The sequence below is a fragment of the Microtus pennsylvanicus genome, chromosome 1, assembly GCF_037038515.1.
Source record: "Microtus pennsylvanicus isolate mMicPen1 chromosome 1, mMicPen1.hap1, whole genome shotgun sequence".
NCBI classification, from domain to species: Eukaryota; Metazoa; Chordata; class Mammalia; order Rodentia; family Cricetidae; genus Microtus; species Microtus pennsylvanicus.
In genome coordinates this window covers 169962454-170034542 of record NC_134579.1, presented here as the reverse complement: position 1 = coordinate 170034542, position 72089 = coordinate 169962454, and positions in this window count along the sequence as shown.

The following is a 72089-nucleotide window of genomic DNA, read 5'->3' as shown; positions in this document are numbered from 1 at the left end:
CATCGATAGGAGGAGATGGGCAGGCGCCAAGGAAAGAATTCACCCAATAATCTGAAAAACAACATGAAAACACCAGAACCCAACGATCTTACAACAGAAGGTCTCCAACACCATAACACAGAAGAAGTGGAAAAAATTGACTTTATGAAAGCTGTAGAGTCCCTTAAACAACATGTGAAAAATGCCCTTATAGAAATGGATGAGAAGTATAACCAAAAATTTGAAGAAATGAGTAAATACGTACATAATACCCTGGGAAACCAAGAAAGAACGATCAAACAGGTAATGGAAACAGTTCAAGAATTGAAAACTGAAATGGAAGCAAGGAAGAAAACACAAACTGAGGACCAGCTGGATATGGAAAAACTAGGTCAACGAGCAGAGCCTACAGAAACAAGCATAATCAATAGAATACAAGAAATAGAAGAAAGAATCTCAGATTCTGAGGACAACATAGAGAAAATAAACGCTCTGATCAAAGAAAACTGCAAAGCCAACAAATTCTCATCACAAAACATTCAGGAAATATGGGACACAATAAAAAGACCAAATCTAAGAATAATAGGAATAGAAGAAGGAGAAGAGTCACAGCTCAAAGGCCCAGAAAATATTTTGAACAAAATTATGGAAGAAAACTTTCCCAACATAAAGAAAGATATTCCTTTGAATATTCAAGAAGCATATAGAACACCAAACAGACTGGATCAAAGGAAAACATCCCCTCGCCATATAATAATCAAAACACAAAATATACAGGTTAAAGAAAGAATACTAAGAGCTGCAAAGGAAAAAGGCCAAGTAACTTATAAAGGTAAACCGATCAGACTTACACCTGATTTCTCTATGGAAACAATGAAAGCCAGAAGGTCCTGGATAGAAGTACTGCAGAAGCTAAAAGACCATGGATGCAAGCCCAGACTACTATACCCAGCCAAGCTTTCGTTCACTATAAATGGAGAAATCAAGACATTCCAGGATAAAAACAAATTTAAACAATGCGTAGCCACGAATCCAGCCCTACAGAAAGTAATAGAAGGAAAATCGCAACCCAAGGAATCCAACATTGCCAACACTGCTTACAATAACTCAGGCATCTAGCGACCCTTCACTAGCACAACTCAAAGAAGGGAGACACACAAATTCTACTTCCAAAAACAATAAGAATATCTGGCGTAAACAACCACTGGTCATTAATATCACTTAATATTAATGGTCTCAATTCACCTATAAAAAGGCACAGGCTAAGAGACTGGATACGAAAACAGGATCCAACATTCTGCTGTTTGCAAGAAACACATCTCAACCACAAAGACAGGCATCTACTCAGAGTAAAGGGCTGGGAAAAGATCTTTCAAGCAAATGGTCCTAAGAAAAAAGCAGGTGTGGCCATATTAATTTCTAACAAAACTGACTTCAAACTAAAATCAATCCGAAGAGATCAAGATGGACACTTTATACTCATAACAGGAACAATTGGTCAGGATGAAGTCTCAATCCTGAATATTTACGCCCCTAATATAAAAGCACCCACGTATGTAAAAGAAATATTACTAAAACTCAAGGCAGACATCAAACCACACACACTAGTAGTAGGAGACTTCAATACTCCTCTCTCAGCAATGGACAGGTCAATCAGACAGAAACCTAATAAAGAAGTAAGAGAACTACTGGAGGTAATGAAGCAAATGGACTTAACAGACATCTATAGAACATTCCACCCAAATAGGAAAGAATATACCTTCTTCTCTGCAGCCCATGGAACCTTCTCGAAAATTGACCACATACTCGGAAACAAAGGAAACCTCCACAGATACAAAAAAATATCAGTGTCCACCTGTGTCTTATCAGATCACCAAGGATTAAAGTTAGAATTCAACAACAATCCTACCTCCAGAAAGCCGACAAACTCATGGAAACTGAACAGTCAACTACTGAACCACACCTGGGTCAAGGAAGAAATCAAGAAAGAAATTAAAGTCTTCCTTGAATTTAATGAAAATAAAGGGACAACATACTCAAACCTATGGGACAGTATGAAAGCAGTGCTAAGAGGAAAGTTCATAGCACTAAGTGCCCACTTAAAGAAAACAGAGAAAGCATACATCGGAGACTTAACAGCACACCTGAAAGCTTTAGAAAAAAAAGAAGCAGATGCGCCCAAGAGGAGTAGAAGACTGGAAATAATCAAACTGAGGGCGGAAATCAACAAAATAGAAACGCAGAAAACAGTCCAAAGAATCAATGAAACAAAAAGTTGGTTCTTGGAGAAAATCAACAAGATCGACAAACCCCTATCCAAACTAATTAAACGACAGAGAGAGAACACGCAAATAAATAAGATCAGAAATGAAAAGGGGGACATAACCACAGACACAGAGGAAATTCAGAGACTTATTAGATCTTACTACAAAAGCCTGTATGCCACAAAACTAGAAAATGCAAAAGAAATGGACATTTTTTTAGATAAGTACCACATACCAAAGCTAAACCAAGACCAGGTGAACGATCTAAATAGACCTGTTAGTCGCGAAGAGCTAGAAACCGTTATCAAAAATCTACCTTCCAAAAAAAGCCCAGGACCAGATGGTTTCAATGCAGAATTCTACCAGAACTTCCAAGAAGAGCTAATACCTATACTCCTTAATGTATTTCACAATATAGAAACAGAAGAGTCATTGCCAAATTCCTTTTATGAAGCTACAGTTACCCTGATACCAAAACCACACAAAGACCCAACCAAGAAAGAAAATTACAGGCCGATCTCACTCATGAATATCGATGCAAAAATTCTCAATAAAATACTGGCAAACCGAATCCAAGAACACATTAGAAAAATTATCCATTATGATCAAGTAGGCTTCATCCCAGAGATGCAGGGCTGGTTCAACATACGAAAATCTATCAATGTAATCCACCATATAAATAAACTGAAAGAAAAAAACCATATGATCATTTCATTAGATGCTGAAAAAGCATTTGACAAAATTCAACACCCCTTTATGATAAAAGTCTTGGAGAGATTAGGGATACAAGGGTCATACCTAAATATAATAAAACCTATTTACAGCAAGCCGTCAGCTAACATTAAATTAAATGGAGAAAAACTCAAAGCCATCCCACTAAAATCAGGAACACGACAAGGCTGTCCACTCTCCCCATACCTCTTCAATATAGTGCTTGAAGTTCTAGCAATAGCAATAAGACAACATAAAGGAATCAAGGGGATTCGTATCGGAAAAGAAGAAGTTAAGCTCTCGTTATTTGCAGATGATATGATAGTATACATAAGCGACCCCAAAAACTCTACCAAAGAACTCCTACAGCTGATAAACACCTTTAGTAATGTGGCAGGATACAAGATCAACTCCAAAAAATCAGTGGCCTTCCTATACACTAAGGATAAGGAAACAGAGAGGGAAATTAGAGAAGCATCACCTTTCACGATAGCCACAAATAGCATAAAATATCTTGGGGTAACTCTGACCAAGGATGTGAAAGATCTATTTGACAAGAACTTTAAGTCTTTGAAGAAAGAAATTGAAGAGGACACCAGAAAATGGAAAGATCTTCCTTGCTCCTGGATTGGGAGGATCAACATAGTAAAAATGGCAATTCTACCAAAAGCAATCTATAGATTCAATGCAATCCCCATCAAAATCCCATCAAAATTCTTCACAGATCTGGAGAAGACAATAATCAACTTTATATGGAAAAACAAAAAACCCAGGATAGCCAAAACAATCTTATACAACAAAGGATCGTCTGGAGGCATTACCATCCCTGACTTCAAACTCTACTACAGAGCTACAGTATTGAAAACAGCTTGGTATTGGCATAAAAACAGAGAAGTCGACCAATGGAATCGAATAGAAGACCCTGACATTAACCCACAAACCTATGAACACCTGATTTTCGATAAAGGAGCTAAAAGTATACAATGGAAAAAAGAGAGCATCTTCAACAAATTGTGCTGGCAAAACTGGATGTCAACCTGTAGAAGAATGAAAATAGATCCATATCTATCACCATGCACAAAACTCAAGTCCAAATGGATTAAAGACCTCAATATCAGTTTGAACACAGTGAACCTGATAGAAGAGAAAATGGGAAGTACTCTGCAACACATGGGCACAGGAGACCACTTCTTACGTATAATCCCAGCAGCACAGACATTAAGGACCTCATTGAATAAATGGGACCTCCTGAGACTGAGAAGCTTCTGTAAAGCAAAGGACACTGTCACTAAGACACAAAGGCAACCCACCAACTGGGAGAAGATCTTCACCAACCCCGCAACTGACAAAGGTCTGATCTCCAAAATATATAAAGAACTCAAGAAACTAGACCGTAAAAGGCTAATCAACCCAATTATAAAATGGGGCATTGAGCTGAACAGAGAATTCTCAACAGAAGAACTTCAAATGGCCAAAAGACACTTAAGGTCATGCTCAACTTCCTTAGCGATCAGGGAAATGCAAATCAAGACAACTTTAAGATACCATCTTACACCTGTCAGAATGGCTAAAATCAAAAATACCAATGATAGCCTTTGTTGGAGAGGTTGTGGAGAAAGGGGTACACTCATCCATTGCTGGTGGGAATGCAAACTTGTGCAACCACTTTGGAAGGCAGTATGGCGGTTTCTCAGGAAATTCGGGATCAACTTACCCTTGGACCCAGCAATACCACTCTTGGGAATATACCCAAGAGAGGCCTTATCATACAACAAAAGTATATGCTCTACAATATTCATAGCAGCATTGTTTGTGATAGCCAGAACCTGGAAACAACCTAGATGCCCTTCAATGGAAGAATGGATGAAGAAAGTATGGAATTTATACATATTAGAGTACTACTCAGCAATAAAAAACAAGGACTTCATGAATTTTGCATACAAATGGATGGAAATAGAAAACACTATCCTGAGTGAGGTAAGCCAGACCCAAAAAGAGGAACATGGGATGTACTCACTCATATTTGGTTTCTAGCCATAAACCAAGGACATTGAGCTTATAATTAGTGATCCTAGAGAAGCTAAATAAGGAGAACCCAAAGAAAAACATATAGGCATCCTCCTGAATATTAACCTTCAGCAAGCGATGAAAGGAGACAGAGATAGAGACCCAAATTGGAGCACAAGACTGAAATCTCAAGGTCCAAATCAGGAGCAGAAGGAGAGAGAGCACGGGCATGGAACTCAGGACCGCGAGGGGTGCACCCACACACTGAGACAATGGGGATGTTCTACTGGGAACTCACCAAGGCCAGCTGGCCTGGGTCTGGAAAAGCCTGGGATAAAACCGGACTCTCTGAACATAGCGGACAATGAGGACTACTGACAACTCAAGAACAATGGCAATGGGTTTCTGATCCTACTGCACGCACTGGCTTTGTGAGAGCCTAGGCAGGTTGGATGCACAACTTACTAGACCTGGATGGTGGTGGGGGTTCCTTGGACTTCCCACAGGACAGGGAACCCTGATTGCTTTTCGGGCTGGGGAGAGACTTAATTGGGGGAGGGGGAGGGAAATGGGAGGCGGTGGTGGGGAAGAGACAGAAATCTTTAATAAATAAACAAATTTAAAAAAAAAAAGAAAAGGAAATGGCACGAGAGTTCATTATTGGCTATATACATCCTCCCCAGAGACTATCTGTGTATGATACTGCTGTAGAGTAAATCAGGCAATCCCTTTTGCACTATTTAAATACAGCTCTGTTAAAATAACTTTACATTTATATTCAAAGTAAGGTTTTTTTTTTTTGCAGGTGTGTATGTGACATTTAGAAAACATAACCCAGCTTTATGGATAGTTTTTTTATGAATAGCTATAAAATATATAGTAAAATTATGCAATATACTTCCTAATTATGTGTTATAGTTCAGGAATTTTATTTTAGATTTAAATCACACTTTAAGCTTTGCATGGAAATGAATACAATTGTATCACTTTTGAATCCTGTGCTTTGCCTGGGCCTTAATAAGTGCCTAGGCAGTGACTTCTGTAAAGTTTAGTGCTAGACAGAATGTGCGCGTGTGACCATGTGGGTAATATGTGTGGGTTCATGAGTGTCACATGTATGATGATGCGTATCTCATAATGATGTATGAATATATGTATTATACATATATAGCTGTGTTATGTGTACGCTATGTTTACATATGTATAAATATAAATACCCACATATAAAATCATTTAGGGCTTGTAATAAGGACACTAAAAAAGTTCTAGCTTCTTTCTTTCTTTTAATTTCTTGCCTTTTGGGGACAGGATTTCTGCCTAGGCTGGCTTTGAACACTCACGCCTCCTACTTCAGCCTACTGAGTGCATGGCTTGTGAGTGATGGCCATCATTCCTTGCTCTGTGCTGGATGTACAGACTGGGAATGCTGGGCTTCTAGAAGGCAGGCAGCTCAGAGATTGTTTCTAAAGCAGGATTTGCATCACTGTCAGATTAATTTTGAAATATTCATTTTTCAACACGTAATTTTATTAGAATCCTCTAAAAATTTTTCTTCTTTCCTAAGAATTAGTTTTGATCGGTGGGGAGCAGGGAGGTAGAAGGAAATTGAAAATGGCATGGGGCATTTTAGCTCAGCAGAGTTTAGAAATGAGACTGAAGCATACCCATGAGGGAGGAAAATATCACAACTGGCATGACCGATGGTTTGGGAGCACGGAATCAGGCCTTCTTTTACTCTCAGTTGTAAACCTGTGCAGCTGAAACTGTTCTGCACAAAGTTAGGAGAGAGAAACAAACAAGCAGAAACACCTTACTTCCATCCCAGGCAGAAGGAGCAGAGATAGAGATTTACTCTAATGGTTGGTATAGATCTATGGAGCCTGTTCTCCATAGGGGAATCAGGGAATTTAAGATGGTGGGAGCTCCTCTTATTAGGCTGAAGTGACATGTTCTAGCCTGCTCCAGCCTGGTCCTGCAAGGAGGAGGCCAACGAAGTGACTTCTCTCTCTGTTCCCGGTAAATGTGACCCATTTTAACCATGTCATGAAAGTGCACCTGTCTTTTGTGCCTGTCAATGTTCTGTCTAGATTTAGGCTTCGAATAACATGTGGATATCCAACAATCTTCCCAGAAACTTGTTTTGAATATTTGAAAATTCAAGAATCAGCACTTTAAAAAGCCAGTGCCTGCTTGTCTAGGACACACAATTTAATGAGACAGAGAAAGGAAAATTGTCTCAAGCTGTTTTCAAGTCATTTGGGAAATAAAATGAGAAGTTCCACACCTAATATCCATGCTTGCTTTTCTTCCTATGTCCTTTAAATTTGATCCTCAACCAAATATGACTAAACAGGTTTGTTCAGGGGCTTTTGCAGGGTGGGAAGTAAGAAGGAAGTGCAGAAAATTGGTAAGAAATCATCAAAAGCACCCCCCCAAAGGCATAATGAAGCTGAATGACCAGCCCAAAGCAACATATACCAGCTCCAGTTCATGAGAGCTGAAGAAACCAGGAAAATTAAAACTGGATGAAGCTCGTATGCTAAGAGGTAAGGAAGTCTTGGTTTTAGGTAAGACACAAATGAGTTGTTCTCTGTGTTCCAGAAGGACCTCTCAACTAGATTTTAGCGTTAGATCTCATTCCTCGACTGAGCATATACAATTTCCCAGATGCAACTGGAAGCTATTGACCTAGTGGTAGTGATGGACACATAAACAGGATGACTTGAGATGAAAAGTTACAACAAAAATGGTTCTTTACTAACAAAAATATTCTTTTTTTTTTTTTCGAGACAGGGTTTCTCTGTAGTTTTTTGTTTTTGTTTTTGTTTTTTTTTGGTTCCTGTCCTGGAACTAGCTCTTGTAGACCAGACCAGGCTGGCCTCGAACTCATGGAGATCCGCCTGCCTAACAAAAATACTCTTAAGTCAATGGCACATATATGTCTCTGTGTTTACTAGATATAAAAGAAGCAAGGATTCTAGAAAAAGGATGTAATTCTAGATCTTGCCTTTGTGTGACAGGACAAGCTACTGTGTATGCAAACAACATGGGTGTGATGGCTGTTCTTTGTTGTCAAATTGACTACATCTGGAGTTAACTAAACCCCGAGCAGCTGGGGACACCTGTGAGAGATAGTTTCTTAATTAAATCATTTGAAAAGGGAAGACCCACTTCTAATGCAGATCTTTTGAGGTGGGAAGATCCGCCTTTAATCTGGGTCACACCTTCTGCTGGCAGCCTGTACAAAGGACATGGAAGAACGGCACTCTTTCTCCTTGTCTGCTTGCTCTAGCTCTTGCTGAGAGTCCATTCCTTCAGTGGATTTAGGGCCTACTTCTTTGGGATTCCAGCGTATACTGAAGACCAACTGAGACATCAAGTCTCATGGATTGAACAATATATGGATTTCTGGGCTTTCCATTGGTAGGCAACCATTGTTGGACTAGCTGAACTACAGCCCATAAACCACTCTAATAAATCCTATGTATACATATGTTCATTCTGTTTTCTCTGTTCCTCTGCAGAACCCTAACTGATACAGCAGGCATTGAGCTTGCAAGCACGTGCAGTTCCTTGAAGGCCGAGCAAGGGCTACAAGTGGATTACTATCACTGTGCTCAACTATGGTTATTGAATTAATACTATTTTGCTGTTTACATAAACCCATGGAAAATAATTACATCTCAAGATAAGATCATAGAAAGCATAAAGATATTTGGCTTTTGCAGAAAAAAAAGTTGCTTGTATTTGTCTCTTCTCATTCAGAGACCTTGACATCACATATAGTTTAATATTTTGATTTTAAAGATATGATTAGAACCTTCACGCTGACCGTCTATGGTGTTCAGAGTTACTTTTGTACACTCAAGATGTGGCCTCACACATTGTCAGTTTGAATTTGTGTGTATCATGCCAAATTTGATGCCAAAGTCTTTAGTAAGAAAATCATTTTCTTCAGTAGGAAAAACTTTTCTGAGGAATTTTCCTCCATATATTAGTCATCTTCCATTGATGCATTTTTCTGATATGGTTGGTCTCAAACCTCTTCAAATTCTAGCTGGCAAAGACTCTGCCATCCTTGGGACATTCTCCTGTTTCCTTTAGGAATCTACCATTACAGAACCTGATGCTGTGTATAGCTCACTTAAGCACATCCTTCTGTGGTCTGAATGTCTGTACCCCAGAATCAGTCCACTTGAAATGGAATCTCCAAAGTCATGGACAAACGGCATTGGAGGGGTAGCTTTGTGGGGAGTGATTGGGTCATCAAGGCTCTGCCTTCATGAATGGATTAATTTATCTATGACAGTGCTTTTCAACCTTCCCAGTGCTGTGACCCTTTAGTACAGTTCCTCATGTTGTGGTGACTCCAACCATAAAATTATTTTTGTTGCTACTTCATAGCTTTAATTCTGAAACAGTTATGAATCATAATGTAAATATCTGATATGCAGGATGATCTTAGGCAACCCCTGTGAAAGAGTCATTAGACCTCCCACCAAAGGGATCTCAACTCGTAGGTTAAGAATTACAGATCTATAAGATAGTGAGTTATGGTTCAAAGCAACTTTGCTAAAGAAGCAAGTGTTCTCAGGCATGCTTGTTCTGAATTTCCTTATAATGCTGCCTGCCTCATGATGATACAGTAAAAAACAGCTCTGAGCAGGTGATCAGAACTGGACAGTATCATGCCCCTGAACATTCTGAACTGTCCAAGAAAGGTAGCTGATTATAAGTCTGGCTGCAAACCAGGTCGCAAGCAGCATCCACCCTGATCTGCTTCTAGACTGTGAACCAAGTTCTGTCTAGGATAGCAAAGAGGTCTGCCTTAAGTTCCTGTCATGACTTCTCTCAACAATAGAATGAGATCTGGAACGGTAAGCTAAAATAAATCTCTCTTCCTCCCCTAAGTTGCATTTTGTCAGAGTACTTTATCACAGCCATAGAGAGGAAACCCTTTACTCTTTGTAAATTATCTGGCCTCAGATATTCAGTTACAACAACAGACAAGGAACAAAGCTTTTGAACTCGCCTTGGCCCTTCTCTTGACACTTCCAGGAATGGTGGCATGTTCTGGGAGCTGGCTGACTCAGTCCCAAGGTTCTTCCCCAGGGTTATCTACCTTAGTATCACTCTCTGGGCACTGCCTTGTTCTCTCTCCTTACCATCTTTGTTTCCAAGCATTTCCTACTTCATCATCTTTCATGTTTTCTGGGAAAACACACCCACATCTAGCAAATCTGTTACCTTGATTTCAGTCTCCCCAGTTTTGTAAAGCCTTGTTTTGACTGGGAAAATGTTGTATAGTATCCCTTGTCTCCTTGGGGTGATTCATCAATGGAATGTCCCTGGTTTTCCTTGCTGGACTATGAAAGTCTAGTTATGCCCACTGGGAATTTTTGTAACTTCTTGTCAACTCTGAGGCCATAGAAGTGCCAGGCTTATTTCCTCATTTCAATGATCTTGGAACCACTCCCCCCCCCACCCCCAATAACCAAGATTTAGAGTGGATGCCAGTAGAATGATTTCACTTTCTTTTTTCATTTTGTTTGGAAGACAGAGTTTCCTGAAACTCAAGTTGACCTAGAACTCACTATGTCACCTTAGGTCTTTGATTTTTCTGTCTCCAGCTCCCCAGGGATTGGATGAGAGGTTTGGGTGTTTTCCTCTCGTTAATAAAGGAATTCAGAAATGGACTCAAAGGGGAGGCCAAGGACAATTTCATAGCATTTAAGATAAAAAAAATAGCCCAGGTTGATTGAAAATCCCTGCTGCTGCCAGGAGGAGATGGTATGGATAGAAAGAGCCAGCTTATTCAGCAGAATAAAGGCATGCCCAAGAGCGGAAGTGGCTACTGAGCTGAAGAAGGAGTCTCCAAAGCATCCAAACCTGGGTGTATTGTCACCCCCTCAACCCCCTCCCCTTCTTGGCCTTTGTTTCACTCGTGCTCTGATTTGATGATGTCAGGGAAAGGAGAGACACAGCCTGTCTTCCTCTGCAAGCTGGTTTGTTTTGTGTGCTAATCTTGATGTCGCCTTTTTGCTCTGCGACTGCTAGAATGACTTCTGACTCTAAATGCATCTCTTTCTCTACCAAGATGTCCCCCCTTTCAGATCAATAGGTCTCCCAACCAGGTTTTAGCCTTTCGTTTCTTTTCCTCTACCCCACCCCACCCAACGTGTGATAGTTCTTGAAGTTTTAGGACGCCAGGAAGCTGCTTCTCAAAAGTCACACTATCATGTTAATGGTGACTTAGTAGGTTTCCCTGCCAAGATGTCTTTAGAAATCAAACACACACCTTTAAGTGGAAAATGAGTGTACAGCCTGGGGGAGTTTTATGTGCAGAAGCTTCTAGATGAGGAGTAAGTGAGAGGCTTAGACTTTTCTAGTTCCTCTCAGCATCCTGGATTTAGACCTTTATCTCCTTTACTGGGGACGTGAAACACTTGATTGTTCTCTGCATGGAAAGAGAGAGGACACCTGCCTTCAGCCCTGTCACTGTAGACAGCCCTGCAGAATTACCCAGAGCGTGGCTACCGTTGGACACCACCTCTACCTTTCCCATGACCTTGTTCTATAGAAACAATTCTTGAAAGATTAGATTAGCGAGAATGATGTCATTGAGGAGATGTCTTCAGCTCTTTCCACAAGCTCACAGCTGGGGAGGCTGTAGGACCTAGGAGGGTGGGGAATCTACTATCACTGTTTTGCTAACTGTGTATGCCAATCATTTTGTCAGACCTCCTTCTGAATGTTTATGCTGCTCTCAGTCCCGGGGCTGCTCTCAGTTTCAGAGAAGTTTCTATTTGCAGCAAGCAGTAGTTAATGCAGAGACTCAACTGCTCAGAGTCCTGTGAATAAGTGGCTATGAGTGCTCAGCCCTAAATGGGACATCTATGTCAACATTCCTACCCTGCACTTAGGAGATGTCACAAAGAATATGACACCTATGGGGCGGGCCACAGTGCTCTGAGATGCTGCCTTTTACACATGACATTGCCATTGCACCCATGAATTCATAATACCTTTGGATACCTCCACATCTGCATGAGATTAAGCCAGTCAGCATTCCAGCGTGAATGTGGGAAGGGATCAAGAGGTCCTACCCCGTACTGAAAATTTATTAGTGGTTGGTGTCTGCTAGAATAAGAGTGGGGCCAAGAATTAGGGAGGTTGGGGAAGATGTATGCCCGTGCCCTGGTGAATGGTCCCATATCCGTGCACACATGAGCACAGTAATTGGATCCAGTGAGTGAGTAGGTGTGGTGTATGTGGTGTGTGGTGTGGTGTGTGTGTGTATGTGGTGTGTGGTGTGTGTGCATGTGTGTGTGTGTGTGTGTGTGTGTGCGTGAAGAAGACATGAAGTTGAGAGGGGGACCTGTTAGAGAGGAAAACGTATTGTAGAAGGATCTGGGGGAGTTGGAAAAATGAAACAGGGATCGATAGGATTAAAATACATTGTACATAAGGATGAAATTTTCAAAGAATTAATATCATGGAAAAAGAGGGAAGAGCATCGGGAAAAATATCGTTCTGAGGAGCGAGAGGACAGTCTGAGTTTACTCACCTTGTGGTTTTTCATACAGGCTTAAGAACAACCTTGACTATTTAGTGATTTAGCAAGATTTTACTGGACATGGAACATTTTTTTTTTAATTGATTTTATTGAGCTCGACATTTTTCTCTGCTCCTTTTTCTTCCTCTCCTTTCCCCTTCAATCCTCTCCCATGGTCCCAATGCTCCCAATGTACTCAGGAAATCTTGTCTTTTTCTGCTTCCCATGTAGATTAGTTCCATGTATGTCTCTCTTAGGGTCCTCATTTTTGTCGAGGTTCTCTGGGAATGTGAATTGTAGGCTGTTTTTTTTTGGTTTTATGTCTAATAATCACTTATGAGAGAGTTCATATATTTGTCTTTCTGGGTCTGGGTTACCTCACTCAATATGATGTTTTCTAGATCCATCAATTTGCCTGCAAATTTCAAGATGTCATTATTTTTTTCTGCTGTATAGTACTCCATTGTGTAAATGTACCACATTTTCCTTATCCATTCTTCAGTCTAGGGACCTTTAGGTTGTTTTCATGTTCTAGCTATGGCAAACATAGTTGAGCACATGTCCTTGTGGCACCATTGAGCATCCTTTGTGTATATACCCAAAAGTGGTATTGCTGGATCTTGAAAAAGGTTGTTTCCTAATTTTCTGAGATATCACCATACTGATATCCAAAAGGGTTGTACCAGCTTTCATTCCCACCAGAAATGCAAGAGTGTTCCCTTTACCCCACAACCTTTCCAGTGTAAGTTGTCATCAGTATTTTTGGTCTTGGCCATTCTTGCAGGTGTAAGATGGAATCTCAGAGTTGTTTTGATTTGCATTTCTCTGATGAGTAAGGATGTTGAGCATTTCTTCAAGTGTCTTTCAGCCATTTTAGATTCCTCTGTTGTGAGTTCTCTGTTTAGGTCTGTATTCCACTTTTTTTTTATTAGATTATTTGTTCTTTTGATGACCAATTTCTTGAGTTCTTTGTATGTTTGGTTATTAGACCTCTGTCTGATGTGGAATTGGTGAAGATCTTTTTCCATTCTCTAGGCTGCCGTTTTGTCTTGTTGACCATGTCCTTTGCTTTAAAGAAGCTTTTCAGTTTCAGGAGGTCCCATTTATTAATTGTTTCTCTCAGTGTCTGTGTTCCTGGGGTTATATTTAGGAAGTGGTCTCTTGTGCCAATGCGTTCAAGTGTATTTCCTACTTTCTCTTCTATGAGGTTCAGTGTGGCTGACTTTATGTTGAGGTCTTTGATCCATTTGAGCTTAAGTTTTGTGCATGGTGATAGATATAGATCTGTTTTCATTCTACATGTTGATATTCAGTTATGCATATGGAACTTTTCCTGAACTCCTTTAACTCATGAATTCTGGCATAGCAGAAAAACTTAGTGCTCAGCGGTAGGTACACAACCCGTGGCTTAGTGAGATATGGGAAGAGGACTAATTAATAGAAATCAATATATCTTAAATGTCATCTTTTGCACATAATTCTCTAGATGCTTCGTATTATCCACAATCTATTTTGTGTATAGCACAGCTGCATAGCTTGTCATTGGGTCTGTGAACACTTTTCATTTTAACCCGATAAGAAGATGGACTCAAGGCAAATGACTCTGGAATTGGTGGCCTCAGCTGAGAGTTCTGTTCAGTCCAGGTGCTATAACACTGTTCTAATAGCCCATTCCTAGCTCACGAGAGTTTTAAACACCTGAGAGAAATAGTTTCCTGTCACTATCTTCAAGGCACAGAAGGAAGAGAGAATACTGAAGCATTAAAAGACCACCGTTCCTCTCTCACACTACAGGTCCGCAAGATTTTGCCTTGTCAGCATGTAATCTGTCTTAAGATGTCTGCATTCCCGACTGCAGAACTGCTTCTTGCTCAGACATTTCTAAGGGTATCAAAAGGCAACTAGTAAACTATGACTTAAGCAGTATTTGTGGCAGGGTTTTTTTTTTTTTTTTTTTTTTTTTTTTTTTTTTTTTTTTTTTTTTTTTTTTTTTTTAGCCACGGAGGAGAAAGCTAGTAGAGAATTATTTGCTAAAACCACAAAAGAAAGTGTGAACATAGTGTCCATATGTCCTTTCATAATAGAAGGAGAGGGTGGCGTTAATCCACGGAAGCCCTTCCTTTGATGTGTGTTGATCTTTCCTTTAAGGAGGCTGTCTCTTACACAGGTAGGGATTAGCATGTCGCCTGCCAGGACAAGCCCAGAGGCAGCATGACTTGGTGTTTGCTGATCCATGACTCTTTGGAGTTCTGAGAACTCAGACTCTGTTAGAGTGACTCCGGAAGTTGAGCTGTGTGGCTCTGCCCTGGATTCTGCCACTCAGGAGAGGACTGTGACTTCTTCGTTCTCTGTGACTTGACATCCCCAGCGCTTACTTGCTTTTCCTCAGCCTTGAATACCCAGAATCAGGCTGTTGGCAAATCACCCTTCACACCCCAGCTTTCCAGTCTTTTCTCTCATTCTTGCTCCTTCCCTTCAGCATCCAAGAACAACAGGGTAATGATTCATCAGCCTCACTTCCTGCAAGTCATCATTTTCCCACGGTGAGTGACGGTTTACTCTGGGGGAAGGAGGAAGAATGTCGACTGGATTTTTTTTCCCCCTGCTGACAGAGAACTAACTTGGAATATATTATCTCCATCACCACGGTTATCTCAAAACGCAAGGTTAAAAGTATTTTAGTTTGTGAAACCGAGAATCCTGAAGTCCATGTTACCGCTAGAGAATGAAAATATGATAATCCCAATGCATATTTGGTTTAAAAATTTTAATGGCAATTTTTAAAATTTCCTTCTTTCGTTTGACATGGGATGACTGCTTGCGCATTACAGAAGCCAAGGGGCTGGAAAGGCCCTCACTGTAGACCCATCCTTCGGCTGCGAAAACTGAGAGCAAAGAACTTCCATGATTTGTCTATTTCTCCAGAGCTGTTCAGTGACAGACAGGTTAGGGCAGGGATCGGCTAATTTTGGCTATAATTTTCCCTAACTTGTAGGTGATAAACAGACTGAAGCTTATACGGACCAGGACGGAATCCCACGGATTAGTGGCATAGGGTAGAGGGAGACAGTGACTGGTGTCGCATGGGTCTGAGTGTGACTGACCCTGGGAGGGAGTGTGCTGCCTTTTAAGTTTTTTTCTGAGAGCACATCTTTGGTTTTTACAGAGGAGAATGGGGAAATCTTGTCTATTTCATCATATGTGTTGTAAGGACAGGTGAGAAGGTGCTCAGAGTGGAAGCACACGGTAGGTGGTCGATAATAGCTTTCCTTAGTACAGATGACTGGGTAGCAGGCTCCCTGGCTCTCTGGCCCTTCCTTTCACCAGTTTCTCTTCCAAGCTAGGCTGTCCAGAGGGCTTTCTCAGGCTGAGTTTCCTTTGAAATTTGCATCTGAGTTGTCTCATTTCCCTGAAGCCCTGTCACACGCTCTGAGGTTTCCACAGAGCAAGATCTGAAACCCCGGCTAGGGAAGTCCCGTGGAGAAGCACTGCCTTCTCTTACGGAGTTTGTATCCTTTCCAGAGAGCTGACTCTCTGGGATGGTGGCCTCCAGGCTGCTGATGGCAGACCCGAGCAGTGCAAAGCGGGGTGGTGGGCACGGTGGGGGCTGGGTTGGCTCTGCTCCTGACCCCATGACCTTTCAGCACCTCTTCAGATGTGTTTTCCTTTTCACCTTCCTCCCTTAGCAGTGGAAATTTAGAGGGTTCTGTGGTTCTTAGGAGACCCCGGGACTGTACATTCTGTGGCCTCACTTCCTCTACACATCACAGGGGTTTCCTAAGGCAGGTTCATTGTCCAGCACCACCGCTGGTTCCTTCCCCTGCGATGGGGGAATTGCCACATAGACGCACGCTTCTTCAAATTCTCTTTTGAAGTCTCATTTGCATAAATATTTATCTGGTGTTTAGATTTCTTTGTTTTTTTCAGTGTTTCTGTAATTTAAATGCCGTATGTCTAACACAATAAAATAGTCAATTTAATTAAATGCGTTTATTTCTTTTATTATAGCATATGTGTTTGTATCTCTGTGTTTGTATAAGTGTGTGTTTGTATATGTCTCTGAGTGTATGTTTCTATGTGTGCATATGTGTGATATATCTTTGTCTGTGCATATGCATATATAGATGTGTGTATGTGTTTGTGTGGTATGTGTGTATATATGGGTATGTGTGTTCCTATATGTGGTGTGTATGTATGTGTGTGTGTTTTTGCAGTTTGTGGTGTATATGTGTGTGTATGTTTTTGTATTGCATGTGTGTGTATGGTGTATGTGTCTGTGTGTTCAGTGTACGTGTATTATGTATATCTTTATGTGTTGTATGTGTGTATTCTTATATGTGTGTGGTATGTATTTATGTGTGTACTTGTGGTATATATGTATGTGTGTATATGTTTATGTATGGGTGAGCCTTGTAAAGTTTTATGGATGTGTGTATATATTTGTGTATGTGTGTTGGCAGAGGTTTCTTCCCCACCTGGTCCTGCAATAAGCACACAGAAAATATTATTTGCAATACTGTTTGGCCAATAGCTTAAGCATACTTAAGCTAGCTCTGATATCCTAAACTAACCCATCTCCATTAATCTGTGTGTCGCCATGTGACTGTGGCTTACTGGCAAGGTTCTGGTGCATTCCAGCAGAGGCGTCTCTTGCAGGCAGCTTCATGGCTTCTCATTGACTCCACCTTATTTCTTCCAGCATTCAGTTTAGTTTTCCTGCCTTGCTCTATTTTTCTAAGTCACTGGCCAAAACAGATTTATTCATTAATCAATAAAAGCAACACATAAACAGAGGACGTCCCACACTATATGTGTGTGCCTATGTGTGTGTGTGTGGTGTGTATGTATATGTGGAATGTATAGTGTGTTTGTGGTATATATGTATGTTAGTAGGTCTGTAACTGTGTGTGTGTATATATATATTTTTGTATGGTATATGTGTACTTATATGTGTGTGCATCTATGCATATATGGTATGTATATGTTTGCTTCATTTTGTCACCAGGGAATTCCCCTCTTGAGGGTATGTCACAACACAACTGACCCATCTGTAGCACATTAAATAAACACAGCTTTGTGCTAAGTGCTTTGGAAAGACATTGAGTAACATTAATTATTGCAAAAGCAAAAAGGAGGAAACAGGACCTGAGTGACAGCTCAGATGGAGAATGCTTGCCTAGCAGCAGGAAGCCCCACTCCATCCCAGTTGGATAGAGTGAACAAGATGGTTTATGCCCCAGTACCCACCAGGGCACAGACACAGGAGAACCAGAAACACAGAGGTCATCCTTAGCTACGTAGTGAGTTTAATACCAACATGGGATACATGAGACCCTATCTCAAAGTGAATAAAAACTAACTAATTATTTAAAATAAAAACAAAATAAGAAAGGGACATACAGGCAACCTATCCTTTTATTGTGATAACTTGTTTTCTTTCAGATGATAACTAATTTGAGGTTTTTTTTTTTTTAACATGGGCTGTAGTTTCACTAGAGTCTGATTAGAGTTGTATTTACAAAACTGTCGGCAGAGCTTTCCTGTGCCATGGACACTTCCAAATAATTACTCAGGAACTTAATATTAATTGTAAATGCTTGGCTGATATCTCAGACTTGTTACTGACTAACTCTTATAACTTAAATTAATAGATTAATTATTAATCTATGTGCTCCCATGAGACTTGTGGCTTTATCTGTCCTCCAGTATGTCTCTCCAGTATATCTGCTGATGTCTCCTCTGATTCCACCCTTCTTCATCCCAGCATCCTTAGTTTGGTTGTCCTGCCTATGCTTCCTGCCTGGCTGTCAGCCAGTCAGCTTTTTATTAGTGACAAATCTTTACAGTGTACAAAAGAGTTATTGCGCAGAAAAAAAATTCAAAAGAAAGCCCAAGAGTCTCTCAGTACTTGGCAGGTAGAAGCAGGATTGTGAATTTGAGATCGACCTGAGTTACATAGCAAAAGCTTATTGCAAAGCAAGGAAAGGCACCAACCTCCCATGGCTTTAATTCACTTTTCAGGCTTGCCCCCTTTCTGATCTAGTATGAGTTTTCTTCCCAGGCCTACATGAGCAAGTAACCAGAACTCCAGTTGTTCCTGCCATCACCCCCAGGAGCTGAGACTACAGGCATGCTCTGTCATGCCTGAGATAGGCTCTATTTTTTGTAACTTCTTTTATAAGTGTTTTTTTAATTAGCATATGTTGGGTTTTATTATATCATTTTTTTAAAGGTTTATTTATTTTTTAAATATATTTATTTATTTATTATGTATACAATATTCTGTCTGTGTGTATACATGTAAATAATGGATTTAGATTAGTCTCTCTCTACACACACACATATTATCCTTTCTTGTTATCCTTCCATTCTTGTTAACCCCCCTCCTCTTTCCACAAAACTACTTTTATGTTTCATGTGTGTGTACCTTTGTGTGTGTGTGTTTGTGACCCATATGTTTTATTCCAGCTATTTACATGATCATGTGCACCTCACCAATGGCTACATCACTGAAAAATTTCTCTTCTTTCCCATGTTAACAATATCTATGTATAAATCCTGAAGGAAGAGCAGAAACCATGAACCCTGCCTCCATCCATGACAGAGTGCTAACTGGCCCCATCTTGTGCAAAACCTGCCTAAGTAATCACAGCTGTGGTGACTTCAATAGTGTTCAGTCATGCTCTCTTCCCCATTGCCTGTGTTCTACATCTTAGGTTCCCACATCTCATCTTCCCTCATGTTCCCTGAGATAGAAGTGGGTACTGCAGATGCCCTATTTCTAGCTAAACACTCACTATTCATTTTATTCTCAGTATTTTGACCAATTGGGGGTCTCTGTAGTCACTGTTGACCACTGCAAAAAAAGAAGCTTCCCTGTCCAAAATTAGTAGCAGAACTATTTTTACAGTCATGACCACAGTTAATTAGAAAGCAGTTTAATGGGAGTGTCATATTTAGCAAAAACATAAGCAGTAGTTTTTCTAATTGGATCTATGACCCCCTTGCCCTAGTCATGAGCTTGGACTGGGTTTACAGTACCAGATACCAACTCCTCCTGTGGAGCAGGCTTCAAGCCCAATCAGAAGGTGCCTGGTTACTCTGACAGCAGACTTTCCACTATTGTACCAGAGAGAGCATCTTGTCTGGCCAGGTGGTCCTACCACACGGTTCAAAGTAAGACTGCTGATAACAGCTCTCCCCGAGTGCTCTGTACAGCACTTGGGAAGCCAGCCAGATGGAGGAGGCTGACAGCTAAAATCCAGGTATATTTCTCTGAGCTCTTGGACACTCCACAACAGGGCTGATTTCCTGCATAACTGGAGGGACTTGCTCAAGAAAACAAGGGATGGGCTCATGTGGCTCCACCTCTCCCTGAGGAGTCATAGGCTAACAGTTACTAGAGGAGGGAGGTATCTCCATCTTATTCACGTGAACACCATTCTAAAACACCCCCCCACACAACACACCACTGGAAAAAAAAAGCTTTCCTAGGAAGATGACTAGGAAAAAGAAAGCGGACCAATGGGGGTAGGAGCATAACCAGGTAATGAGGTGTGAATATCATCAAAATACACTGTATACACATATGAAATATAGCCAAAAATAAAAGACTCCAGTGTGACTTACACATTTCACAGATATTTATTGAGTGCCTACTAAGTTTTGAATGTTACTGTAGTGATGGAGGGCCTACCTTTGTTATGTTAAAGATAGGAGAAATGTTGGAGGAAAGTTACATGGTGGATTTGTGATTGTTCAAGTGGCTCAGAGACAATTAAAAAAAATCCTTGCTATTGTTCATGTGTCTCTGCACTGTAACTGAGGAAAAACAGATGCAGAAGAAATAAACTAAAATGAAGGGCATGGCATGCCTGGCTATGGGGTTGAATTGCATTAGGCAAAGTGGTTCTCAACCTTCCCAATGCTGTGACCCTTTAATATAGTTCCTCGTGTTGTGGTCACCCCCAAGAATAAAATTATTTTTATTGCTACTTCTTACCTGTAATTTTGCTACGGTTATGAATTGTAGTGTAAATATTTGATATGATGGATATCTGACATGTGACCCCTGTGAAAGGGCCATTCAAATCCCAAGGGGTCATGAACCACTGACTAAGAAATGCTGGGTTAGAGGATTTGACCCCAAGAATAATAGAGATTAATTGAATCAATGGACATGGGTTGGGTGGCATACTATCTGGAGTCAGCAAGCAAAAGTCTGGTTTTGGTAAGTTTACTTGTGTGTATGTGTAGTGGGGGTATGTGTGTTACAGTGAATTAGCTGGGTTATTCTCTAAAAATGGAAAACTATTTATTTTTGGTTTTGCTTAGCACACAAAGAAATGGGTCCATTGTGAAATTTCAAAGATATGTATCATTACACTTTGTTCTGCTTTGAACATTTCTGCTTTTCTTTCTCCACTAGATAGTTCTCTTCTGCTCTCATAAGTGTATGTCATTAGTCTTTCTTGTTTCCCCTCCCTTTAGACGTCTTCCTATTCTCGCTAATTTCCTTTCTGCTCTCACACCCTACTCTTTCTATGTATATGCCTATATTACATGTATTTTACACATATATGTGTATGTTTACATGATTATGTGCACCTCACCAATAGCTACATCACTGAAAAATTTCTCTTCTTCCCCATGTTAACAATATCCATGTATAAATCCTGAGGGAGGAGCAGAAACCATGAACCCTGCCTCCATCCATGACAGAGTGCTAACTGGCCCCATCTTGTGCAAAACCTGCCTAAGTAATCACAGCTGTGGTGACTTCAATAGTGTGCAGTCATGTTCTCTTCCCCATTGCCTGTGTTCTACATCTTAGGTTCCCTCATCTCATCTTCCCTCGTACGTATATGTGTAAAATAATATTTATATATACATATATAATTTAAATATAGATCCTTGTATGAAAGAAAACACACAGTATTGATTTTTGCAAATCTGACTTATTGTATTTAATATAATGTCCCAAGTTCTACCCATTTTTCTGTAAATGCTGTCATTTCATTTTTCTTCACATCTGTACAAAATCCATTGCTCACACACACCATATTTCCCTAGCCATTCCTTTGGTGATGGACATCAAGTTTAGTTTCAGAACTTGACCACAGTGAAAAGTGCAGCAAGTGCGGATATGCATGGATCTCTGGGGTATGTATGGATCTCTGTGGTGTGCACGGATCTCTGTGGTGTGCACGGATCTCTGTGGTGTGCACGGATCTCTGTGGTGTGCACGGATCTCTGTCGTGTGTATGGATCTCTGTGGTGTGCACGGATCTCTGCGGTGTGCACGGATCTCTGCGGTGTGCACGGATCTCTGTGGTGTGCACGGATCTGTGGTGTGCACGGATCTCTGTGGTGTGCACGGATCTCTGTGGTGTGCACGGATCTCTGTGGTGTGCATGGATCTCTGCGGTGTGCACGGATCTCTGCGGTGTGCACGGATCTCTGTGGTGTGCACGGATCTCTGTGGTGTGCACGGATCTCTGTGGTGTGCACGGATCTCTGTGGTGTGCACGGATCTCTGTCGTGTGTATGGATCTCTGTGGTGTGCACGGATCTCTGTGGTGTGCACGGATCTCTGCGGTGTGCATGGTTCTCTGCGGTGTGCACGGATCTCTGTGGTGTGCACGGATCTCTGTGGTGTGCACGGATCTCTGTGGTGTGCACGGATCTCTGTGGTGTGCACGGATCTCTGTGGTGTGCATGGATCTCTGCGGTGTGCACGGATCTCTGTGGTGTGCACGGATCTCTGTGGTGTGCACGGATCTCTGTGGTGTGCATGGATCTCTGTGGTGTGCACGGATCTCTGTGGTGTGCACGGATCTCTGTGGTGTGCACGGATCTCTGTGGTGTGCACAGATCTCTGTGGTGTGCATGGATCTCTGTGGTGTGCACGAATCTCTGCTGTGTTCACGGATCTCTGGGGTATGTATGGATCTCTGTGGTATCCATGGATCTTTGCAGTGTGCATGGTTCTCTGCGGTGTGTATGGATCTCTGTGGTGTGCATGGATCTCTGCGGTGTGCACAGATCTCTGTGGTGTGCTTGCAGTGCTTCTTGGGTGTCCAGGACTGGTACAGCTGGGTCATTTGGTACCTCTATTTATAGTTTCTTAAGACTGCTCCACACTGATTTCCATAGTGGCTACATGCATTCACATTCCCTCCGTGAGGCTATCGGTTCCGCTTTCCCCACATCTTGGGCAGCATTTGTTGTTTGTTGAGAAACACATTTTTGATGGTTTTACACAAAAACTGAAAATCATTGTTCACACAGCTAAAAATGCCAGGCTGACTTTGGCTGAAATGAAGATTTCTAGCAATGGTTCTTATGATTTCTGCCCTTCTCCACGTTTCTGCTTTACCATTTCCCCCTGGCTTCTATTTTTAGACAGACTTGCTCACATAGTGGCAAAGATGGCCATCTGCAGCTGGTGGCTTAAATTCTGTTAACTTGCGAAGGCCCAGATGGAAAGCATATGCTTTTAAGAAACCGATTGGCCCAGCTTGAGTCATGGGCTTCCCCTTGGAGCCAGCTGGTGAGGCAATCCGCCATCCAAACCATATGGATGGAGATGGGGCTTCTCCAAGAAAATGAATATGTTCTACCAGAAGGGGAACATAGGCCTGAAAGACCCAAGGGTGACCACGACTATTGAGTGGGTTGACCTTCTGCCTGTTAAAGAAGCGGTCTGCAGACCATTGTTACACAGTCCAGGCCTGCTCAGTTTCAGGAGATTGCAGAATTTTGGAGTTACACTGTCCTATCATTAAGCTTGAAAGACTCCCACACAAATATTGCTCTAGGTTGTGGCATAATTAATATTGAGAATTGGAACTCCGGGGCCTTGTATCATCTGCTCCAAGGAAGGGGGTCATGTGGAAATAAAGCTTCAGCACTGTCTGTGGATGCAATGCTTGCACTGCATGAGGGGTTTATAGTAGTCACCGTCTTTCATTCTCCCAGGGTTCCTTCATGGATAAGCCTGCTGAGCCTGCTCTAGGAACAAAGTGAGCTTAGGACTGAGTATTGACAAGTATGGGAAGAAGTGTCTGCTCAGACTTTCCCAGAAGTCTTAGGGATCATCTTACCACTTGGGGTACAGAGCATGCTTAACCGAGTCTGGCTTCTACATGACTGCTGGGGATGCACACTCGGTTCCTCTTCCTTAAGTGGCAAACCCAGCTCCTCTCTTGTTCACTCATTGTCTGATGAGTAACTATGATTCTTAAAGATAGTGTCCCTTCCTAGAATGGTTCCATGTTGTATCTCCACATCAACATGGGTTTCCATGGCAGCCAAGGCAGGTGAGAAAGATGCTGGGAGGGTATCTTGTTAACAATTAAATGTTTGTCTGAAAATGACAATCATACTGACTAAAAGAAGTCACACAGAGAAGGCTAATTTCAAGATGATAGCAAAGCAAGATATTTCCTTATACCAAAGGAAAGCAAAGGCATTGGTACATAACACAGATGTTTTCTCTCTGACCCCAGACTGGTTAGTGGAGAAGTAATTTCAATAACTTTGGAATGAATATATGCCTTTGAAATACTTACTGCATCTCACACTTCTATTCCTCTTCCTTAACAACACTTGTGAGTTCTACATTCTCTTTGTGTTTTGATGGAATAGGTAAGGTCAAGGAAAGCATTATCATTAACCTAGAAATTCATTTTCAATGCTGAACTTAAAGGGCTTAAAAGTCACTAGTGAAGGGCTAGACAAAGGAATGCAAGCTAGCTGGTTATAATTAAAGCAAGGGTCCTCGTGCTCCTGCGTTAAGTGTGTATGTAGTAGCATTAATACAGAAATGGAAAGTCGGATCCATTTATTTCGTCGTACTTACCTTTCTCAGTCAGAAAGCCGTTGGCAACTGCCGCGTTTCTGTCGGCATTCCGTGGTGATTTAGATCAATTAATATCTACTCCTAGCAGAGTGTTGACAGTAAGTTTTTTTTTTTTAATTCACAGGCTCCACACTTTCCAGTGTAATTGGCATACATGAAAGAGCTTTTGGTTTGCTGCAAGGAGGTCCCTTCTGTGATGCTGGCGTGGGTGACCTTTTCATAGAGAGAATCCAGACACAGACCAAGTGAGCTCTTCAGCCCACGAGCTGTACCCAGAGGTCCCCCAAAATTCTGAAAAGAATTTCTCTGCAGTCCTATAGATGAAGGTTGGGCTTGGGGGAGAGTCCAGGAGAGTCTGATGGAGACACTTGGAACTTCATGTGATGGTGGTTAATGTCTTTGTTAGTATATACACCCCAGAGGAAGCTGGGGGAAGATTCTCCAGTCTGCAGGATAGGGAGACAGGATGACCCATGAAGTGCTGCAAGTGTGTGAACCTGAGAATGATCCCCAACATCCCTGTGGGGGCACACATTTGGATTTCCAGCAGTGGTGAAGGCAGAAAAAAAGCAGGTTCCAGGGGATTTTAGCTATACAGTTACCGTAGCTTAATCAGCAAGAATCAGAACAGTGAAAGGCCACATCTCTAAAAGTACAAGCTAGATAGAGCTTGAGGAATGACTCTCAAGGCTGACCTCTGGCCATATACCTACATGTGTGTATGCGAGCGCGCATGCATGCGCGCACGCACACACACACACACACACACATTTAAGCTGAGGAACTTTCAGTGATATTGCTAAATTTTCCAAACAAATTTTTTTAAAATATAAAATTGGCCATGTATGAATCTGAAGTTTCAAAAGTAACAAACTAAAGCAAAAATATTTGTTAAGGCTGTCAAACCTGAGTGTCAGTAACATTTTAGCTTCTGTCAGCAGCTGGTGTTACAGTCCTCAGACCTTGGCTACTAGGATTCTTGGCCTCAGGGCTTGGCAGCTGCTCACTGGGATCCTCCATGTACCAGGGCCCGTAGTCTCTTATCTCATATTTTACTGAACAAGATTTCAGCCTTCCATTGTCACGGGGTTCTCTTAACTTCTCCCTCTCTACCCCTTCCTGCTCCTGGCTGCTCCTGCTCTACTCTGCTTCTGTTGCAGGTCAGCCCCTGAATTCTTCACCTGTATTCTCCATGCTTCCACCCTGGCAGCCATCACCACTGTCTCCTCATCATGCTGCTCCCAGCCTTTTCCATGACAGAGATCACAGGTAGGCAAGGAAAGACCATCCACTCAGGGAAGAGCTCTTTATTTGGCCTGATAGTGCAACACCTGCCATCCTCATTGGGGGCTCTCTCCTGGCTCACTCAAAAACTGAGAATACCAATAATCAGAGGGGCGTGTTGGCTTCTGCGTAGCATACAAACACGGTGGTTGTAATTAACACCCAAACTAGCACTACTTTCAGTTTTGGGGAAGTGTAATCAGAGTCAAGCAGAGGTGTATCTTCCTGCCTGACAACCACAAGCTTTTTGCTGAGTCACGAAGGGTGCGTCCTTCTTTCTTTGGCCCTGATTAAAGATGTCTCCTTAAGGTTGGGAGCAGCCAGCTGTTTGACATGGCTTCAAGTGAGATCATGTAAAGCTCAGTGACGCATTGCCCTCCCTCGTGAAGGTTTCCTGCACAGGTGTAACCTATGCCTGGAACATAATCTCTGGAATCAGGACTCATTTCTTAAACAAGCATGGTTTGTCACAGTGTCTTAGTCAGGGCTTCTACTGCTTTGAGAAAACATCATGGCTGGAAGCAAGTGGGGAGGAAAGGGTTGGTTTGACTAATACTTCTATATCACTGTTCACCATTGAAGACAGCCAGGGCAAGAATTCAAGCAAGGCAGGAACTGATGTAGAGGCCATGGATGGGTACTGCTTATTGGCTTGCTCTTCATGGGTTGCTCAGTTCACCTTCCTATAGAACCCAGGACCAACTCTTCAGGGATGACTGTACACACAATGGGCTAGACCCTCTTCTATCAATCATCAATTAAGAAAATGCTCTGTTACAGGCTTGTCTACGGCGCAATCTTATGGCGGCATTTTCTGAATTATAGTTTTCTCCCCTCAAATGACTCTAGCCCATGTCAAATTGATGTAAAATTAGCCAGGACACATAGTAAAAGGGCATGGTAGAGAAAGCTACTCACTTCATGGCCACAGAATAGAGAGAGGCAGGTAGTGAAGATGGTGGGTGTCATTTCCTCCCTGAGAAAATGGTCCATCTTGGAGAGAAGTTCCTTAAGACCCTTTTTCTAAAGGGAAATCTCAGGGAATAAACAGTTTAATAGCTTTAGGAAGTTCCTAAAACCGACAAGATTCACTAGACTCCTCCCTCCCTAAACTTATATAATCTCTACAGACTGTTGAAAGACTCTCTCAGACCATCTGAGCCTAGAGAAACAGTTATCTAAGAAGTTGAGCTGCCTGGAAGTAGCAGTGTTGTGGTCCAAGTCTCCAAATCAACTCAAGCAGATACAAGATGTTCCCAAAAAGCAAGGTTTATTACAGGGTAGCCGAAAAGAGGTTGTGGGGGTGCCAATCAATCAGGGCTACAGAACAGACTCAGGAGCTGAATGCCACTGAATGTCAGTTGAAGAAAGTATTTAAGAACAAAAATCATGGTGGCTGGTGATGGCATATGCCTTTAATCCCAGTACTTGGAAGGCAGAGGCAAATGGATCTCTCTGTGAGTTTGAGGTTAGCCTGGTCTGCAAGAGCTAGTTCCAAGAGAGGTTTCAAACCTACAGAGAAACCCTGTCTCAAAATATCAAAATAAAAAACAAAAATAAAGAAAGAAATAAAAGAAAAGTACAAAAATCACAAACATTTGCACCAAACTACTATTACAATTCACCAATCAGGATTCAAAGATTCGGGGCTTCCCTTAGATGTCCATCATTGTCAGGCAATGTACAATACAAGTTTTCAGTCAACCCATTAAGATTCATTTCTTCTTTTTGTTGTTAGGAACAGCCATAATGTTTCTAGAGAACTAAAGATGCATAGGTACTATTTCTTTGGTTTAAGGAACAGATGGGTCTGCTACTGGAAGGTTCCCAGATCCCCTAAGGCTTGGGAACCTGAACTTTGTTTCATCTTACAGGTAAAATGGGGTCTGAAATCAAAATGGCAGCACTTAGGGCAAAGTGTGTTGTGGGATTCGCCTCTGTATGCTGTGAATACCACTGTTTAATAAAGAATCTGTTTTGGGCCTATTGCTGTGCAGAATAGGGCAAGGTGGGAATTCCAAGCAGATAGTGGAGGAGAGAGTAGTTGGAGTCAGGGAGAAGCCATGTAGTTGCCACAGGAGATAGATGCTGGACACTGGATAGAAACTTACCGGTAGGCCACAACCACATGGTGACATATATATTAATAGAAATGGGTTAATTTAAGATATAAGAGCTAGCCAATAAGAAGTGAGAGCAAACAGAGTTTTAATAATAAAGTTTCTGTGTGGTTATTTCAGGTCTAGGTGACTGGGAAATGAATGAGCAGACTCTGACTATAAAGGTGCTTTTGCCTATTTCCACCAGTAGCTGTCACTCATGCTGGAGTGGGCATCTGGTGGCATAGCTATCTTTGGAACTCTGATGATATCCTTATTTTAGTTTAGAGTATGAGCAGAGAGGCAACATGGTGGGCAGAGGCAAAGGCATGAGCTAAGGGCCCAACATTGAGAAGGTGCAGGGCCCATTTAATGTTGGAAAAATGCTTAGATGGAATTAAAGACGGTGTTGTGCAGAAGGCTTGCAGGGATCTGGTTAGACTTGAATTAGAATGGTTGTTGACTTTGTGTTTCATGTTTTGGAGGTGTAAAATCATTTATCTGTGGATATATCCATTGGAATAGGATGCCAGCAATGTGCTGAGATACGAGTGCCTGAACTAGCCTTATGAATACAGAGACGAAAAGATATGGAAAAGGAGAAGCTAGCACTCATTGATTGGTGGTTAATAAGGCCTAGGGGAGGATTTGGACACTGGCTTGACAGTAAACTCAGCTTTATAGGCCAGGAACAATGTCTTAGTTAAGGTTCATTTGCTTCAATGAAACAAAGGGTTAATTAGGCTTACACTTCATTGCTGTTCATCACTGAAGGAATTCAAGACAGTAACTCAAAATGGCAGATTCCTGGAAGCAGGAGCTGATGCAGAGGCCATGGAGGGGAGCTGCTCACTGGTTTGCTTCCCATTGCTTGCTCAGCCTACTTCTTTATAGAACCCAGGATCAGCAGTACAGAGGTGGCATCACTCACCATGGGCTGGGCCCTCTCTCAATGATCACTAAATGAGAAAATATGTTACAGTTGGATCTCATGGAGGCATTTTCTCAACTGAGGCTCCTTCCTCTCTCATGACTCTAGCTTATGTCAAGTTGTCACACAAAACCAGCCAGTACAAGGGAATGTGATAATTCTGGCTTGAGTCATGTAGAATTTGAGATGGTTGTGAAATATCACATTAAGATGCTTAGTCGACAACTGTGGAGTTTAACACTAGAGGAGAAATGTCTTAGTGTCTGTTCTATTACTGTGAAGAGACACACTAAGTTAAGGCAACTCATAAAATAAAGCATCTAATTGGTGGGAGTTTGCTTACAGTTTTAGATGGTTAGTTCATAATCATCATTGTGAGAGGCAGACAGGCATGGTGCTGGAGCAGCAGCTGAGAGCTTTACATCCTGATCTGCTGGCAAGGAGAGAGAGAGAGAGAGAGAGAGAGAGAGAGAGAGAGAGAGAGAGACAGACAGACAGAGACTGAGACTGGTATGGACTTTTGAAACCTCAAACCCCACTCTCAGTGACACATCTCATCCAACAAAGCTAGTCCTTCACAGTTTCACTTGGAGGTGACTAAGCATTCAAATAGATACTGGCCTGTGAGAGCCATTCTCATTCCAACCACTACAGATAGTAAATATGAATATTGAAAATTGGTAGCTACCAGGATACAGATGGTAGTAAGTGATTTTATTTCAAGTGGTTGCTAAAGCAGAAAGACCTAGGTACATGAAGAAGAGTGCCAGCAGCCATGATAGAGGCCACAGGCTAGAACCACTGGAAGCTGAAAGACGAGAGAAATGCAGAAAACACCAGAGAGCCCTTGTGGAATGGCCTAACCCAAGAAAACCATCATGAATCTGAGCATAAGCCAATTTTTAAATATATCTACTATGAGGAATCAGGGTAAGTCAAGGGAAATTAGGAGCTAGTGGAGATATACAGGCTTTCCTTGTAATGTCCACAAAAGGGGTGTGTGTGCATGAGTGTGTGTGTGTGTGTGTCTGTGTGTGTGTGTGTGTATGCATGTGTGTTGGGGATTTAGAGAAGAAAGCAGGAAACGTGAGGCAGGCATTGTTTCTATTCCTGTGTCTTAGACCTACATGTATTATCTATTCAGATAACATTTATTTATAATCAATGCATGGAATATTTATTCTAGGCCAGTGTAGGGTATACAAAAAGTGGATTCTGCATATGTCTCCTGGATCCTGGTAATTCAGCTCAAGAACTGCCAGCACACATCGGTAAGGACCAGCGTTTACAAAGAAAGTCAGAGCTGTAAGAGGTTAAAGGAAAGAGAGGCTGATTTCACCAACATCGTGCAACAAAAAGACCAGGAGACAATGCACAGCATCTAGTTCCTTGTGCTAGAATTTCTCAAGATTAGGAGTGTTAGAAAGCTACTCTGAAGATAGAATCTTGGTCTTGTTCTCCAGCATGCCCTTTCCTGAATTCAGCAGGATAATCCTGTCTTTTCAAAAGTGCCTCTGGCTCTTCAAATCAATATTCATCCTGAGCAGGAACAATCAGTATTTGTCTTTCATTAGTCACAGATTCAACAGCTCAGAGAGAGAGAGAGAGTCAGCAGTGACTTTTCTATCACCGCTCCGCTCACTGCCTTCCCTGGAGAAAGTCTCCAACTTCTTGCAGGAAGAACAGGCAATATATTTAGCAACAAGTCCCTCCTTGCCCTGAAGTAAGCCGGAGACAAACGTTGAAAGCTCAGCAAAAGCACCAGGAACTTGTGGGGTTTGTTACTTGGCAACTGAGATCTGAGCTGTTAAAATACGAAATCTACATTTCTTCATGATTTTTAAAATGCAATGCATGGTATTTTCTTTTCTAGGAGGGAGGAAACAGAATTACTATGGTTTCAATTGCTCATTGTTAAAGGAATCCCAGTGTCATGGTGATTTTTATATTGCTATCTCTAGTGGTTATTTGTGCAACTATGGTCTCCAGGTGATTCAGCAAGTCTTGCGTGGGGTGCAGAGACCCCAGGAGAAAGTCAAGCAAATATCGACTTGAAAGAATGTTGTCAGGAAGTGAGGGATGCTGTCTTTGAGGGGGTGCATGGTGACATCATGGTAGGGGTGCAGAGAAACTGCTGCATCTACTACACTTCTAGAAGACTCCTTCCTCTAGGCCTAAGCCATTCCTTTGAATTTCCCCTGACTCTATTCCCGGGGCCTGAGAATGTGCCAGTATGTCATGCATGACTCCCCAAATGCACTTTAGGTCACTGACAATAGTGAATAAGCTATGAAAAAAAAAGAAAACAAAAGACAAAATATTTTTATAGCTTTTTGGAGAAAGTAGAGTTGAGGGTGCCTTTTTGGTTTGTGTTTTAATAAGACTTGGTTGAATTTTGTGTCTCTGGATCCCATGAAACTCAAAAAGTATGAGGCATGCTGAGCGCTCTGGATTTCATCAAGTTTCCTTTCCTGCCTCTGCTGTCATTCCAGGGTTGTTATAAAGGCTTGGGATCCTGCAGCCACATTCCACGATGGTGAGTCAACACAAGGGAACTTCCTAGGGTCAAATATTCTCACCAATCTGGCTGATGGCAACTCTGTGCTCCAAGAAGGCTATTTTCTGAGGGTTTGGAAGATGGAGAAGGTAGGTGATCATGTTGTGACTTCCTATGGCATACTAGACGAGGAAAAACCCTACTCTGCTTTTATTGAATAATAATAGAAATAGTTTCTTTGGTTAAATCAGGAGGGTGCACTATTCCAAGCTGACACTTGACCAGAATGGAAGGCTCTGTTGTTGTGTTCCCATTATATCTGCAACTGTGGAGAAGGGGTCAGGGTACAGAACAGATAGGAAAGAAATCTCTGTTGAAGAAATAGCTTACAGAGTGAACTGTGTTTGCACAGTAGAAAAGGGAATTGCTTTGTCTGATATTGTAGGAAATTGCATTCCAACTCAAGTCACTTGCCTATTTTTCTAGACAAGGATTTCAGAATATGGCCATTTGTATTTCATAAATTCTGTAATACTGAATGCTTTTTTATCTGTTGGACAAAAATGTTATTTAAGGATCCTTTTATCTAAAAGATACCGACCTAAAAATGCAAGTTTTCTTATGATTCTTCCATTTGGAACACCCAGTAGCTCTTACCAAAACATACCTTTTGGCCCATTGGTTCCTACGGAGAAAGCTATAGGACATCCCGAGAGAGAATTATACCAGTGTCTCTTTGGTTCTTGCCCAGAGCATCAAGTATAGAGAAATGATCATTGCTGCACTCTGAAAAGTTGTAGCAATTATCTGCTCAGATAATTCATAGGCAAGAAAAACCTACCTGTTATTAATCACTGTATGGGTGTGGGATAGTACCATCACACACAGAATTTGGAATGCAATTGAGAGGACAGAAATCAGTGACTGGTAATTACAATATATGGGAAATGATGTGAAAGACTGGGGTCTTGGTCACCAGGGGGAAATAGTAGTTAGGCTGAGGTTGAAGGTGGGACTTTTCTGATCGGAAGCCAGGCAACTTATTCCTGTCCCAGTCTCCTCTGGAAGACCCGGATCATGTGCATGCAGCGCAAGGGCACACATTTCAGGTGGAGGGCAGGGACATGGACCCAGCCCATGAGTCAGAGCATTTACACATACAGAAGTGATATGGACTTAAGAATTTGCTTAAAATAAGTCAGGAGAGACAGAGGGGTATGGATAAACCAGACCGTCTGTATGAGTGCTGAAGCTAGGATGGTTCATAAAGACGAGTTAGGCTTTGTCCTCTAGTGGAGGTTTGCAATTTGATGCAACAAAATGTTTAGAAAAGATTTCTTGTTGGCATGGTCTTTTTCTAGTTTAGTTTGTGAGTTGGGACCACTTTTTACCATTTGCTCTCTTAGCCATGTTGGAAACCAGCGTTTGGAGGAGCACAGAGTTTGAAACATTTGGAAGTGAGATCAGCAAAGTGGATGTCTTCTGTACAGAATAATTTCTGAGCTAAAAATGAAGGATTTTGTGTTTGGGGTTTTGATAATTTATTTATTTCTATTTTTATGAGATCTTAGCTATGTAGCTCAGTTTGACCTCAAGTGCAAGGTTTTTCTGTCCCATTCCTCTAAGCTCTGGGATTCTAGATTTCATCCGTTTTTATAAAATAATGGAAATAGAGCATTTTAGAAAGTATGACCATGTTCAATAAGAAAACACTCTCAAAGTATAATTTATGTAATAATATTAATATATTATATATATATATATATATATATATATGCATCATAACACCTTGGTGCTCTACCCTGAGCAAGAATAGAATATTTAACTTCTTCGGAATTTTCAGTATATCACTTGTGGTCAGTTACTTCCATCCTTAATTTAAGAAACTGCTAAACTGACTTTAATTATTATAGATTACATTTTCTTCTTCTAAAAAAAACTGGGTTGTATTCTTTTACTCAAACTATGGATACAGTTTATCCCTGTGATGATATATATCAGTATAGTATCAAGTGACTATCATGTTACATAAATAAATCCAATTCATATATCCATTTGTTGGGCATTGGGCTGACTTTTCGATTTGGTCTATTATGAACAAAGAGGCTGTTTACCTTCAGATGCAACTTCTTATTTGTGCACATGTGCTTTCTCTTAAGTAAACAGTTGAGTAGTGTGTTAAGGGTGTTTGACATTTGTAGAAACCACCAAACTGCTTTGCAAAGTATTTGAAGCATATTGTATCCTCACAAGCAGTACATAGGGACCATATCTCTATATCCATACATGAAATATGGTATATTTAATACAGTCAGGTTTGAAATTTCAGCCAGGGTAGTGCATACACAGTAATATCACAACCTAATCTGAACTTACACTTCCCTGACAACAAATATTTAACACTTGAATGACTATATATTCTGAAAAGTTCATTGATGTCACTGCAGGTCATGTGCTTATGATCCCAGCACAGGGAGATAGCATTTCTAGGCTAGGCTGAGCTACAAGGCAAGACCTGTCCTCCAAAAATAAACAAGCTAAAAACAAAACAGTCTTTTTCTATTTGATATATGTTACATTGTTCATTGGTTGAGATGAAAAGGACTTTATGTATAACGGATGTACTTCTTCATGATGCTTTAAGATAACAAATGGGTTTAATTGTTTTAAATACTGTCTTTAGTGCCTTTTCCTGCCTCAATCTAATAAATCTTTGCCTACCATATGATCTAACATATTTTCACACTCTCTCTTCAACCCCCTTGCTCCTGTGACTCTATAGGAAATCTGAAGTCAAGTTCTGTAATTTTCTTTATAAGTACAAAAGACCCTCCCCTAATCCCCATTGTTTTTGATGTGCTTTTGAGAATCAACGTGTCACTTTCTGTTTTATGAAAGGGTCTGGCAGGTGTGTGATTTATAGCCCATTTTCAAAATTTTCCCTAGTAATGCCATAGCTTTATGTATGAATGTATTAAATTTATACCTAGGGTTTTAGGTCTTTTGAGAACATTGTATGAGTATCCTGTTGACATTCTATTTTCCAGACATAATGGCATGCTTGTAATCCAACATTCAAAAAGCTGAGGCAGGAGTACTGCTGAGGGTCCAGGGCTCCATGAGACTGTCCCAAAGCCAACAAATCAACTTCTAGTTTTGTGTTCAGAAGGAAATTTATGTTTGCTATATTGCGGGAAGAGAATATGCTCACAAATCCGAAACATTTTATCACTACCATCCTAATGAATTAGCACTTACCCTTACCCCAAGCTAAACTGAGTCTCTTACAGCTCTTGACAACAAGGCATCCAGACAGGAAATCCCTTGGATTAAGCTCTGCCATGTACACAATGTTTCCCGCTCTTCTGACTATGCCTGTCCTCCTAACTTCAGATGGCTCCATAGTCTCACATTGCTTAAAAGTAGGAACAAAATAATCCCAGAGGGATACAGAGCCTAAAAAACTCCTTAGAAAGATGTGATGGAGGAAGGTCATTGGTTAAATTAAAAGAAACTGCTTGGCTCTCCTTGGTTAGGAGATAGGTGGGAGGAGTAAACAGAACAGAATGCCGGGAGGAAGAGGAAGTGAGCTCAGACTCCGCAGCTCTCCTCTCCAGAGCAGACGCTTCAGAGAGACGCCATGCCCAGCTCCCAGGCAGACGCACATGATGAAGCTCCGACCCAGGATGGACTTAGGCTAGAATCTTCCCGGTAAGCGCACCTAGGGGCGCTACACAGATGATTAGAAATGGGCTAAATTAATATGTGAGAATTAGCCTAGAAGAGGCTAGATAGGAATGGGCCAAAGCAGTGTTTAAATGAATACAGTGTCTGTGTAATTATTTCGGGGCATAAGCTAGCCAGGCAAGCGGCGGGGGTATTGGGGACACAGCCCCGCCGCCGCCCCCTATTACTACAAAGATGACCCTGAGAATTCATCTCTACAGTTCCAGGAATCTTTTTTGAATAGTTATGCAAATACAGCTTTTTCTTTTTAGTTTGGCATAGTAGGAAATGGGGGAAAAGAGCATTGCCATAAAATAGATAAGCAGAGATGTTGAGACGGCTCAGTGGGCAAGAGCATTTGTTGCCAAAATTACCCACCTAGGTTCCATCTCCTGACCTACATGGTAGAGAAAGAGAGTCAGCTCCTAAAAGTGGTCCTCTGACCTCCACACATGCATCATGGTGTGTGTGCCACCCCTATAGATAGATAGATAGATAGATAGATAGATAGATAGATAGATAGATAGATAGATAGATAGATAAATGATAGACAGATGATAGATAAATTGTATCTTCTAAAAATTAAAAATAAGGCAGGCATCTATTGTGTGCCTGCCAGGGCCTTACACATGGATTTCTTTTTATCTCTGCTACAACCCCATGAGGGTACAACAGGAATCCCTAGACAAGAATTATTATCTTTCCTTTGCAAGTGACAACTAGACTTCAAAGAGATTACATAATGCACTAAAGGTTCTTTAGTTTTTAAGTGTCTGGCTCTTAAAGTCTTCATCTTCCATAGAGCAAACTGTCTAAATGAGAAACCGGTGAATGTCCAAAAGGGATGAAAGGAAGAAACAAAGGATACCAGAGGATGTGGGCATTCAGAACTCACTCCTGGGCCTCTGGATTTGCCTGACTTTTCTTTGTATGACCACCCTTGACCACCAAACTCTCCTCATCTTTAAGGGCCTGACAGGTCACAGATGAAACCATACTCCTCGTTCATGGTTAGGGTGTTTGCATAGATTGCACATTTATTTTCAGTAACTATACTGAAGTCAAAACTTGTTTCTAAAATGCTTGAGCATGCTAGACCCATGGTAGATGCTGAAGAGGAAGTTATAACACAAGCCCTGTCCTCAGATTTGGAACAGGGTGGATACCCAGGGAGATCATCCAAGGTAATTTACTGACAATGTAGGGAGTGTCATGTGGATGCCCAGAAATTCGTGCCACAGGAATTAGAAGGCACTGAGAGTGGGAGTGGGTACCTGGACGACGACAAAGACACCTGGGCTCTGCTCGGCTCTTTGGGCACCTGCCTGCACCTCTGCAATTCCTACCGTTTGAGGTAAACCGCCTGGACGTGGTGGAAGGAAGTGCCCGGGGAGAACACTACAGGCGCTGCAGATGGAGAAGGAGAAGAGCCTGAGCACGCTCCGCATTTTATGAGCTGCCAAGCTTGCTGCTGGCTGGTGTTTACATTAACAGAGGAATGCGCTTTTAATATTTAGCTCATGCTGCTGGAATATGCATTTAAATAAGAGACATGCAGGCTCTGGTATGATTTGTCTATGTCAACTTTTGCGTACATATATACGTGCACATGTGCGTGTGCGCGCACACATACACCCCCCACCATCACACACACACAGCATGGATGGGTGTGTCAAACACTCTTAATGTTTTCCAGCTTAGATGGTTGAGAAGCCTTGATTAAATACCAAGAACAATACATATCTATGGGGCAGAAGGAGAGGATCAAGAAGATGGCAATGTTTACAGCTGTAAGGGATACCCACTGTGCAAGAGCCGTTTGTGGACACGGATGGAGACGGGAGTACCCCATGGACAGCTGCAGCATCAAAGAATCCCAGCGACCTAGATTCAGCTAGAGATCATGAACTGCTCAGGCCTGTGTGGCCAGCTCTGTACCACCAGCCTGCCTGCAGTTCCTCGGGCTGCCTGGCAAACAGAGCTGACCCATTTCACCATGACAACCTGGGCTGCTCCTACCAAAGGCTGTGAGCCAGAAAACTCTCCCTGTCAGCATTGTAAAGATTCCAAAATTAAGTTTACTCGGAGGTTTCACAATGTACATTTGGGAAACCCAGTTAAGACAGCTATTCTTTGACAGCAGTGTTGGAAGAGCTGGAGAAGAAGGATGAGAACAAGCCTTTTCCAAGTTCTGCGCTATCAGCAGAAACAATCCATTTTATGTCTCGCTCAGTCAACGGTATCACGATAAGCATGCAGCAAACCGAAATGAATCGGTCATTCTTTGAGAACACACAGGCTAAAAGGCTAAGGGATTTCTCCCAGTGCTACACGTATTCTAATCTTTTAAAACAGAAAATATAGAATCAAATAATTTCGCAATAAGTAAATGGAAAGGTTTAAAATGGATTTATCACAGCCTTGGCTCAGTCTTAATGTGTACAGAATCGAGTTTCACTAGAACCCTAGAATAGTGTGCCCCTTGGGGGTGGGTGGGAGAAATGGGTCTGCACTTTGGTAAAGGAATTCCATTTAGGGAAAGCAATTTAGGAAAATCAGGCCCTGGTATGTGCATGTGATCACATTAAAATGCAACCTCTGCTCGTCTGATGAAAACCACAGCTCAGAAGTGAACGCATTTGCAGGCCTTTACGCCGAATGCTACTCACTGCTGGCGGCATGGTTTTCTGTGGTTTGGTTGGCTCAGGAAGTTCAATCTGAGAGCCTCCTGAACTCTTATGTTTCTAGCATAGGGAAAGAAGTCACACCAGATAAGGAATGGCTCAGGGTTTATTACCAAAGGTATTAGCCCTGGGCCAGATGAGTATTTACTCAGGGATAATAAATTAATGCATTTTTGCTTGTTTTTGTTTTGGAAATGGCCTTACTTTTTTAGGGGTGCTGGCTAATGATTTTGCTTTGTTTTGTCATCTTGCTGCAAAATAAGGCTCTATTTGAGAAAATTCATTAATCAGAATGTCCTATAGACAAGTCTGTGGGGTCATTTTCTTAATTAGTGATTGATTTGAGAGGACCTTACCCACAGTAGGCAGTGCCACCTTTGGGCAAGCGGTCCTAGGTTGCGTAATAACAAGCCGAACAAGCCATGAAGAATAAGCCAGCAAGCAGGGTTTCTCCATGGTTTCTGTTTGAGTTCTTGCGCTCACTTGCCTCTGCGTTAGACTCAGAGCAGGACATGTAAGCTAAACAAATCCCGTCTTTCCTGAATTGCTTTTAGTTGTGGTGTGTTATTACAGCAGCAGAAACAGCTAGGGCACCAGGTCAGCCTTGTGCATGCTATATAGGCTGGACACTTTCACTTTGGGGTGTGTGTGTATGTGTGTGTGTGTGTGTGTGTTTGAAAAAAGCAATGGTTAAGGAAAATCAGCATAAGACAATGCACGGAAACAGACAAGTAAAACAGCTTGGAAAAGCGGTCATTTGTTTACTTCTTTAATGGCAGAGATTTCAACAACACTCCATCTCATTATCTCTTATTCAGCATTCTTTAGCTCCTGAAATAGAGTTTCTTTCTTCCTGCGGCAAAGACCCAGCCTTCTGTACCAATCCCCAAGTCCCGAGGTCATCTAGTACCAAATCTCCATCTGTGTCAAAGATTCACTTCCTATTGGAGACGTGTCTAACTCTGTCTTCAGCTCTGGGCCTGCTGCTTTTCACCCCAGGGCTCATTGCTAGTCTAAGATTTATTGGGTTATCTAAGTACTTGTTGCATGATGTGGGAGTGTCATATATCAATCTGTTGATTCCATTGGCTAAGCAATAAAGAAACTGCTAGGCCCATTGGATAGGCCCACCCTTAGGTGGGTGGAGTAAACAGAACAGAATGCCGGGAGGAAGAGGAAGTGAGCTCAGACTCCACAGCTCTGCTCTCCGGAGCAGACACAGGAGAGACGCCATGCTACCTGCTCCAGGGAAGACGCACGCTATGAAGCTCCGACCCAGGATGGACTTAGGCTAGAATCTTCCCGGTAAGCGCACCTAGGGGCGCTACACAGATGATAAGAAATGGGCTAGTCCAGGTGCGAGAGTTAGCCTAGAAGAGGCTAGATAGAGATGGGTCAAGCAGTGTTTAAAAGAATACAGTTTCCGTGTAATTATTTCGGGGCATAAGCTAGCCGGGCAGGGCAGGCGGCTGGGGTGTTTGGGGACGCAGCCCCGCCGCCGCTCCATATTACTACAGTTGCAAATTGATCGATATTTCAAAAACAATAAACATTGACATCCATTATTTGAGAATCAAAACAATTGAATATGAAAATACATCAGAAAGATAGATGTTTTTCATGATAAAAAAATAAAATGAGATTGTAAACAGGAGGACCATACACTCCCCCCCTACTTGCCTCTGTCTTCCTTATCTTATTACATAGAACCTTCTTTGGGGCCTCATTTGTATCATAAGTTGATGTCTTCCTAACCATCATTTCAGAACCATCTCCTTCGGCATCTGCAGTTCTGTTTGTTGTGTGTGTGATGCAGTTTTCTCAGAGTTGATTCTGTTCAGGAAACTGCAGCTACCACCTTTTGCCAGAAGCTCTATGACTTTCACACGTGTGATTAAGGTAGATTTGAATTGATCATAGAAGTGAATTGGGGGCATTACAGGGCAAACTGGAAAACAGGAGAGGCTCAGATTGCTGTCTTGTTCTCTCCAGGGAAATTTTCTGTGCTCCGTTCTCATTAGCTCCATGCCTTCCTCTAGATTTCCCGTACCTGTCTAGCGGTCACTCTCTACTGTTTCCTTTCCAGGGGAAACACAAGCACGCTGTCCAATCCTGTACTGGCCCCAACACACAAATAATTAACAGGAGCTTTAAAGTTTAAGTTCGTGATTTCTTTCTTTCTTATGCATTTCTTTTCCTTCTCTGAAGAGTTCTTTGCAAATTTAAAAGGTAAAAAAAAATTGCAGGGCCAAGAGAAGACTTTTTGTTTGAGTTTCTGGTGCTCATCCCTAAAAATGACTTCAAGTTCCAAACTATGGTCATGCCAGTAAAGGCCAGTCGGTCACCCAACAAAAGACCCAAGTTCCTGAGAGGGACTGGTAGGGGATGCCAGGAGCAGGAGGGAGAAATGAGAAGATGGTGGTAGAAGAAATAAGAGCACATTGTAGATGTGTATGAAACTGGCAAAGAACAGATGTATTCAATAAAAAAAAAGGGAAGGGAAGAAAAATTACATTCTACCATTGCCTATGTGGAAAACAAGAAATATTCATGGTCTTCTCAGTGCTAGGCCTTATAGAAAAGGGTAACATGTGTAATACACAGTTAGGTCACTTCCTTAACTGAACTGTGCTTCAATGGCAATCTCATTGTTTGATAATTACTTTGATTGTGTAAGGAATAGAGCCTTATGATATGAATACATTTCATTGGAATTTATTATCTCCTATAGAAATTTTCAAAAATAAAAAGGTTATTTTATCAGATTCCTCAAGATCTTTCCGATAAATGTTAAAATGTCTCTCTCCCATTTTTTAATCAAATTTATCAACTTTTGTGGTTTGCTTTGCCAAATACTCAGTGTGAATATTGTCTCTGGGCAGGTTTTTTTATTTCCAGGTCTGAAGTTTTGCATAGCTTTAATGGAGTTTACTGTCTAGACATGCAGTGTCTTATGAACTGAATCATCTTTGTGATTTGTCCATGGTTGCACTGAGGTTTAATATTTAGGTATTTAATGATGCGAAATGACCGGCTGGAGGAGAGTCACCTACAGAACTAACTGGAGCAGGAGGGGGCACAGCAGAGGGAGCCAGGCCAGTTGGAAAGTTATTGCAATATTCGAAATGCAGAGTTACAGTGTGATAAGTAATGGCAATAATATGGGGGGGGAGCAGGGTGTGGAGGAGGGAAGAGTTATTTCTCGGGAGTGTTAGTTTTAATTTTCCCAATCAGCTCTGCTTTTGTTAAGCTTTTCAAAATAATCCAGCCAGTTATATTGCAGAAGTTATGTCTTTACATGTAAACACAGCAGAATGGACTCAGTGGGTAACTGGAAGGGTGTGTGCACAAAGGCAATGACCATCACTCTCCTCCATCCCATATGCTCCCAGCTTCCCCTACCAGTCTTCTGGTACATGTATTCCCCCTGAGCAGAGAGCCTATGCATGCATGCCATTGCTTGGCTTTCATAAGGGCCCCGGATCTATGAGACATTTCTGGTTTGATAATGGGGAAACTGTGACATAAAGAATTGAAATAATATGGTGAAGCAGTTTTTCAAACCAATATTTTTTAGGAGAAGGTGGGTCACTGTAGCTCTGGTGGCAGTGATATTAGACCACAGTGAAAGGTTTAATCAAGGAAAGCTTGTGCTGAGCTGGCTAGTTGGAAATAATTAAGACTGAGCCATTGTGGAAGATAAGGATGGCCCTTAATTACTCAAGCTGGTATGGATAGTTTAGGAAATTGAGGACAATGACATTGAATTGTTGTTGTGAATTTTTTTTTAATTTTTTTTTTGTTGTTGTGAATTTTTGTCTTTCTGTCCAAGTTAAGAAAAAGAGACAGGCTTGTTTATTAACTTTGTGCTGAGTGAATTCTGACTAACTGCTTGTAAGGAACTTTCTACTTAATAAGGATAATCTCTAACTGATGCCGGGAAGAGAACAGATGCTGGCTAGAACACAAGTGTCCAAGTGACTAAGAATCATGGCAAGGCTACAGAACATAGATCACCATGGATGAGGTGGCAGTTGATGCTTCTGTTAAAACAATTATCATGAATGCATAGGCCATTTTTTATATGTGTGTCTCTCTAGGAATGTAGACCTTCAGAGTATTCCTGTGTAGGTGTGGAATCATATCAGAAACATGAAAGAAAAGAAAAGATTTTATCTGAAAGCAGCATATTTGGAGAACTAAGATTTAAAATGCTCTTGTTCCCCTCTCAAATTACCTGAATGAGGCTTGCTCTTCAGGCATCTGAAATGGGAGTCACGCCTTTGAGATCTATGCTAGCGTTCGGTCTTGTTTGTGTAGAGCTGCCCGTTATTGCTGTACTGTGGTGTGGTGATTGCGTCCATCGCAAACAACAGGAACTAGTGGACTTTGAAAGTTAGCGGGAGGCAGGGGGAGGAAAATGTCCATACCTCTTCATCTTGACATGGTTCTTTCAGAAACTTGATACTGAATATCTGCCTGGATCTGGAGGAGGGAAAAAAAAAGAAACCATGCAGGCATTCTATACACAATGCTGCAATAAAACCTTCTATTGTCCACGAAGACAATGGCACTAGTCTATAATAACGCAGTACAAGTTGAGCACAAACGACATAAGCCCGCAATGCAACCTTTGTTCCAGGGTAATCTTCCGTATCAACCATGAACACTCCCCAGAGCCAAGAGAACAGCCTTTTCCCCATTTCCCATCACTTGCTACTGCTTCCCTCTTCCCACTGTACAGAGAGTTGTGCAATTAACCTCCCCTCTGGGATAGCTAACCATGTTTGACAGCGGAGGAACGGTCCTGCATCTTGGCCAGTCTCACACAAAGCCGGAACTGTTTGCCTTCATATACAAAATTAGTGAGCTTCCTTTCAGTGTCCAGGCTTGCATGGGGTGGATGGATGTTTTGTTGGGGAGACACATGGCAATAGTGGGATGTAAGGCTCTGCAGGAAAATAAATCGCTACTTGGGAGACTTCAACTTCTATGGGGAGAGAGAGAATATTTATATTTTTACCCTTTGGTCATTTTTAAGCTGGAGTCCCATGTCACCTAAGCAGGCCTATGCTTGCCAAGTAGATGAAGATGACCTTGAATTCCCGATTCTCCCACTTTTGCCTCTTAATTACTGTACTGGGGTTGGAGGAATGTGGCATCACACCCAGCCTGAGATAAGATCTTTTTATGGACATCATAGTAAGAAGAAAATATGACTAAATCAGAGTTAAATGTCAAAGACTGTGGGGTCGTCAGAGACACTGCCTGGGAATGCATCTCCACCTGGACTGGGTGAGGACCGGGCCCATTATTTATCCTGCTGAAAGCCATGATATTATTCATGAGGACATCATCACATTTTGTAGCCAGAAAACTAGTCAGTGTTTCACGGGGAAAAAAGATTGGTCCCATGGAAATGTTTACTAATGCTGATAAACTGAATAAACGGTCGCCTGTTAAGAGTAGGGGATAAAATAGCATGGAGAACAAAGACTTGCTATTTGAGCATCTGCAGACTGTAACAGAGTTCACCGTACAGTTAGGGACATTAACTGGTCATGGGAAGCTTGGGAGTCTTCTGGTTTCATCTCAACCATAGGAAGCTAGTTCATCATATACTGTCTTGCTTTGAAACAAATCACTTAGGTAAATATTTTCTCTTTGGCAGGACTTGAAATGCATTGGGGGACTGGGTGTTTTCTCTTTATTTTCTATTTTCCCATAGTGTGTGTGTGTAAGTGTGTGTGTGTATGTTTGTATGTGTGTGTGTAAGCATGAGCTAGGTGTCCAATCTGTATCATCCAGGATGGGACACATACAATGAGCCAATGACTATTTGAAGGCAAGAAAACAATCAGGGAGAGTTTGAGGTATAAATGATAGAAAAAGCTTATTTATATGGACACACCTCTTTGGTCTCAGGCACTTAGTAGAAACCAGAATGATGTTATGGGACTTGCCAGGGAGTATCTGAGGATGAGATTGCTAGGCAAGAAAGTTAGGTACAAAGGCCCCCGGGCAGGTATGTGTCTACCGTTTTTGGCAGTTTGAAGCTAGTGTGTTTCCATGCTCAAAAGTACCAAGAGATGCGCTTAGAGAGGCGAAGGGACCAGCTAGGGCATCTGTCAGGGCTCTTTCCTTGAGGTAACAGACAAGGAGTGGGGACTTGAAGGGGGACACCAGGTGTTAAGGTTGGAAATGATTTCGGACAAATTTAAAAACAGGCTTGAGGGTCACCAAAAGAAATTTATTTTTTATGCGCAAAATGTTTGTATTTTAAGATGTTTAGTCACTGTGAAAGTTGATCAAGAGAATTAAAAAAAATCCATTAAATACTTAGAAAAGACCATATTGTGTCATATGAAATTCCACTTAGAATAAAGAATCAATGTGTTTTTTTTCCTTGAACCACTTAAGCTAATCCACACAGTCAATTTAATTGATCATGTAATCATACTGATTTAGTAATTAAGACTTCTGGGGAGACTGGACTCTGTTCAGCACATTTATCTGCTGTTTTCATCCAGACATCTCTAAGGGAAATGTGTTTAATTATCATTAACACAGTGAGTCTACTGTATTCAGTCCACGAACAACTTCAGTACATCTTCTAGGAGAAAAATACATTTTTTTTTTGTTTGAGAGAAACTCTCCTAACACCGGCAAACATATGAAGGGAAGATGCTTTGATATTCCATCAAATTTATAGTTTAGCCCACCCTTCATCTCTACCAAAGTTCACATATAAACCAGCTTCTAAATGCTCACATCAGGCTCCCATTTAAAATGTTTTGTTGACAAAAGTGCTTTCCTGTGCTGCTTCTTGGCTACTTCCAATCTTGATTCGTTGGGGGCACCGTAAATTGACAAGCTTCAGATAATTGCGGAGAGGAGCACTGAGTGGAACACCACTGTCAGACTCTGGCTGGCCGGGACTGTGGCCTTCCATTCTGTTCTTCCCAGTGGCTTTCAGATGCATGGATTCGGTTCTAGTGAGAAGTTGTCTTTTTCACAAGGGCACTGGGAATGAGTTCAATGTACATTGATGCCCATGGCATTTTTGAGGCCTTTATGGAAAAGTGGCAGATGCCAAGCTGAAGCTTCTACTATTAATGACTTTGTGAGTCATATGGCTTGTTGTATACTATATGACTCACCTAAGAGACTTGTTAGGGACTTCACAGATCAGCTAAGGCAGAGGGCTGGGGTGCCTTGAAGAAACATGAAAGTTGCAGTTCTCCTTCTGGTCTTATATTTAGCTGAGGCTGTTGCAATTTTCATTGAATCATTGCTTGGGATGCTTATTTTATCCCTAGGAAAACAGAGTTGCAGAAGTTAGAGATTAATACTTGTTTGTTGGTTTTGGTTTCTGTTTGCTTTAAACAATGATGATTGAAGCTCCTGTTGCTCTCAGAAACTGGATTAAGGCATTAGACGGTGTCTGTGCTTGCCAGATAAAGCTTTATTAAACCAAGTCTTTCATCTGCAGAATGGCAACCTTCTTCTTCCTGTGGTACTAGCACAGGAACCTCCTAGGCTGCCCTCCATTCTGTCCCAGCCCCCTCTGATGGCATGGTTTGTAACCTGACACCTGTAAGGCTTACTTCCATGGATATATCTTCCTGCCAACAGCAACCCCATGTTCCATGCTTGCAAAATGGGACTCGGTGCCAGCAAAGAAGCTTGAAGGATATCTCCAGTCATCTTCCAGTCATATCTGAAGATCCATAAGCTAGATAAAGGGAAAATAAATGAGACTTCCGCATCCATGCGAGGAGATGCGGGCTGATCGGGCAGTCTGAGCCACCCGTTTCTGGCTCCAACCATCTTGTCTTTCTGATTAAGGTCTTCCTTTCACTCTCCCTTCCTGTCCACTCACCTCCATTATGCAAGAGGTACACACATGCCATTAAGCACCAAATGCCATTCGTATTATTCACGGACCTTATTTGTGATGTCTGAGAAGTTCTGGGATGAGGTCAGGCTGAACTGTGTGCCAAGGAAGACTATCATCAGTCATTACAGCCTCAAGAAGTTAAAAACAATATTGCATAATGTCAGTGATAATTGGACCCTGCGATAATGACAAGCCTTATGTGGTGGTACATATCTAGGCTACACTCTAGGTAAGGAGAAGGAGCGCAGTGCTCTCTTGTTGGGACCCACACTGGACAGAGGAGAGCACATGTGCATTTAGAAGTAGGGGTGCTGGCTTCACACTTGAGCCTTGAAGCTGGCAAGGACCCCGGTATTTGAAAAGCCCCTTGGCCACATCCAGCTGTTCAACTTCAGAGGAGATGAGGGACTCCTTAAATGGCCTCCGAAGTCTTTTAAGGTGTTTCATTTTCTTTGCCAGTCACCACCCCCATAACAGCTGCACCCCCATCCTTTCCCAAACAGGATCCCCCTGCTTCTGTTTCTGACCATACATGGCAGGAACAGAAGATGGTGGGAAGGGGGAGGAGACCAGCCTCTCATACTGCCTTTTGAAATCATTAGATCCTGACACTAATATTGTTCATGGGAACAACTAGATTATCTCACTGGTAGGGGAGGAGGCAGCAACAGGGCTCAGGAGCAGGGTTCACCACAGGTGTTTCTACTAAGCCTCAGACTTTACATGGGGCAGGGGAGGTGGGGCGCCTCCAAACAGCACACTCTCTGTCCACGGAAACTTTCTCATATTGGATAACTACCGAGAGTTATCTAATTTCATCTGCATAATGGTTCTTCCATGTGGCTATTATTAGCTCTATTTTATATATTAGGAAACCGAGATGCATAGTGATTAAATATCTTACCTGTGATTACATAGCTAGGAAGTGGAAGGACCGGTTTGCAAAGGGGAAGCTGTTTCTGCCCTGTTCTTTCCAGTGTGTGAAGTACCTCTTGGTTCAGGCTTCCTTGAGGGGAAATGGCAGAGCCATCTAGTAAGTCAGTCATTCCAAATTTGGATGAGGAAAGAGCATAATCCCTGTGCACCCCATCCAGACATTCTGGATAGAACTATGTGGTGATTCCTTTTCCACCCCAGCACCCAAAGACCTCTAAACTGCTCCAGGCTTCCCGTAACACCATTCCTGTACCAATAACTGTTAAGTAGGGATGCATCTAGAAAGACTGCAGTACCCTGAAGTTGAGTCTGTATGAGGGATGACCCATCTGGCATTGGGCTCATTACTTATCGCGTAATGAAGGAGGACAGACAAGCTCCTAAGGCCCCACTCATGATTCCCATGCTATGGCCCAGCCTGAAAGAGACGCCAGGGAAGCCGATTAGGACAGCACATACTCTGAGCCAACAGCAAAGGTTACAGGTGAGAAAGAGTGAGCATTCTTCCCTAGGCTGAGGAAACCTGAGCCTTGTATTTCATAATACAAACAAACGGGCCTTCTTCAGTAATGCCGCCATGAGGACTGCTAGGTACACCAGACTGTTGCCTGTTCTCAGGGAAGTGCCAGTGAGACCTTCCGTGGTCTCAGTCCTGGGTGAGCGCCTGATTGGACAGGGACCTTCAATACACTTCACAGTGACTTGGTCTTAGGGCCTCTTGTCTCCTCTCATGGGAAAAGAAGTTACTTTGGTATGTATGGGGCCATAGCTACACTGGTAGCTCCAGAGACCTTTCTGTGCTTTTTGCCTGGATTCCAGAGCATTCTCCTAAAAGTATCTGGCCCTCCACTGGGAGAACTCAGTGCTTAGAAATACTTCATTTGGCTCTAGGTTTTTTATTGTCTGATTCTGGCCAGATCATGAAATAATTCACAGACACTGTTGCCACAGCTCTAAAGCATGAAGTCAATCCTCTCCTGGGATTTTATCACCCATCTCTCGCCGTGTTCATGCCTCATTTATCATCTCTTAAAACATACTTATGTGTCCTTTCTAAAACCCTAATGACTCTTGGAAGATTGACAAGTCAGAGAGAAATGACAACGTCCTATACATGTTCATATGTATACTATAGACAGGCCCTGGCTGAGCTACCCCTTAAACTGTTCAGACACAACCATGGGTATTACTGCGATCCACACATTCATAAAAAGCCAAAACCCATGCCTTTTATTTCTCGTTATTTTTCAAAAAGAAAAATGTCCTCCTAAAGTAAGTTCAGTAAAACCGTCGTCACAGGAGCAGAAGCCTTGTGTCCTGAGGTTCCACCTTTGGGATCTGCTTGATTACACTCTCCTCGGCCCCTCCTTCCCATTGCATGGGCACAAACTCATTAAGGCATTAGGATTTGGCTGGGAAGGCCAACGCCACAATGGGAACCTAGAAGAATCTGGCTGGGCTGCCAGACTTAACAGCCCTTTGAGTACAATAAAAGCAGACAGTATTTTTGACAGAGCACATTCTTAGTGCATTCAAAGGGGCTTGGAAAGCATCCATGGCTGTTGATTTCAAGTAAGAAACTATCGCAGGGAACTTGAGGCAAAGGTATGTGCTCTAGGTTCTCACTGAATGCCCATGGGGGCCCAAGGCTGGAGTGAAAATGGAGGACCACATGCCTAAACACTAGGGTCTTCTGAGGCAACTTTGCAAATTCTTAGATGACGCAAACTGTCCTTCCTTCCTTCCTAACCAATGTATTTCACTAGCAATCTGCAGGTGGGGGTCATATAAAGTTTCCTGGCTTTTTGGAGTTCCATTTTGAAATTCGCCTGCCAGGGAGATTTGGCCTCTCCTTTCTTGGCCTTTGGTTCTATGTGCAGCCCCTTCTCATAACCTGCCTTCACCCTGCAATTTGTGGGGTCGCATGCATAAGCACATGGGATACTTTATCTTGCAACTGATTTACACTCCCTTGCACCGCTATCCCTTGGCCTCCTATGGACCAAGAGGTGGGGAAATGTATCTAGATGGGAACACCAGGAAAGAAGCTCCATGAGGTGCTGGGAGTTGTCCTCAGGTGATTGGGGAAAAAAAAGGCAGAGTCCTGATGACCTAAAACATGTTTAGGAGTGAGCCAGCCAGTCTGTTTATCCCCGCTGTTCCCCATGAAGAGAGGCCTTATGCAAGGCTGCTTGCGCAGGCATGTTAAAGCTAGGCCACACAGGTACTCCTGCCTGGATTTCTGGATCATGTGCATAAAGTGGATCTTTTTCTACAGAACACAAACCACGGACACTTGCTATAGTGCTGCACTCGCGGTACATTCGGACAGGTCACTCCATCTCCTTCATAACTCAGGAGGGCACAACTAGTTACGGTGATCTTCACCTCAGACTGTGCTGTAACTTCCTGTGGTGAGCATTTCCCCTCTCTGCACATGGACAGGCAGGCTGGGAAGCAGGTATACAGCCTCTGAAGACGCTCCACAGGTGGCGATATGTCATCCAGAATGGAGAACCACTGCTTCTCCCGATGACCGTGCTTTTCGTGTTGTGCCATTAAACCTGTGTGGCTACTGCAAAGACCTCAGAGCTAAGCTAACCCAGGAGAGGCTCATCAGCAGAAGGGCAGTGCTCATCGCCATGGCAACAGGGCATCTCTTGTTGGTTGGAGCACTCAGTAAGATGGGGACAGTGGGAGACAGGACTCTTGACTGATTTCTCCACTGGGTTACTTACGGAATGAAAGTCAAAGTAGTTAGTGTCCAGAAACCATTGCAAGCACAGTCCAAAGAAGCACCGACCCAAAGTTCTTATCTACTTTACTGTTGTCAGTGGTGACCCTGTCACTCCTCCCAGAAACTGCGTGGAGTGAGCATCAGTGTACACGCCTCTCAGATGACCTGCAAGATGCCAGATCTGAAACTGGAATCTAGTTCTTCCAATGACAGCATCACAGGTAGGTTTTCCTAGCACTTCTGGGTGTTACGGATCGAGCTTTTATTCAGTAGCATAAATTAGTACATGCCAGTAAACGTAAGAAAAGATCTATGCTCAGCTTTATAGAAAACACATCTCACACAATGAACCATTGAGTCCAGCTCTACAGAGATGAGAGAGAGGGCATTTGTTTCTAAAGCTGGTAAGTGGCCTTTTAGTTGTGAAGTCTCCATGTATATTAGGACACCGAGTTAGAAATATGCGCTGATGCTCTCACTTGCTGCCTGAAAAACTCAGGGCTAAGATTTTAAACTTGTGGGAGGACTGTATTTTATATGAGCTCAGAGATGTGAAATCACAAAATCCCAAGGCAGGCCCATTTTCTCCAAGCCTGTTTCTGGGTACCTGTACATGTGAGCCATCCAGAGGCAACAGTCCCCCACATAGAGGACAATTTCTCCTCCCCCGGCAGGAGAGGCTTCTGTTCAATGCCCAGGTCAAGGGAGACCATGACCTGGCACAGTGATTTATTGAGGACCTCTCCAGCAGGGCGGGTTCTGGTTCTTGGGAGTCAAATTGCAGACAACTAGAGAATTCTCTGTACAATGAAGAATACAAATGTAGGTTCAAAGCAAATGTTTGTTTAGAATGAGGAAATGAATCACAATAATTGATGAAGTCTTCATGATTTCAGGCTTTTTCTTATTCTTTTTTTTTTTTTTGCTAAGAGTCTACGTGGTCACTTCCCAGACATGCTAGTGTAGGGCTTCCTGGTTGTAGATTGGCATCCCCACCTTACCTAGGAAACTCAACCCAACCCAGCATGCAGGGCTGCCCACACATGCTCCTGCTCTTCAGGAAATACACATGGATGTTATTTACTTACTAGTTTATTTATTTGTATGCTTTGTTCATTTCCAAAGGCTATGAAGCAGAGGCTTGCCCTCTGCATTTCTGCAATGTAGCAGGAGCTGATAATACATATACAAGACTGGTGAATTTACCCCCCATACACACCCCTGTCCTGCCCCTCACCTAACCTTCCCCTCCCACCCTTGCCAACCACACAGGCAAACTCTCAAGTCTCTGTTTGTTCTTTAATACTGTTCTGGAATATTGATTGCTTTTTGAAGCCACGATTCTCAACTGGGGCCTATCTGGACCCCCAGGGACTTTTGGTAATAAGTATAGACATTTTGGATTAGCCTAACTTGTGTGGCGGTTGGGTTGCTAACCTGAATATAGTAGTCTGGGGAAAGGAACTCTGATAAATACCCTATAATAAATGGGATGAGCTATCTTGACTAAACCAAGAATTCTCAACCTGTGGGTCATGACCCCTGTGGCAAATTTCTACCTCCAAAAATATTTATATGATGATTCATAACATTAGCAAAAATTACAGTTGGGAAGTAACAATGAAAATGTTATATATGGTTGGGGGTCTCGACAACATAAGGAACTGTATTAAAGATTCGCAGCATTAGGAAGGTTGAGAACCACTGGCCTAAACTATCAGTGGTGCTGAAACTGATTTCAGAACCCTGTTCTGTACTCCTGGAGCCACACCCACAGTCTGAGCTTGTGAATCACTGTGTGAAACACAGTTATCTGTGTTTATGCTTTACCCATTGACTGTTGAGTCATGTGAGGGATTTTAATCTTTCTAGTGAGCTCAGAACCTAACTGTTTGCATACACTGAATTTTCAGTTATAGTAATTCAAAGCGAAGGGTTCCACTTATCTGAGCCATTTGTTAGTAAGTCTCCCTTGTAGTACTTTTAAAAAGACTTTGCTTGTGTAAGCAGTGTGTCCCTGGCAAGGTTGAAATGTCTCAAGGGGAAAGAATTACGTCTCTCTTACACTTTTACTCTCTTTCCCCACAGCATTTTTGTTATAACTAAGCACGAAATAGATACTCAATTGGTTGTGGGTTAACTGTCTACTGATTTCTCCCAACTATTGGCAAAGTTTAGAGTTACCGTTGGATCAAGGTAGGATAGACTGAAAGAAGAGAGTTTCTGGTGGAAATGCCTACAATTCAATAGAACGTTTTAAATTACATTTTAAAAAATGCATTTGAGAGAGGACTTGCATGCTATAGCACACATGCAGAGGTCAAAGGGCAGCCTAGTGGAGTCAGTTCTGTCCTTCCACCATGTGGAGCCCAGGAGTTGAATTCAGATCATCTGCCTTGGCGGCAGGCACCAAGGTAAACCTGCTGCGCCATCTCCTTGGTTCCAGAAAAAAAAATTCTTTTTGCCCCAAGACAGGGTTTCTCTGTGTAGCCTTGACTATCCTGGAACTCTCTCTGTAGATCAGGCTGGCCTCAGACTCACAGAGATCCACCTGCCTCTGCCTCCAGTGTGCTGGGTTTGAAGGTGTGCGCCACCACTGTCCTTCCAGAACAACAAAGAATCATATTCGATTAGAGAAGAGGCTTGCCATCAAAAGTTTCCAAGCATTGTCCAGCAATGATTTCAACGTATCAAGAGAATTATGAGTTTATGATAACCAGCATTAGTAGAGTTTAATCTAGCAAGCATAGCTCTATTTTGAGGCTTGTTGAACACACTGCTTTAGGCCAGAATTTCAAAGCCAACACTATGGCTTCAACATACATGAAGTGTAAGCAACTGGCAGTGCTTCAGCCTCCCAGATGTTTTGTTTTCAGAGCGAAAACAACCTGAAGGGGACATGGTTGGTAAGAGTCAAGACTACAGAGGTGCTTTTAGGCCCAATTGTGGTGTCCCACAGTACTCCAGCTCCCGGAGCCTATGCAGATCCTTTGTGTAAATTACTTATGGATTTGTCTTGGGGAGGTTTCAGATTTTTATGTTCATGTTTTTCCTTCTTTTTGTGTGGTGACTGGAGGTCTCCCAAGTGTCACCAAGTGGAGATAAGCTCCCATCAATCTACCCAGGTCCTTGATAGGTAGACATCACAGGGATGAGAGGAGAGGGGTTCAGGGAAGTACTGGTGGTTTAAAAGTCACAGCAAAGCTTGCTCTATTCCAGCTTGAATGGTAATATGACAGCAAGAACAAGCATGATGCTTCAAGATGTCTTATGCCAGTCCCTTTGCAGCCTGAATCCAATATCTTTTATCTAATACCATAGGGTGTGCAGTTAGCAGGACGGGGAAGCCATCCTTGAGGTTCAAAACTTTCATTATTTGGGGGATACACAGCCTTATCACTTCCTTACTGATTGCACTGGTGGACAAGAATCAATTCTATTTCTCTTTTATCCCCAGGCTCTGTGCCATGATGTTATCTCTTCTCTCTCTCTCTCTCTCTCTCTCTCTCTCTCTCTCTCTCTCTCTCTCTCTCTCTCTCTCTCTCCCTCCTGACTTCTCCTAATAAATAAAGGCATGGCATGCATGCCATGGGAACACGGGCGGGAAATAAGTCAATTTATCAAGGCTGATTCATGTTTATTTTTAAAACTCTGGATTTCAATAAAAGCAGGCCTCTCCACTGCCTGTTCACCATGTCTTGTTTCAGCTTATCCATGGTGTACATTGCGTAGGTGCAAGATAACATTTCCTATGACTCCTATTTAAAAATTATATCCTTTCATAAGAATACATACACTCTATTACCTTCACTAGTGTAGTTGATTAAGGAAATTGGTTATTAGAAAGCCTGATGAAACATGAACTTTGTTTAATTTTGGACACAGAAGAGTAGAGTCCTGTGTACACTATGGGTAACTCTTCTTTGTATACACCTTTGTCAGTTTTCTTATCTTATTATGTAGTAGACGCTGAACCTTGAGCCACAAAAGAAGGTGTAAAAAAAAGAAGTGGCCAACTACTCCTGACAGAAGAGATAAAGATAAAATCGGGCATATGACCAAGCCAGGCTGGTGATAATCTTTTCATAAAGGTACTTGGGAACCAGAAGAAAATAGTGACTTCTTTCAGAGGGTGACTAAACAGAGTGGGTGGGAGTCTGGAATTTTATTTAGGTGCTTTCCTGGGATACTCAAAGGTGGTCCTCATTGTTAGAGCAGAAGGCAGCTGTAGCATGAAAAATGTAATAGATGATGAAGGAAGGAAGAAAGGAAGAAGAGGGACAGATAGTGCATTCTGGGTATCTATTGACCCCTAGTTCAGTACTGCCTAAAGCCAATGTTTCCAATGTCTTTCAGTTCTAAGAGTCAAGCATTCTCCTCTCTCTTTTTTTTCTTGCTCATTTCTTTGATCCGGTTATTTCCATTGACAACCAAATTAGTTCTGACGAACACCATCTGAAGACTACAAGTGAAGTGTCCAAATCAAAGTAGTCAATCTTGGACAGAGTATATTCACCAGAACTCCTCTCCCTAGAAGAACCTACACAGTTGCCTGCTGTAGGCCCCCAAAAAATGCTCTTACCTTATCTCCTTTTATTGTTTCCACCATTAATAAACAAATCACATTTATTGATTTATTAATGATTCCACAAGGTCCCACTTGCTAGCTCTAGTATCATGATCACGAGCAGCTGTGAATAAGGTGGATAAATGGCCTGAAAGCCAGAAAATGTTATCTATATGCTGTGTCTGAATATTCTGTAGGTGGCAGCTTCAATATAGTCTATATAACTGTAGTATAGAAAGTACAATGTGCTTGTTTGAAGGAATCTCTCTATCTGAACTCTCCCCCTCTGTGTGTGTGTGTATGTGTGTATGTGTGCGCATGTTTGTGTGTGTGTCTGTGTATGGTGTACATATGTGTCCATTCAGACAGTAGAGGACAGGGGCATTGGTCATCTTTCTCAACCTCTCTTTATCTTTTGAGATAGGATCTTTCACTGAGATTGGTGCGGGACCAGTCCCAGGGATGCTCTTGTCTCACCTCCTCAATTTTCTGAAGTTCTAACAGAAGCAAACTTCCAAACAAGCTTTCACATAGGTGCTTGAGCTCAGACTCAGGTCTTTGTGCTTGCCAGGCAAGAACTTTAAGAACAGAGTCTTTCTTCCATTGTATAATTTTAGCTCCTTTGTCGTAAATTAGGTGTTTCCCCAACTAGTTCCGTAGGCAGCAGAGGAGAGGGTGCCTGTAGTGACCTTATCCTATAGCCACACTGATGAATATCTTGCATATTATCATAGAACCTTCATCTGGCGATGGATGGAGATAGAGACAGAAACCCACATTAAGGCATTGGACTGAGCTCCCAAGGTCCAAATGAGGAGCAGAAGGACGGAGAACATGAGCAAAGAAGTCAGGGCCACGAGGGGTGCACCCACCCACTGAGACGGTGGGGCTGATCTAATGGGAGCTCACCAAGGCCAGCTGGACTGGGACTGATGGAGCATGTGATCAAACCAGATTCTCTGAATGTGGCTGACAATGAGGGCTGATTGAGAAGTCAAGGACAATGGCACTGAGTTTTGATTCTACTGCATGAACTGGTTTTGTGGGAGACTAGTCTGTTTGGATGCTCACCTTCCTAGACTTGGATGGAGGGGAGAGAACCTTGGACTTCCCACAGGGCAGGAAACCCTGACTGCTCTTAGCACTGGAGAGGGAGGAGGAGAGGCAGTGGGGGGAGTGGGAGGGAAATGGGAGGAGGGGAGGAGGTGGAAACTTTTAATAAATAAATAAATAAAAGATTAAAAAAAGAACAGAGTCTTCTCCCCAGCACCCCTACCATCAACAGTTTAGCAGTTCAATCTTGTGAAGTCAGATAAAAAAGTGTAGGGTGTGGAAGATGGAAAACAATATTGTCATAACTTGGCCACATACGCAAGGACAGAAAAGTGTATCTTATTAAAATAAGCTACCTAACCCCGAAACACAAACACTATCCTATCCTGTAGTATTTTAGGAACTGTAGTCTGGATAGTTGATAAAATAGTTTTCAAAATATAGAATTTTGAGTCTCTCCTGGACTGTGAATGAGAATTCCTAGAATGAATCTGTTTCTGCAGAGACTGACTGATTAGAGCATCAATAGTGTGGAGAGATTTGCATGTCACAGGTCCCAGAGGCTGATTACCTTATCTTGAGCTAGCTTTAGCTCCCCACCTCCACCCCCATCCGCCCCAGTCATTCCCTGCCTGCCCCTGTGTCAGAACCAACATCCTGTGAGTAATAGATAAAAGGCCTTTGGAATTTATTCATTTAGCAGATTCATTGGCTTCTACAGAACTGGAAGAATTTTATCAGATAACATCTTGGTTGGACCTATAGAAAAGCTTCTCCAGTCTTGCTGTATCCACCGCTCTGGCCCACTTAACTGTGTTTTAAACTTGCTTTGATTTATGACTGCTTTGTTCTGTAAATCTATGAAACTACTTCCATGTTGAAACATGGAATTAGGGGTAACTTAAATCTGTGTTCCTGGGCCATGGTCACTCAGATTGGCTCCAAAATAAACTAGCTTCTATTGCTTTTATGATGGGAATTTTGGTATTTGAGTTGACAGAACCAAAGCCAATTTTTTCAAATAAATAAAAAAAATTAGTGTTTAAATGTGGAAGCTGATTATTGATGTTAACTCCTAATTAAACTAAAGCTATTGATAAAGTATGTTGAATCCTCTGACTCATGAAGCAATTCAGGTATGTTCTGGTGAGCGAGGTCAGTTATAACATGGGAGTATGGCTGTCATAGTCTGGGGAAGTCTCAGTGAGACGACAGAAATTAAGAAACTTCTATCTCTTTAAAAAAAAAAATCAACGCTTTTGCCCCCAGAGGATGCAAGTTGAAACTGCCTTTGTGTTTTCTCACACCCACCCTTCTTTACGGGAATATTAAGGACAGAGGCTTTAGCGACAGGCAGTTAGTCCTGGGGGAGAAGGGGTAAAGGGAAAAGTGTTGTGTATGGCTTTTCATATGTTAATGGATCGATTCCATGACAACCATTGAAAAAAGAAGGGCTGGGAACAAAAGGTGCTGCAGGAGAGAGGATGGGGCTCTTTCAGGGGTTGGTAAGAATAACAGCCCAGTCCTCCTCTCTGAAAGGTATCTGATGGCCATGCCTCAAAGGGCTTTGTCTTAATGGTGCAGAGTCAGTAGTAATTAATGCAGAGTTTTATGAGTCCAAATTTCACCCGCAAAGATGCTTCCCCTTTAAAAGGTGGTGAATAAGAATCTGAAACCAAGAGGATGTTTCAAATCACTGCTCCCATTGGGACCTGCTACGGAGTCTATCCAGGGGACACACTAGACTATCGGTTCTGAGCATCAGACATTTCAGTTCTGAGTTAAAAGGTCAAGGGCTTTTATCTTTGAGTACAAGAAGGCTTTTACAGCTGGCTGACTAAAGAAACCACAGTGGGAATGGCTGCTGTCTCTCTCATGCGCATATTTTGAACACTGTTATCCCCAGTGACATGTTGAAACGGGAACAGGACACAGACAAGAGCAGGTCACAGGACACTGGTGGCACTCCTGGGCTTTCTTGACCAATGGAAAGAATTCCTGACTGGCTGTTTTTCCTTCAAGCATCATGAGGTGATATCCTCATAGCAGATTCTCTAAAGTGGAGTACTGCTTGGTCTTCATGTGAACTTCAGTGGTCACACACATGAATTAGCTGTTGTATCATACCAGCACAATGTGGTCCTTCTAGCCCCTTCTCTGATACTGTAAAGCATTGCATTCAGTACTAATGCTGACTTTACTCATTTTCTATCCAGCCTTGTTTGCTCTCATGTGTATTCCTCAGTCCTTGATTGAATTAAATTGAATTCTTCTCTCTTACTCTCTCCTTTTCCCCCTTTAAATGGTTGCCAGAGACTGGCCACCAGTAGCTGGGGTACAGTGTTTTCTCTGTTTAGACGGACACAAGGGCTTTCATCACAATGGAATGCTATGGAATTGCATGTTTCAAAGGACACTCACATGAAAATACAACTTCATTCAAAGTCAGGTTACAATGATGAATAGCAAGGCCACAGTGAGTAATGAAGGAATGTCTAATTTGCCTGGAAAACTCTAGCTTTGCCTTTCCTTCAGTAGTTATAAAATGTAATTCATGTGTTTCTTTTCTCATAAACTTCATGAACTCAGCCCCATTTTTATGCTATTCATTACTGTGGTGGGATAGAAAGAACAGAGATATTGTAGTTAGCAGGAATCCCAGTTTGAGATCCGATAATACTGATACTAATATTACATTGCAAATATGATCGTTTCCTCAAAATGATCTTGTTTTCAAATGGTTATTTTTGCTTGATATTTGCAGTGTGAAATTTGACATCTCCTGATATTTTAGCAAATAACACTGAACTATTTATTCATCAAAATTTTAAAAAGGGTTTATTCTAGTCTAGGGCTGGGCCATATTTGATCAGTACAAAGAAGATGATATAACTGGTTCTCATGGAAACATAGCTTGGTATGTGGAGAACTGTGTTAAAAAAGAATTATAGTTTTATAATTATAAATCAAGACTTGATGTTTAAATAGATACATGGGGTGAGAGGTAAAAAACAAAACAAAAACAAAACAAAGGAAGAACATCTGGTTAGACACAATCCAGACAAAACAGGAAAAGAAATCCCAATCAGTGTAGGGACAGGGTATGTTCTAGGCACACTCCATAAAACCTCAGCTTGTCCCTAAACGATGAACATATTGTGAAGCATGTGCATATAAAACTGTTGATGTACACAAGAGCCAAACTAACTCTAAGTCCATGACAAGCAAAGCTCTGCCTTGTTTTGAGCAATAAGAGAAGCTCCCCTGCTCCCCAACCCTCCATATAAGGAGATCTAAGAAGGGGTACATGGACCCGCTGTGCATTGCAGCAACACGTTCTTAAAAGAAACACCATATCAAGTCTTTGATAAATATCTTGTATATTATCCCCATGGCAAACAAAGACAACTAATGACAAGGGCTTGAAATGATCCTGGGTCTTCTCTAAGGATCCTTGGCTTGCCCCCCAAACAGCTGTGCTCCAGGGCTCTGTCACTCCCTGTTGCAAACAGCTATCAGTGTCCTCAAACACAGTTGCTAAGATGACAGAGAGAGCTAATTGGTTTGGGGAGTGGAGGGACACTTGACTCAAGGAGGACCACTGTTTATAGACTGGCTAGTGGCCTACAACACCATCTGATTTGAAAAAGCTTTTCTGAGAAAGGATTCCTGAAGTTGAGATGAAACAATCAGACATGCTTTGTAGGGTGTTTAAAGACAAGCGGTGCACAGAGGGAGGCAATTATTTGGAAGTGTGAGCAGAAGCTGAAGGAAAAAGAGAGAAAAGCCAACTTGTGAAAGAGAAAAGGACACAAGACAGTAAATAGGCAGAAAAGGAAAAGGACACTCAGAGCAATAGATGGAATGATTTCTCAGCCCGATGTGGTATGTACCAGTGATCTGAGTCTAAGGAAAGCAGAGACAAGAGGACCCTGAGTTTTGAGACTATCCTGAGACCATGGTAAAATTATGTCTCAAAAAATCAAACCAACCGTTGAAGGGCATCTAGGTTGTTTCCAGGTTCTGGCTATTACAAACAATGCTGCTATAAACATAGTAGAGCATATACTTTTGTTGTATGATAGGGCATCTCTTGGGTATATTCCCAAGAGTGGTATTGCTGGGTCCAGGGGTAGGTTGATCCCGAATTTCCTGAGAAACCACCACACTGCTTTCTAAAGTGGTTGCACAAGTTTGCATTCCCACCAGCAATGGACGAGTGTACCCCTTTCTCCACAACCTCTCCAGCAAAGGCTATCATTGGTGTTTTTTTATTTTAGCCATTCTGACAGGTGAAAGATGGTATCTTGAAGTTGTCTTGATTTGCATTTCCCTGATTGCTAAGGAAGTTGAGCATGATCTTAAGTGTCTTTTGGCCATTTGAATTTCTTCTGTTGAGAATTCTCTGTACAGCTCAGGGCCCCATTTTATAATTGGGTTGATTAGCCTTTTACGGTCTAGTTTCTTGAGTTCTCTATATATTTTGGAGATCAGACCTTTGTCAGTTGCGGGGTTGGTGAAGATCTTCTCCCAGTCAGTGGGTTGCCTTTCTGTGTTAGTGACAGTGTCCTTTGCTTTACAGAAACTTCTCAGTCTCAGGAGGTCCCATTTATTCAATGATGCCCTTAATGTCTGTGCTGCTGGGGTTATATGTAGGAAGTGGTCTCCTGTGCCCATATGTTGTAGAGTATTTTCCACTTTCTCTTCTATCAGGTTCAGTGTGTTCGGACTGATATTGAGGTCTTTGATCCATTTGGACTTGAGTTTTGTGCATGGTGATAGATATAGATCTATTTTCATACTTCTACAGATTGACATCCAGTTTTGCCAGCACAATTTGCTGAAGATGCTCTCTTTTTTCCATTGTATACTTTTAGCTCCTTTATCGAAAATCAGGTGTTCATAGGTTTGTGAGTTAAAGTCAGGGTCTTCTATTTGATTCCATTGGTTGACTTCTCTGTTTTTATGCTAATACCAAGTTGTTTTCAATACTGTAGCTCTGTAGTAGAGTTTGAAGTCAGGGATGGTAATGCCTCCAGATGATCCTTTATTGTATAAGATTGTTTTGGCTATCCTGGTTTTTTTGTTTTTCAATATAAAGTTGATTATTGTCTTCTCCAGATCTGTGAAGAATTTTGATGGGGATGCCCTTCAACAGAAGAATGGATGAAGAAAGTATGGAATATATACATATTAAAGTACTACTCAGCAGTAAAAAACAATGACTTTTTGAACTTTGCATGCAAATGGATGGAAATAGAAAACACTATCCTGAGTGAGGTAAGCCAGAACCAAAAAGAAGAACATGGGATATACTCACTCATATTTGGTTTCTAGCCATAAATAAAGGACATTGAGTCTATAATTAGTGATCCTAGAGAAGCTAAATAAGAAGGTGAACCAAAAGAAAAACATATAGGCATCCTCCTGAATATTAACCTTCATCAGGCGATGAAAGGAGACAGACACAGAGTCCCACGTTGGAGCACCGGACAGAAATCTCAAGGTCCAAATCAGGAGCAGAAGGAGAGGGAGCACGAGCAAGGAACTCAGGACCACGAGGGGTGCACCCACACACTGAGACAATGGGGATGTTCTACTGGGAACTCACCAAGGCCAGCTGGCCTGGGTCTGAAAAAACATGGGATAAAACTGTACTCGCTGAACATAGTGGGCAATGAGGACTACTGAGAACTCAAGAACAATGGCAATGGGTTTTTGATCCTACTGCACGTACAGGCTTTGTGGGAGCCTAGACAGTTCGGATGCTCACCTTACTAGACCTGGATGGAGGTGGGTGGTCCTTGGATTTCCCACAGGGCAGGGAACCCTGATTGCTCTTTGGGCTGATGAGGGAGGGGACTTGATCGGAGGAGGCAGAGGGAAATGGGTGGCGGTGGCAGGAAGGAGGCAGAAATCTTTAATAAATAAATAAATAATAATAAAAAACAACCATTAAAACAACAGTGTGAGTGGTGCTGGAGAATTATCTGTATTCTGTCAATCATGTATTTTAATAAAACGTTGATTGGCCAGGCAGGAAGTATAGGCAGGAAAACTGGACAGGAAGTAGAGGTGGAGCAAAGAGAACAGGAGTATTCTGGGAAGCAGGAAGCTCCCCCTGGACTCCAGCCCAGACCATTGAGAAGCAATATGCAACCTACCCAGCTGAAAGGTTCCGAACCATGTGGCTAATATAGATAAGAATAATAGGTTAATATAAGCTACAGGAGCTAATAAGAAGACTGAGATAATGGGCCAATCAGTTTTATAACTTATGGAGATCTCTGTGCGATTTTCTTTGGGGCTTGCCAGCTGTGGGTTATTGGAAGGGACAGAAATCCCAATAAGCAGGCACCTCTTATTACATGTGTATGTTGGGGGGGGGCGTGGGAGATATGACCCTGCCAATGAGTAGGAGTAGGGGAGCTGGAGCTGACCACACAGCCACATTCCCTGGAGCCTCGCTCCACTCTTTCTCTGTTCACCCAGAAAGACACAGGTGGGTTTTGACCAGCCCTAACCTAAGAGAACTGTCGATTTTTTTTTCTGGCCAAACCAAGGTAAAAGTGCAACCCAGAAAGAGAAATCCTGCAAGGGTTCAAACAGCACAGTACAAATAGGTCCCTCAGATGCTGCTGGCTTGGTTCAAAATAAAACTGGGGTAGAAATGCGTCAGAGGAGCTGCGCATCTTCTCAAGCGGTTATTCATGTGGGTTTGCATGATTTGAATATCAGATCCCTGTAAGAAAAGGAAGGGATCTGGGTTACATTCTGCACAAATGGGCACAAGCCTCCAGCACTTGGTAAGGGATCACTCCAAAGGCTTTGCCAGCCAGCAGACTAGAAGGTGGAGAGAATGCCTACCATTGAAGTTATAGGCCTTCCTCATCTGTCGTGAACTTGTCTACATATGGTTGTCTGGACAACAAAGGTAAAGAAAATATACTCCCACTTTGAATCTTTAAAGCAGGTAAATAGAAATCCAGAAACTTAGCTATGTCACCAGCCCACAGCATTTGAAAGCACAGCAGCAACAGCGAAGTTTCTACCACATCCTCACAGACTGTCTCGCTTGCTATGGCGTTATCAGAGGGGGCTAATGGAACTTTGGAGCTAAACTGTTCAATAATGGGGCCAATCCTAGTCAACAGAGTGGGCTGATGAGTGGATCAGAGTCAGAGGAGGATGGAATGTTTGCTAACTATGCGTTCCTCCCCAACCTCATTCTTCATGACCCAAACTGTAGTATTAGGTTGGTCTTAGGTTCAGAACAATAGTCATTAATTTCCCTGGAGTCGTCCATTCTGAGCTTCTCTGAGTAACAGAGATGAGACTGACTTGTAGTGAGAGACTCTCACATGGAGCTGTCTGCACCACATCAAGGATCTTATCTTCAAGTTAGTTAGACTTTACTCTTGCTTAATCTAGCTGTGTAGACAGCTGTACATTTCAACATACAGTATTTCTATTTTAAAAAAATATTATCTTTGAGAGGAGATAGTCTATGAACTTCCTCATAGGATGTCTAAAACATTGAGTTATATGAGCATATGAATATTATGCTTTTTCACATATCATAATACAGACCTATGATAAAATTTAATTTATAAATTAGGTAAGGGAGTAACAATAGTAATAAAATAGAGACATCATAACAATACATTGTAGCAAAAAGTGAATGTGGGGGCCTGAGTGATGTTTCAGTGGTTAGGAACACTGGATGCTTCTAGAGGTCTTGGCTTTGATTTTCAGCACCCACATGGTAGCTTAGAACTTCTTGTGACTCCAGTTCCAGAAGATCCAATGCCATCTTCTGGTTTCTGCTGGCACCAGGCAGAATACTTGGATTATGGATAACATTACACATAGCTTGATGATACCATTATTTACTGTCTAACAGAATAATTAGATTTAGTGTTTAACAGAAATAACAAAAGCAGTCATACATGTGGGAAATTGATTCTCAATTATGATTTATTAGCCTTTCTCTTTTATCTGTTTAGTCTTGTTTAGTTGAACTCATTGACTTTCTGAAGTAATGAAGATTTGTAATTTGTTTGTAAGATACTGTGGGGCAGAATGTCATAAAATTTAACATTATGAATTCTGAGGACAGTTCTAAGATTTTAGACACTAATAACAATCAGCTAAATAAACATAAAAAGTGCTAGATTTCTAACCAGAAATTTTGTTTTTGATCTGAAGTCAGTTATATTAAATTACATGTTTTATAGTGGATAGAATAATAGGTTTGGTATCAAAGGGTTTTTTTCCTTGCTTCAAGTATTAAAGCTATGGTGTTGAAAAAAACTATTATTTCTTAAATTCTTGACTTTGCTTCATTTACCTATAAAATAGGTAGAATATAATCTGCTATACAGTGTTGACTGGGGTTTCTGTCCTGCCCCATTCCTGCAGTCATTAAGTGCCAAGAAATTACACAGAGGTTTACATTAATTAGAAACTGGTTGGCCCAGTAGCTCAGGCTTCTTATTAATTAATTCTTATAACATATATCAGCCCGTAATTCTTGTCTGTGTTAGCCTTGTGGCTTGGTATCTTTTTCCACGAGGCAGTCACATCTTCCTTGCTCTGTGTCTGGCTTCCTTTGTGTCTAGGTGACGACTACAGACTGAAACTTCCCTCTTCCCATAATTCTCATTGCCATGCCTCTATTTCCTGCCTGGTCGCCATCACCCCGCCTATACTTCCCGCCTGGCTACTGGCCAATCAGCATTTTATTAAAACTAATACAAGCCACGGGATAAAAGACCATTTCCCCACAGCAATACAGAAGACTTTTTCCAAAAGCCTGAGCTAAAATAATCTTAGTTCATATGCTGTAACAGACTCTGGCATGGCAGACACTTAATAATTATTTTTCTTGCCTAACTTTTGAAATTGGATAAAAATAGAACATTGTGATTGCTAGGATTCAACTCACTTGTTCTTTTAACGGAAACTGAGTGGAGCTGGTTTTAGAATTGTCTTTACATGGAAATGACTTCTTCAGGTGATCAAAATTCATAGATTGGAGTAAAACATGAAACTCTTCCATCAAAATTCCAGCTATGGGTTTCCCCTTTTGTATTAGATTATCTTATAAATAGAAAATGAATAGGGACATTGAATCAGCTGCCTAAATAATTCTAGTTAATTCTAATAGAGATCACAATTGCGTGGACTATTGTCAGTGAAGTGACCCACAGCTTAAATTATCTAGATCATTGCTTCAATTCTTCCTTGACCTCATTTATACACATAATTTTAGTTTTGGGGTAATATGAGAGAGGATAGGCTAGCCTATCATTCTTTTATGTGCTTCCTAGGTCTGACAGCCTCATGAAGTACCCATATTCTTATTTTGCTGCTTGCAATACTCTGTTGCAGAAGGGCATGATATAATCTTAACAATATAAAGGCTGCTTCAGAACAAAAGTTGACTAGTCCTTTAGATGTAGTTCCCCTGAGACAAAGCTATCACATTTTTCTCACCAGCTAAGAATACCCTCCATGGGAGGATTTTGAAATATTAATCTCTGTTTCAAGAATCTTAGTGTACTACTCTAAACTGACAAAAAAATTCACCATTTATAATGCATACATTAATTATTCAGATAAATGGAAGCCCAGTGTAGCTTCATCTATGTAATAGCTAAACTTCTGCGTGAAAATAAAGAACACCACAAAATATTTAGATGTTCTATATGTAGGTTGTTAAACATGAGAAAATTTTAAATATTATGAAAGTTATAAAGTATTATAGTTATAGTATCAGTATGTTAAATGTCAACATTTTGTTGGAGACATCTACCAGGGAAAGGAGTTGGTATTTGAAGTAAGCCAGGGTTGGTATGTGATTTCTAATTGGACACATATGATACTTTTTTCCAAGACTTAGTACTAACTGAATTCGCACAGTGAACACCTACAATCCTAACACAGGGGATGAGGTAGGAGGATCATGAAATCAGGATAATCTGGGCTTCATAGTGAGAGCTTCTGAAAAACAAAAGAGAGGAAGATGCTCAGTAGCTACAATGTTTGCAAACTCATGACCTGCCCTTAATCCCTGGCATCTGTGTAAAAAGGCAGATGTCATGGTGTGTGTCTGTAATAGTAGCACTTCTACAGTCAGATGGGAAATGGAGACAGAATTCTCCTGGAAACTCACTAGGCCAGCTAGCCTGGAGTATATGGAGCAGACACAAGAAAGACTGGGACTTAGAAACAAGAGGAAAGGAGACAGACAACTTCTGAACGTTGCCCTCTGATCTATACACATATAGTGTGGTACACCAACATCTGTATGCATGCCTACACATAAAACTAATAAATAATCAATTAAATCATAGAAATTTTAAAAAAGGAAGAAAAGAAATGGAGCGAGGCAAAGAAAGGGGGAGGGAGGGGGAAAAGAATATAGATTGAGTGCCTAATAATAGCAATAGGTCCTATGGAGAAAATGTTTATTAGAAAAAGCCAGGCATTATGACACAGAAAATGCTGGTTGTCCACTCAGGAGCTGTGGGACACTTGAAAAGTTCCTTCTCCTATTCGGAGCTCCCGAGAAAGGGCTCTGGAGTTAGTCTGGAAGCACACTGCCAGCATCAGAATCTCGACTCTTCTTACTAGTTTTTGGACTTTCAAAACTTACCTGAACATCGCACATTTCACTGTTGGCTGAATGGAACAGACTCTTGTGCTGCTGTTTGATCGTTTATACAAGTGGCTTAGACAAAGGGAAGCTCTTACCATGGCTCCTGTCCACAGGAAGTGCTAACAGCCTTGGGACACTTGGTCCTACTCTGACAGTGGTACTTCTTTCTGTAAAGAATCATACTGAAAGGCAGAGGCAGGCAGATGTTTGTGAGTTCAAGACCAACCTAGTCTACAGAGTGAGCTCCAGGACAGTCAAGCAGTTTCACACAGAGAAACCCTGTCTCAAAAGACAAACAAACAAAAGAATTACATAGAAAATTCTACTTAAGTTAGCATCTCATTTTTGTCATTAATTACAGGAAAAACTCTACCCATGGAAATGAGCCTATGAACAAACCAGGTAAAAGAGGAGAGAGAAAAGAGGAGAGAGACTTGAGTGTGAGACCAGGACCCCATCCCTTTCTCAGCCTCTCAGCAATGCCTTCCAAACCCTTGGGACAGAAACTCTGTTTGAGAGAGCTCATTTACTGAAACTTTCTGCTGGATTCCTGGATTATATCTAGTATAAGTCATGAAAAATTCAGTGATAATAAGGAAGCCATGGAAATCAAATCATTAGGAATATAGATGTATTGATGATCTTGGACATACACAGACACATACACACAGCCTTTTACATAGCATGAAAGGAAAAGCTAAAGACTAGGGAAGAATAAAAGAAGAAATATAGCTAGAGAGGAGGACAACATAATGGAGAGAAAGAAAAGGCTGTTAGCTTGTGCTTCTCTTCAAAACGCAAAGGGAGAGATGTGACATAAAAAAAGAGGAAACTCCCCATTTTCTGAGTAGCAAACAATACTTTTTAAAAAATATCTACAGAAGATTCCACAACAGGGCCTCTGAGTACAAAATCATGTCATTTATTCTAGATTGAGGATGGTAAATAGATTGTTAGTACCTATTAAGCTGGCCTAACCACTGGAAATACAAAGACTTAAGTGTAGCTTATTTCTTTCTCACGTACAAGACTGGGTGTGCTAAGTTCCTGGCCAGGACAGAGTGCCAATGCTATTTTGGGTGAAGACGATGCAATCATTTCCAATTTGTGCCTGATAGAGGAGCTTAGGTTTTCAATGCCATAGGCAATGTAAGAAGAAAAAAACACATATGCTTTTGTACTCTCGGCCCCAAAGCAGAGCACATCAGTCATCTCTTGCCGTTATTGGGATGCCAGTCATGTGACTCCAGCTTAAAGCACAAGAGCTTGAGAAGTATAGATTGTTACAGAGGTGAAGCATCATGTGATAGACTACTAGTCTCTGAAGCAGTTGTTGACATTTAACACCAATGAATTTCACTGCCATCGGCATCCCAATAGCTACCACTGTTACATTAAAAAAAAAAAGAAATTCTGATAATTTAGTGTATTCCAAAAGGCAATGGCTGTGTTGGGTGACAGCATCTTCCTCTTTGAGAGGAGGTGTTCACCTGAGTTCATACCATCCTCATTGTTTTTACTTTAGTCTTGTTCTTGACATCCTTTTAAACTCTTGTGATCAATTCACACATGGGGAGACTGTAGTTGGGTGTCTTCTTAGCTTTGGTCATTGGTCCAGCATTAGTATGGGTCATTAAAATAAAGTCTCCCTATCTCAGTTAGGTTTTTATTGCTGTGAAGAAACATCATGACCACAGGAACTCTTATAAAGGAATACATTTAATTAGGGCTGGCTTACAGTTCAGTGGTTAGTCCTATATCATCATGGTGGGAATCTTGGTGGCATACAGGCAGACATGGTGCTGGAGAGGTAGCTGAGAATTCTACATCTGGATCCTTAAGCAGCAGGAGAAGACAGTGAGAAGGAGAAGTCCTGGTTTGAACTCCTGAGACCTCAAAGATCACCTCCAATGAGACACTTCCTCCAACAAAGTCACACCTACTCCAGTGAGGGCATATTTCTTAATAATGCCACTCCCTGTGAGCCTGTGGGGGCCATTTTCTTTCAAATCACCACATTCCATTCCCTGACCCCTATAGGCTTGTAGCCCTATCATGATGCAGAAATGCTTTAACTCCAACTTTAAAAGTCCCCCATAGTCTATAAAACTCAAAAATCGAAAATATCTTCTGGCAATATCTTAATGGAATCCCCTATAAAGTCAAAATAAAAAAGCAGATCACATACTTCTAACATATAATGGCACAAGATATACATTACTGTTTCAAAAGGGAGGAAATGGAGCATAGTGAAGAAATGTTGGACCAAAACAAGACTAAAAACCAATAGGGCAAACTTCAAATTCTAAATCTCCATATCTGATGTCAAAATGCTCGTCAGATGTCCAACTCCTTTCAGCTTTGTTGACTGCAACATATTTCTTTCCTTGGGCTGGTTCCATTCCTTGTTACCAGTTTTTTTTGGAAGGTATCCCACAGCTCCGGCATCTCTAACATCTTGGGGGTCCCAGGCCAATCCAAGCTTTACCTTCACAGCTTCATGCAATGAGCTCTCCAGGCTTTCATTCAGAGACACCTCTGAAACATGCCTGGCCTCGGTGACTTTCCACTTGCATTCAATATTTGAAAAATCATACAACTTTTGACATCAATAGATATGATAGATAAGCCAAGCTTTCTGACCCTATAAAGACAGAAGGGCGCTGCAGCATACCTACATTCTAGTACAAGAGGACTGGAAGAAAGCTCAGTACAAATGGCAGTGTCATAAGGTAAGACCTGGCAACTGTTCTCATCGCTGCCTCCTCAAACCTAGGAGCCAGTGTCTGATTCATTAAGGAAGTAACTGCTGAAAACACAAGAGAATGCATCTTAGTGTCTATCAGCTTGTGCTATGTAGCACAGCATTTAACATGGCAAAACAGTAGACAAGCAGACTAGTAGACACAAACTCACACTAAATAAGCAGAGGTTGAGCATAGTGTTCACAGCTAGGACACACCTTTAATCCCAGCACCAGGGAGTCAGAGGAAAGTAGAATTCTGTGACTTCAAGGACAACCAGGTTTACATAGTAAATCTGAGGCCAGAAAGGATGACACAGTGAGACTTTATATAAGAAAAAAAGTATACCTATAAATATGACATTTTATTGTATTATTAAGATGTTCATTATATATGCACATTTTTATCTATTATTCAGTATATCTTATAGTTTTAAGAAAAAAGATTGTGGCATATACACTGGGCTAGTAACAATTTTGAATTATAGTTTCTCAGGGTGTTCTGTTTACTCTCCAGTACCCTTGAGGACTTGGGGTTGTAAGCAAAACCTGTGTTTCAAGTATAGACTGCCTTTGAATTCTCCATTGACATTCAAAAACTGGATAGTTTTTGTGTTTCATTCCAAAAAAATTTGTTAGTGTTTTTTTTAAAAAAATAATACTATAATAAAGTTATCTTCTTAAAAATCAGTGAAATTAAAATTCTGGAGATGAATCATTTAATCCCATGGCCTTGATGACCCTTTGGCAAATACAGAGTATTTAAATGAAGGACATAGGCTTATTTTTACAGGAAGCAGCCTTTAAAGTTTTAAAACTCTGATTATGCAATAGCAGGAAGCAAAGTGAAGGACATTCAAAAGGAAAGATGAAACAAACAAACAAATCAAACAAAAAACACCATCCCAAGACAAAACTAGCTCCACCCATTTCTGTACTTCGCAAGTACCATCATTGTCATCTATTCCACTGTAGCATGATTGACAGTTCGCTGGCTGCCTGCCCTCCTAGAGGTAAAGCCCTGTCTTGCCTCAACACTGCAGTAAATCACACAGACATTCTACAGACTGTCCTTTGCAGATCCTGAGTGTGTTAGTATCCAGACAAGGTAGATGGATTTCGGGGAAGAGTAGGACCTGAGATGAAAATAGGCGGTGGGCAATTTGGGCAAGGAAGTTTTCTTAGAAGTAGTTCTATAAATGTTTGTTTACTAAAAGGCTAATATGAATCTTGGAATGTGTTGAAGTGGGAAGAAGACACAAGGACAAAACAAATTACACCCTTCGCTCCCCAAAAAAACACCTGAGAAATGAAACATAGGTGTCAAAAAAAAAATCGAACCATTTTTTTTTCGTGAAATAAACTAAAGTTGATCAGGTACCTTTTCTTGAGTCTTATTAGCTTGTATTTCCAGCAGTGAGCTGCACCAGCCTTCTGATGGGGCCCGTCTTCATGACCCAATGAAAGTACATCACAAATGGGAAAACACTTTGGGGCCCACCAAGGCCTACCAATCGAAATGTCTTCAGGTCTGCTGTGTGTGCTCATTTCAGAAGTCAGGAAGAATGAACCGCAAAGAAACCACTCTTTGGGGATACTGCAAATGATGCTATGAACTTGTGCATTTGGAAAACTTTGTTCTGTTTTTGCGTCTTCTTCCTGCCTCAACCCATTCCAAAAGAATGACTAGAAGTATTATTCATTCACTCAGCAAGCATTGAGTTTGTTTTTCTAAAGATATACTCTACTGCCATGTAGGGATCCAAGATATAGTAAGACATGTTCCTCAATTCCTATTGACTTAGGGTCTAAGGGAAGTAAAAGTAACATATCCTACAGGCTAATGTGATAAAGGATCTCAGAACAACAGACCTAAAGAAATGAAAACTTTAAGAATGTATTATGGTAAACTCTATAAGATCTATCATGTATAAAATCTAATTATGAAAGAGAAATGGGTGAATTTGTAGGCTAAAGTATGTTAATAATTGATGATCGACTTTTAAAAATCTGAGGATTAGTACAGACATGTGGGTTAGTCCAGGCAATGATCCCTGGTTAAAGCTAAGCAGAGTTCTGTGGTCGTAGAGATAATGGTCTTCCCGGATAATGGAACAGAGAGAATGGGTCAGAACACATTCTACTTTCCCAACACACTTTATTGAAACAGGTACCAGAAAAGCAAAATAATTACAACTTGAGAAGAAAAGAAAAGATGGTACATAATTATGTAGAGGAGTTACAACAGCATGCACTTCTGTGTGTGTGTGCACGTTCATGTGTGTGCACACTGTGTGTGCACATGGAGGCCAGAGGTTGACATCTACTGTCTTCCTCAATTGTTCTCCATCTTATTCTTAGGGACCGAGTCTCTCAATGGACTGTTTGCTTATTGATTCAGCTAGACGGACTGACCAGGAATCCAGGAAACTTCCTGTCTCCACTTCCCTAGTACTGAGGTCATAGGCACATTCATAGGCTTTGTATTATAGGGGACCTACACTCAGCCCTTCATGCTTCCTCTGCAAACTCTTACTTGGATGTGTGGTCTACATGGCCCTCTATAACAGCAAATGCTCTTATAAGAAATAACAAAGAGTCGTGATGCTCAGAGGGTTTTCTCGAAACAATAATCTCCAAGGATGTGTATAGAAGGAGTCAAGAGAAGACCTGGTAGGTAGAAAACCAAAGTGCAAGTGTGAAGTCAAATGCCAGTGGGCATGATGATTATACTTGCTTGTGATTAATATGTAAATAGACACCTGTCACAATTTAACTTTTGGAAGTTAAAACTGGAGTATGACAGAAAACATTTGGGTCAAACTATTGTTCCCATGTAAGGGATTATTATATTATTTACATAGAAAAACAATCCCAAATTAATCTTTTGAACGTAGATGAAAATATTTATTCATTCACTTTACTCGCGTTCTTTAAATGACTCGTACGTATTATATGAAGCATTGATCAGGCCTGGGAAGTTATCCTGCTATTCCTTTAGTTCTCCTGGAAGATTTCTGTATTGTGTTTATTTTTAGCCTAAAGACAAGACAAGGTAGCGACTTACTAGCAATCTTAAGTGATCTGTTTAATTCTCAGAGATCTTCTAGCCAATGATCTTGAAGAATAATCTGAAATCTGTGTCTCCCGTGTACATCTGGCAATCACAGTAGCAAATGATTTTAAAATATTGGAGCTAGAGAGCGGCAGCAGATATGCAATGAATCAGCTCTCTCAGAATATTGGAATTGCCCCTGAAAGTGGTTGAACGCTGGTTAATCAATCCTGTGCTGTCCTTTGACACATCAGCCTTTGTCATTTTCCTGTAAGCCAACAAATGGATGAAGTTGTCAGGAATAGACCACTGGACAGACCTTTCCTTATACTGGCAGTCCTGAGTGAGGAAATGATCCAGAGAAAACTGTACTCCAGCTGCAAAGGACGCTTTATCAAGGGGTATTGAAGAAGCTATGACTCCCGTTTCAGGAGACCTTGTTCCATCACAGCTTGTACCAGTGGTGGAAACCCTGACTCCAGGCAAACTAAGCTTGTGTAAACTTGAGATGTCCTCATCTGCAGGGAGCCTCGACTTTGGAAGCACTAGACCTTGCAGAGGCCAACTCCAAACAGGTTTGAAGAGGTAGGAACACTTTCCCTAGTTAATTAAACTAAAACTTGTTATTGACAGATGGGAGGATGGCACCTATACGTGCCTATGATTGATTTTGGAAAAAAGAGGAAGTTATGTTGTAATTGGAGCAAGTCTGAGTGCAATATTTGCATATCACACACCCTTCCCAGCTGAGTATCTACGCACGTGAATGACTTTGCATATCACACTGGCCCCAACTAAAGATTTAATCCCAAGTGGTCTTTGCCTGTTTGTAATC